Source organism: Equus przewalskii, chromosome 22 (genome assembly GCF_037783145.1).
Source record: "Equus przewalskii isolate Varuska chromosome 22, EquPr2, whole genome shotgun sequence".
Lineage (NCBI taxonomy): Eukaryota > Metazoa > Chordata > Mammalia > Perissodactyla > Equidae > Equus > Equus przewalskii.
In genome coordinates this window covers 38674655-38746743 of record NC_091852.1, presented here as the reverse complement: position 1 = coordinate 38746743, position 72089 = coordinate 38674655, and the positions used below count along the sequence as shown (strand labels likewise).

General features: G+C 39.1%; 5 protein-coding genes across 5 annotated transcripts; 1 reads left to right on the top strand and 4 right to left on the bottom strand.

The window, feature by feature from the left end:
* Positions 1-17893: 17893 nt before the first annotated feature.
* On the top strand, positions 17894-22872 carry IFNE (interferon epsilon). The gene is made up of 2 exons (XM_008531931.2): positions 17894-18645; positions 20960-22872. The coding sequence occupies exon 1, from the start codon at positions 18021-18023 to the stop codon at positions 18600-18602; it is 582 nt and encodes a 193-aa protein (XP_008530153.1). The 5' UTR covers positions 17894-18020; the 3' UTR covers positions 18603-18645; positions 20960-22872.
* Positions 22873-41739: 18867 nt separating this feature from the next.
* On the bottom strand, positions 41740-42327 carry LOC139078539 (interferon omega-2-like). The gene has a single exon (XM_070590108.1). The coding sequence runs from the start codon at positions 42325-42327 to the stop codon at positions 41740-41742; it is 588 nt and encodes a 195-aa protein (XP_070446209.1).
* An 11792-nt stretch (positions 42328-54119) lies between these two features.
* LOC139078371 (interferon alpha-2-like) lies at positions 54120-54910 on the bottom strand. The gene has a single exon (XM_070589683.1). The coding sequence runs from the start codon at positions 54908-54910 to the stop codon at positions 54269-54271; it is 642 nt and encodes a 213-aa protein (XP_070445784.1). The 3' UTR covers positions 54120-54268.
* A 5920-nt stretch (positions 54911-60830) lies between these two features.
* LOC139078534 (interferon alpha-3) lies at positions 60831-63394 on the bottom strand. Its single transcript, XM_070590107.1, has one exon. The coding sequence runs from the start codon at positions 63152-63154 to the stop codon at positions 62510-62512; it is 645 nt and encodes a 214-aa protein (XP_070446208.1). The 5' UTR covers positions 63155-63394; the 3' UTR covers positions 60831-62509.
* A 4820-nt stretch (positions 63395-68214) lies between these two features.
* LOC103558749 (interferon alpha-2-like) lies at positions 68215-68852 on the bottom strand. Its single transcript, XM_008531935.2, has one exon. The coding sequence runs from the start codon at positions 68725-68727 to the stop codon at positions 68215-68217; it is 513 nt and encodes a 170-aa protein (XP_008530157.1). The 5' UTR covers positions 68728-68852.
* Positions 68853-72089: the final 3237 nt, after the last annotated feature.

The following is a 72089-nucleotide window of genomic DNA, read 5'->3' as shown; positions in this document are numbered from 1 at the left end:
TATTTGTTAAAATGACAGACAGTCTTTTCAGTGTTTAAATAGAGTGTATGGTCACTTGAAACCCTCATTACCTAGATTTTAAAGAAATAACAAGTGCTTAAAAATCAAGTTTCTTTTGGGAGGAACATAAAGAATAATTAATGACAGCACTGCCTTTCAGAAAAGTCTCGGAATTAACTGTGTAATGCTTACTGAAACTTCCTCCTTTGAAAAAACTGCCAAAGATATCCACATTGTCTTCTATGCAGTGTCCTTCTTTTCCACGACCACATCTAGTGTCCTCATTTTTGTTTGAAGCCCAGAAGCATGTCTGGACTCCTTTCTCTTTATTTGTTTAAGCTTAACTTTGCTTATCTGCCAAGAGATCAATGGCCTTAGTCTATTGTTTTCTAACATCTTTAAGGGAAAGAACATCCAGGAGTCATGGTGTTATTAAAAGAACACCATGAATTATTGGTATGACAAACTTAATTATATATTATGGGCAAATCAGATACCACCTTGAGAAGTCAAGATAAATCATTGCTCACTCATAGTTTAAGACCAATTTATGAGGAGAATGCTTACTATTTAAAAAGCTCCATCCATTAACTTATTTGTATATGTGTTGGGAAACGCTTCCTATTATTTGATTTTAGCAGTAGATCGTCTGGCTTCAACTTGCAACATCTTTGTTCCATTGACTCTGAGAACCGATGGTCTTAGTTATTTATCTTTTGATAATTTAAAAAACCACAAATCTGTCTAACGTAAAATTTGACTTTCAGAAAATTTATCACTCCTTTTCATATTTAAAAAAATGGCTGTGCCTGTACTTAGTTCTCAATAAATTACAAAATCTTTGGACCTATTGCCTGTTTTTTCATGCCCTCAGCTTCCTACCACCCCCCTCCTCACCACACATAAATGCACCTTTTCTTTTCCCATCAGTGTGTGATTTTCTAATTACGGCTTAATAGACATGAATTAGAGATGGAAAAGTTCAATTTTACTAAAATCTAAAATTAAGCACTGTAGTGTTCAGGCTCATACTCTCCTTTAAAAAAAAAAAAAATCCCTGTCCTTAAACTATCTGGGATGGTAATGTGAAAGTACAAAGGATGTGGCCGTGAGTTATGATTTGAAATTACACATTTTTTGAGTCCACATGGTGAATATAAAATGGCATGTCTCCTTGGTCTCTGAAATTCCAACGAATAACCTCAAAGTCTTGTAGTACTACAGTACTTTGTGTTCAGCACTCAATCCCAATAACAGCTGACTGGCAACATTTCATAATGTCCGTTTCCCCTCTTCTATGATATAAAGTGTTTTCCTTAAAAATGTCATTTTCGGCTTTGCACATAAATATTATATATCCTGCTGGTTCAAAGAAAAAATTCTGAAGGCCTCAGAAACTCTTGTAACTAAACCACCTTGAAAGTATCAGTACACCACCAGCCAGGGAGGCAATTCATTTCAGGGTGATCTTAATCTTCTTCAGGATGGGTGAGATGAATAGGAAGAAGCTCAGTTTATATTCCCAAGGCAAATGAATGGTTTCATTATATGACCTGACTGTATCTGCTGCACAGTCACAGTGACAAAGAGGACATTTGTTTCTGTGTCTAAAGATTAAAAAAAAAAAAAACCTTTATTCCTGCCCCAAAGAGGAGAACTGTCACCACCAACGATGCTTATCAAAGACACTGTCATTGTTCCAGCTTGCTCCACCCAGGCCCCAATTGCTACCTGTTGTTGAGTGTGTTACCATTTCCAAGCCATCTCCTCTTGAATTTCAAGAGAGGCCCCTCTGGGCAGCAGTCTCCCAGTTTTACTTCTTTAGAATGACCTCCTTCATCTTGCATTCACATGTGACCCAAGGCAGCACAGGTTGGGTTTCTTGGCTTCCTAGGTTAGACTGAAGTTTGACACTGATAGATGGGGTCAACTAAGGTGCCCTCAGGAAGTTGATCGTGAAGATAAATTGACCCAATGTTAATAAGTAATTAAGCCCAGAAAAATGGAAATTGAATTTAAGTAAATCTATTCAGTATTCTTCCCTCTGCTCCAGGCATAGATACTCAGGCTTTACAAATCTACTGCTTTACAGATCTACTACTACACCTTTAATAAGATTTTTTTTTTTGAGGAAGATTAGCCCTGAGCTAACATCTGCCGCCAATCCTCCTCTTTTTGCTGAGGAAGACTGGCCCTGAGCTAACATCCATGCCCATCTTCCTCTACTTTATATGTGGGACGCCTGCTACAGCATGGCTTGATAAGCGGTGCATAGGTCCATGCCAGGGATCCGAACCGGCGAACCCCGGGCCGCTAAAGTGAAACCTGTGAACTTTGCTGCGCCACTGGGTCGGCCCCCAAATAAGACTTTTTTTTAAGAAGTAATATCTTGTCTCAGTTTTTACTGTATTTAGAAGAGCACCTTGCTTATTTGAGACAACAACCTTTATCTTGCCTACAAGAGTACTTTTACCCAGAATTCAGGTGAACTTGGGTTCCTAGCATGGCAGTCTATAGATCTCTTGGATAATCTCCCGTCTCACTGGACATTGATAATACATCAATCTGAGCATTTCCTGGAACCACTTCAGGCCATAACCTCCTCACTAGTCATCCTTCCAGTCCTGGATGTTGACTGTGCCAAGAGAAATGTGTGGCCGGGTAGTCAGACAACGTTACTCAGCAAACTCATTAATCTCTGGACCAGGTCAGGCACCAGTCTTCATATCTGTTTTCTGGTGGCTGCACAAGGTAGCAGTATTGATTTTAGACAACTCTTGATAATTGCTTAGAGCCTTGAAAAATGTAGGCCAGATTAAGAAGGCAAAGGGCAAAGTTTCCAGCTCTTTCATATTTTATAGTCTTCTGGTTTATTTTTCTCTTTGCTCTACCAAGGAGTAAAGCCAACCGAGTTCTTCTCAAAACTCAGAGATTAATGACCCCCAAATATGACAAAGCCCCATGAGGTTACAATGACTTCTCTGGTGTTTGTCTCTTTTAACCCCTCAAATGTTTCTTCAGCAAAGAAAGAAGTGACAAGTCTAAACTGAGAAAGCTGACATCAGAGGTCAGTGGTATGGAATCTTAGTTCAGTCCCCATATGAGGAAGATTTCATAATATAAGATAAAATAAATAGGAATTGGAGGGAAAAAAGGACTCCAAAAGGGCAGGAAACAAATAAATTTTAAATTACTAATGCTAGGCAATTTACATATGTTACCTTATTTAATCCTTGTAATTATTCTACAAGGTTATTATTAGCACACCTATTTTACAAAAACGGAGCCTTACTAAGGTTGACTAACTCTTCAAGTACTGTACATCTAGTATGCTGGGTTTCAGAGCCAGTACTGTCTCAGGGTGAAACACAGAGTCTTTCAAATACATCATTTTGTTCCAAGGGAAAAAGAGCATTCATTACAATGTGAAGTTGACTGGCACATTTCCTAATACGTATAGTTTGGCCAATCCTTTTCTATGAGGATTTTCATCTAGAATTCCTATTAACGTTTTTAGGTCAAAAGAGTAGTATCCGTTAAGACTTTGTATACTATTTTGGGAGAGCTGTGTTCACTCACATTGTCTGGCCCATTACCTTTAAAGGTGACTAGAAGCTTAGCGCAAAAGGCTTCTTGGCACCCAGGACCACTACCTTAAATACACACACACACACACACACACACACACACACACACACACACATCCCATAGCTTTTCCTGAGCCTGGTTTAGGCTTTCCAATCAGTGATATTTAGTTTCTTGAGCTCAGGTAAGAATTTCAGGGTTCTCCCCTACCAGCTATTGAAGAAGAGTTATGTGCCTATGTGCCAAGCAGATAGTAATAAATATTTCCTCACATGTTATCTCAATTATTGCTATGTATTGGGGCTTTCTATCCCAATTTTACAGATGAGACAATGAACTCAAGAGTTTTCAGAGATTTGTGCAAGTTCTTCTAGCTAACTTAAAGAGTTAGAATTTGACCCTGTGTCTGTTTTGATTCTAAATTGTTCTCTTCCTTGTGATATGTATACATTTGTTTCTCTACCCACAGTCCCTCTGCTTGAATGATGTTTCTGATTTTGTTTTTAGCTGTGGCTTTTATAGGGCACTATAAAATGAGAAGGACCATGGGAAAATGATAATACCTTCGAGTCGCGTGGAGCTGGGTTTTAATTCTACTTATGACCTTTGCTATGTTGTATCTTTGTTGTTTGGTTGTTAATCCCATCTAGTGACATTTTCAGATAATGTATTTTTCAAAACTTGAATTTCTCTTTGGTTCATTTGTTTTGCTTTGTTTTACATTTCTCTTCTCTTTGTGTTTGTGTTCATTTTTCTCTCTGTTGATCATATGGAGCATATTTATGATAGCTGTTTAAATTCTTTGCTGATTCCATCGTTTCTTGGTCTATTTCTATAAACTCAGTTTTCTCCTGAGTATTGGTCACACTATCCCATTTCCTCATATGTGTAGTAGTTTTTTATTGAATGCCAGACATTGTGATTTTATGTTTTAGTGTGCTGGATTTTGTTGTATTTCCTTAAAGAGTTGTGGATTTTGTTCTGACAGGCAGTCATGTTGGTTGTAGATTAGTTTGTTTCTTTCCAGTCTTGTTCTTAAGCTTTTTAAGGCCATTCTAGAGTAGTCTTTACTTTAAAACTAATTTAGCTTTACACTGAAGAGTGGTTCTTTTGGGGGTCTTTGCTGAATGCACTATATATTCAGTGAGGTCTTTCCCATGTGGCTGGTGGGAACTTGAATGATTTATAAACTTGAATGTGCTCTTTGGCTTAAAACTCCATGATAATTATTTTCTTCCTCTGCAGGTTGTAGTTGCTGGGCCTTTTAGGGCTTCACCTGATGTGTGCACATCAGTATTCACCAAAGACTCAAGACTACCCCTATGGAAATTTCTAGACTCTTTCTCTAGATAGCTCCTTCCGTTTGAGTACTGTGTCCTGCAAATTCTAGCTGCTTTGGCCTCCCCAAACTCTGATCCCTGATTCTGCAACTCAAAGAAGAGATTGTCCAGGGAGGTTTCTCCTCCCTGCAGCCTCATCTAGATATTGCTTCCGGGAAGAAAGCCTCATTGGCTTCCCGTCTCTCAGGGATCATAGTCTTCCCCTGCCTATTCCCAATGACAAAAACTACTTGTTGCCTATATTTTATCTAATTTTCTAGTTGTTTACAATGGGAAGGTAATTCTTGACCCTGCTACTCCCTCATGACCAGAAGTTTAAGTCCTTGTGGTTGGAAATGTTATTTAACTTCTCCAAATCACAGGTATTTTTTTCTTTTCATTTTAAAAGAGGAGATCATAAGACCTATCCTCACACATGTTATGAAGATTAGAAATAATATTAATGTATTCTCTTAGTACTGCACAACATTAACATGTCTGTGTCTGTTTCCTTATTTGTACAATGGGCATAATAATAGTATGTACTTCATGAGTAGTTATGTGGATTAAATGAATTAATATTTGTAGTTTGCCTAGAACAATGCCTAGCCTATAGTAAGAGTTATAAGTGTTAGTTAAATAAATAATTTTGGACAATCGTGGGGGTGTTGTCTACCACCAGAAAGAAAATAATCTTACCATTAATCAACAGTGAACACATTTAGAATTCAGAGGACATGCAAACGCTTTCTTAGCTTTTCCCATTGAAATACTTTTCAGTCCATAGAGACCATCTTGAATGGTTGTCCAGGGTCCCATATCTCTAATATCCCGCTCCCCTTCATTTTTGCTCTCTCTGAATCTCTCTTTCCTTCCCTGCCCAATTTCCTGATTCGCTCCTGGCCACATCATGAAATGTCCTCAAGATTACAATAACCATACCTGCCTGCATCTTTGAAGAGCTTTGGTGTACGTTTTACTGTTCATCTTAGAAAAGCTTAGGTCTTTGAATTTTGTCAAAGTGGGTCATATATAGGACAAATCTTTCTCTTGCTATCTGGACCACTTCTTATAGCTTTGATGTGTTATATGGCTAACAGAATCTCTGTTGCTTTACAATATTTTACCAAAGAATCCTGCTGTGGGTTGAGAGGGAAAGAAAAGGAGGTAATAAATACCAAATACATAAAGCTTTTCAAGAAGTGTTTTATATATAGTATATATTCAGAAAGTGGTGGCTATTATTTGACATTGCCATATGAGTGGATACGCAACTAGCCTTGTTATCTAACCAAGTATTAAGACTAGAGAAAATGAGAAGTCAATCATGAAATATGATCAGATGGGTTTAGGAGGACTGTATTGCCCCTGAATTTGATCATTTGTGTATAATCCAAACTCATCTGTTATCAATTCCAGGGTCTAATTTTTCTACTACTCTCTTAACTAATATCTTAGAATCCCTTGTTTCATTGTCATTTAGTTGAATACCACCTGGAAAAATGTCAACCCTGGATGGACTGTGGAACTTCTCTGCTTCTGCTGAAAGCAATGTAAATTGATACCATTATTAACTTAGTATCACCAACCTGGTCAGTAACCAGGTGTGTTAGTCAACTAATAGGATTGTGTGTGTGTGTGTGTGTGTGTATGAGAGAGAGAGAGAGAGAGAGTAAGAGATGGAGAGAGAGAGAGATTCATTTTAAGGAATTGACTCATGCAGTTTGGAGGCAGGCAAATCCAAAATCTGAAGGATGGGCCAGCAGGCAGGAGACCCAGAGACAAGCTGATATTACAGCTCAAGTTCGAAGGCCGTCTACTGTGGAATTCCTTCTTGCTTAGAGGAGGCCAGTCTTGTTTTATTCAGGCTTCCAACTGACTGGATGAGGCACATCCATATTATGAAGAACAATCTGCTTTGCTTAAGTCCATCAATTTAAACGTAAATCTCATCCAAAAACACCCTCATAGAAACATCCAGAATAATGTTTGATCAAATATCTGACTACCATGGCCCAGCCAAGTTGACGCATAAAATTAACCATCAGTAATTCAGTATTACTCTCCTACCCTATCAGCCATCTCTTCCTCACATTCTTTGCTATCACAACCCTAAATCTTGTCCCTTCTCTTCAAACCTAGAACGCTTCTCCCTCTATTGAACAAAAGCATTTCTTTATCCAGCTTTTATTGGATACCTACTATATTCCAAGCTAGGAATATAGTGTGCTAGGCTGTGTGATTTCAGTGTGAGCAAAACAGACTTGGTTAGTGTCCTCTGAGGAGAGAGAGAAATTAATCAAATAGTCACAAATCTGATAAACATAGATTATGACGAGAGTCATAAGTGGGACTATAGGAACATGCATAAGAGCACATCAGCCAGGTGAAGAGAGGTGGAGAAGAGGGGCCTTCAAGGCAGAGGAAACAGCACGTGCCAGGGCAAATGTTGATCTCAAAGATGGTCTTGCAGTGATGTAACCTCCTACTGCACCAAGAAAATAAATAGAAACCATCAGAATGAAACTCTCAGCTTCCTCTTCCAAGCCTGTACTCCAACCTGCGTTCATGCCTATTCTTTCCTCCTTCCTTTCTGCTAAAGACCAAGTCTGCCATGAGTTCCATCTCTCTCTCTCTCTCTCTGCTGGCTTCTTCCAGTCAACAGGTAGTCTTTCTCCCCTTAAAAACAAATCAAAATAAAAACTAACAAAACCTTCCAAGATTGAACATCCTACTCCTTCTTCCTCTTTATGTTTCTCCTTGGTGTAGTGAGCAAATTTTTTGTTGACTTGTCTACATTGTTTTTCCATTTCTTCTTAAAAGCATTGAAACACACCCAGACTACTCTATTGAAAATTCTATTTATCAAAGTCACTACTGACCTTCATGTCATTTACTCCAACATAAGCTTTCAGGTATTTACTTTGCTTATCCACACTGTAGCACTGGACAGTGTTGGACTATCCTTCTTTCTTGAAAATTGGTTTTCCTTCTGCTCATTTAGATACTCTTTATTTCCCTTTCTGTTATTCTCTTCTGCTCATTCCTTAAATACTGATGTTCCTCAGGAGTTGATCTTAGGCTGCTTGCTCTTCTCACTCTGTATATGGAAGTTCTACAGCCATGGGGTCAGTAAATAGAAAGAAAAGATGCTCCCAACTGATCTTATACTATGCTATATAATTTTCTTATACTTTTCTGTTTCTCCCTTCTCACCCTAGCTAATCCAGAGAAAACCCATTCCAGAGATCTTTATCACTGGCTCACTGCACAGGCCTAAAACAATGATAGGAAGATAATAAACAATCAATAAAAATTTGTTGACTGAGTTAATACCCTGAGGACCAGTACATGTTGTGTAAGTGCTTCTAGAGCATGTACCCACTGGGTCACTCTTTGGATTAATTGACCTTTACTGAAAAATCCATTGATGGGAGACAGGCTTCTTCTTATTTCCAGCTGTGATTGGTTAATAGGGGATTTCTTGGAGAGCAATGTTCAAGGTAGTTATCCAGGGGTCAGTGGAATAGAGTGCTGTATCCTATTAATACTGTCATGCCTAATGTAAATAACATAATAATATTATTTATTGAACGTGAACCATGTGCTGTCCACTGTGATAAGCACATGAACTGGAGTATCTCAATTAGATCTCACAACAGTTACATGAGATATCATTATTACCTTGTCTTCACATTGCTGTAACTGAGACATAGAGACATTAATAGCTGGCCTAAGACTACATGGCAAACAAATGGTAGAGTTGGGATTTAAACCTAATCTGTCACAATTTAGAGTCCAGGGACTTAAGCATCATTCTATACTCTTAATGGGGTACTCTATACTCTTAGTGGCCTTTTTTCCCATATATTTTTGCCATTCTTGGCCTAATTTAAACCAGGAAGAGGAGAAGAAAGAGTAGAATAGGTGATGATATTGTGTAGAAAGAAGGTTACTCTGCCCTATGAGGATTCAGTTATCACATCTCAAAAATTAGTTCTTTAATTTTTAAAAAATGCACGCACACGCACACACACTTTTTTTCTTTTTGAAATAATTGCAAAAATTGCTAATGTAAGAAAAAGGGCCTTACGGTTTTAAAACCGTTTCAGACTAAGTTGCCAATCAGATGCTATAATAGTCTAAATAGTTTAATGTGTGTCTCCTACAAACAGTGACATTTCTCCCACATTACTACAATATCGTTACCAAAACTGACAAAATTAATGATGTTACATCAGTACCACATGATACGCAGCATTCATATTTAGATTTGCTCAGTTGTACCAATAATATCCTTAATAACAAATGGACGCTGTTCAGAATCTCTCTGTATATTCATCGGCATGTCCATTATTCTCACTGAGCCTCCAGCAATTCACCAATTACAGTTCAGGTTTTCCTCCCCTGGCACTGGTCCCCACGGTGGTTTCCATTGGTGAGTCTCTGCTCTGGTACAGTGTCACTTCCTGTATTCTCCTGTCTCTCTCTCAGTTTTGGGGACAGCAGTTTGCCCTGTGTCTTCTCTCTCTTGTGGATCCAAAAAGAGCTGTTGATTTTTCAGTCTGTCTAGCTTTTTACTTGTTGTTAGAACAGAGAGACGGCTTCCTACCTCCTCATATGCAGAACTGGAAAACAGAAGTCACTTTAGTCTCTTTTAATCTGGAAGAGTATCTTGGTGTTTCTTTGACTTTCACCACTTTCAAATGGTACAGGGCAACTGTTTTGTACAATGTTCCTCAGTTTGGGTTTAAGTGGTGTTTCCCCGTGATTAGATTCAAATTATTTACATTTGGCAGGAATAGCACAGAGGGGATCTTGTGTTTTTTGAGTTGCAAACTCATCTGGTGGTCCGCGATTTCAATTTGTCCCATTATTAATGAAGTTCACTCCAATCCCTTGAGTAAGGTTGTGGATGCCAGGATTTCCCACTGTGAAGTTGCTCTTTCACTCTTTAAAACTAATAAGCATTTAGGGGCCGGCCCCGTGGCAGAGTTGTTAAATTCGTACGCTCTGCTTTGGCGGCCCAGAGTTTCACTGGTTTGGATCCTGGGTGCAGACATGCCACCGCTCCTCAGGCCGTGCTGAGGCAGCGTTCCACATAGCACAACCATAAGGACCTACAACTAGAATATACAGCTATGTACTGGGGGGCTTTGGGGAGAAGAAGAAGAAAAAGAAAGAAGATTGGCAACAGATGTTAGCTCAGGTGCCAATCTTAAAAAAACTATAAAAAAATAATTAATTAAAAAAACAACTAATAAGCATTTAGATAACTGTGCGAGGTAATGGATGTATTAATTAGCTTGACCATAGTAATCACTTCATGACGTATATGTATATCAAAACCTCACGTTGTATACCTTAAGTATAGACAACTTTTATAAATAAATAAATAATAAAATTATGGAAGATTTTGTAAGGCAGTACTTTGAAACATTGCTCTCCTGACCCCACTCACGCTGACTTTTCACATCAGTATCCCACCCACGGTTACTCTCCTCACTCTCCTCAGGCTCTGAAATCCCATGCCAGGTTCTCTCTCCATATGGACAATCACCTCATCCTCTTTGAACTCTGGCATCCCACACTGGACCACCATGGGTCTCTGCTTCTTCCAGCACAATGCTTACTTTTTCTATCCATCTGTTGGCTTTAGGACTGGATTTTTCAGGAAGGGAAAGGGTAGCAGAGATTACATGTCATTTAAGATCTCTTCCAACGCCAACATTCTATGATAGATAAATTAATATGGTTAAATATTTGCAAATTCATGCTCAGAAAATGGGAGTAGAGATGTGTTGAGATCACTGAGACGAGTGACCATGCCTGAAGTAATCACTGAGGCCAGGACAAAGGGAAGCACTGAACAGCTTGGACGAAGACTAGATCTGTCACACAAAGGAGTCTGGCCAGAAGCACAAGATCCAAGAGTAAGCAGAGAATAGAGGATATGTTTCCCCATAGCTTTCAGAAAAGGGAGAGGTGATGACAGTGGCTGGCCAGAAAGCAACAAATGTCCCTTAGAGTAATCAAGGCAATAAAAGGAAATATTTAACAATACCAACCAGCAAGTATCTTAATATGAGTTAGCATGATTAGTAATCTTATGCATTATAGGAACAATTCCTTTGGTCAAAGTAATAATGTGTTGCTGACCACACATTATTAGACCACTAGATGCCATGAACTTTTTGATTTCTGTTGCCTATAGTGCAAGTTGATCCCAGGGTCTAAGTAATTGATGTTATGCTGCCATCCTTTGGTTGAATTTAAAATGCCTTCCTTATTAACGAACAAGTTTGGTATATTTTTAACACACAGAAGTAATTAGGATCTTAATTACAACATTACATGTTTTAGATTGGCAGTAATGGTAAATAAATAATTTGTTGGAAAAGGTGAATAAATAAAAATATATATTTATGCAATAAATTTAAAAGTCATTGACAAAGCCCATTCTAGCAAAAGATAGACTGCCACCATTAGTCGTTTATTCCATTTTTTTCAGGCTTTGTTGTGTTCAGTGATGCTTCAGATTTAGTACTTTTTTTCATCATGACACTTTTCCATTGTTTGTCTCTAAAGCATTGTAAGCTTGCAGTGGATTCTGTTAAGAATATCCTTAGATTTAGACAAGAGGAACCCATGCTACAGGCTTTGCCCTTTCAAGGACTCTGAATATCATACATGACCCTCTACATGCACACACACACATGCATGCACACACTCAAGCACATACACACCCACAACTTTTTTAAAGAATTTCTGGTGCCCATGTCTCTTAGGATCCGGTACTCAGTGCTCACACATGGTCTGATAACTATCAATATCTATTCTCATTAGCAACTCCATTCAGGCCCAGGGAAACACTTCTTCCTATCTCTTGCTTTATGTCCCCAAAACAAAAAATGACTGTGCCTGGATGACATTAAGGAGATATTTCTTTGGAATGAGGAGGATTTGAGCTACAGAAGTTCTTTGGGAAGAGAAGAGACACAATAAATGCCTTGTAAATCCTTCCTCAGGGACAGCATGAATATGGTAGTGTCTTACATAATAAAGTATCATTTCTCAATGGTACCAAGTGTTCATTTGCTTGCTTTTCTTTACGTAACAATTCAGAAGGTACTCAAAAATTAGGATGGCATTTGCAATAGTTGCACATGGAGACTAAGAAATATTTTTCAATATTAAACAATTTATTTTACTCTTAAATCTGTATTTATGTCAGTCTAGACATAACATGCTGGAAGTGTGATAAGAATTCTTTTCATTGTCATCCGGACAGACCTTGAAAGATAGATTTGCACATAATTTTACTTCTATAAAAGTGTTTAATGTTTAATAATAAATAAAAGTTCAAATTAAAGTGCTAAGTATAAACTCTATTAAATAATTTTGATGAAAATTTCATAAGGGCCAGCCCCAGTGGCCTAGTCATTAAGTTTGGCCTGCTCTGCTTTGGCGGCCTGAGTTTGGTTCCTGGGTGCAGACCTACACCACTCATCTGTCAGTGGCCATGTTGTGGCAGTGGCTCACACACAAAAAGTGGAAGATTGGCAGCTGATGTTAGCTCAGGGAAAATCTTCCTCAGCAAAAGAAAAATTTCATATTTATTATACTAGGCATTTTGCCTTTTAATTTTAGTAGATAATACTGAATATTTCATATTTTTGAAAACATAAAAAATTTAGAATTTAATGTTTAGATTACATTTTTGATAAAAATATATTCAAAGTTTCTAGATTTTGAATACAATTGTATTTTATCTTTAATCTTTTAGATCAGGGTTCAGCAAACTTTTTCTATAAAGGACCAGATAGTAAATATTCTAGGCTTTACAGACCATATGGATTTTGTTGCAACTACTCAACTCTCCTATTATAGCATGAAAGTGCCGCATACAGTACATAGAGAAATGGGCATAGTTGTGTTCCAATAAAACTTTACTTAAAAAAAACAGGCAGTAGACTGGATTTGGCCCATGGTCCGTAGTTTGCCAACTCCTATTTCAGATCATTAATGAGAAAACTTCCACTTCCAGCCATGATGGATGACCAGAATTATCTTCCCACTTTAAAAAACTAGAAAACTAAATAAAATATATGAAACAATAGTTTTCAGACTTTGGACAATAAGCATCATAGGATAGTGATCCTTGAGAGAAGAGAAATAAGCACAGTGAGCCCTACAGTCACTCTATCTTACTGCGTGGAGAGAGTTTCTAGGCTGCAGCACAAGAAGGAGGAGGAAACCCAAACAGAGCAGTGGTCTCACTGAGTTGATAAATCAGACTTTGGAGTTCAGAGAGGTAGCTAGAGATTGCAAGGGAAATACTGAAGAGAATAGAGCTACACACAGTGAGAGGGAGAGTTGCAGATCTCTAGAAGGATCTGGTGGAGTCTACGGCTGATTTGTGATCTTTGAGTTACCCAAGAATAGAGAAAGAATGCCCAGAAAGGAGAAGACCAACTATCTACAGGACTGGGAATATTTCATGTTTCCACGAGCCAATGTGCAAAGACTTCCTAATACAGGAAGAGGACTTAAGGGGAGTTTCATGGGGTTATTCCCTTGGTAGTGGGATGACATTGCCATAGACTATAAAGTCTGCTCCATCCATACTAACAAGGCTTGAAAGCCAGCCCCAAAGGAATCAAGCAGATGCCAAGTAACTTAACTATGTCCTAAAACAAAGCCCAACCATAAAGGACTTAACAAATCCAGTACCCAATAAAGTAACATTTACAGTGTTCAGAATCTAATCAAAAACTATCAGGCATGCAAAGAAGCAGGAAAATAGGACTCAAAAGCAGTAGAAACAATGCTCAAGAAACCAGACCCAGAAGTGACACAAATGATAGCATTAGCAGACAAGGAGGTTAAAACACTTGTTATAAATATACCCTATAAGCTCAAGAAGGTAGAAGAAAAGATGAACATGCTAAAGAAGGAAATGAAAGATGTCAAAAAGGAACAAATTTAACTTCTAGAGATGAAAAATATAATACCTAAAATTATAAATATACTGGATGGGATTAACATTAAATAAGATGTTGCAGAAGAAAATACCAAGACACTTGAAGACACAGAAATTTTTGTGGCTCATATAAATTATCAAAAATAAAAGACTAGAAAATAAATGAACAAAGCATCAGTGGCCTGTGTGATAATATTGAATGATCTGACATATCTATATTAGAGTCCCAGAAGAAGATGAAAATTGTTGGAAAACGTAAGGTCTAACACATTTCCAAATTTGATTAAAATTATAAAATCACAGATTCAAGAAGCTCAAGAAACTCCTAGTAGGAGATACAAGAAGAAAATCACACTAAGGCACATCATAATCAAATTGCCAAAAAATAATAATAGAGAGAAAATCTTAAAAGCAGTCAGAGAAAAAGAAGACACATTATGCACAGAGGAATAAAATTAAGAGTAACAGCAATCTTCTCTTCAGAAGCCAAAAGACAGTGGAGCAACATATTTATAGGACTGAGAGAAAAAATATGTCAACTTATAATCCTATACCCAGCAAAAATATATTTCCAAAATGAAAGCAAAAAACTTTTTCAGACAAACAAAAGCCAAGAGAATTCGTTGCCAGGAGACCTGAGATACAAGAAATACTAAAGGAAATTATTCAAGAATAAAGAAAATGATACCAGATAGAAATTTAGATCTGCACAAAGGAATGAAGAGCACCAGAAATGATAACTATGTGGGTAAATATTGGATAATGGTAAGTATGGTTGGTTAAGTGGTAACTATGTGAATATATATAGAAGAAAGATTTTCTCATTTTAATAATCTCTTTAAAATATAATTGACTATTTATGACAAATATATCCATGTATGTGGAGTTTAAAACATATAAAACTGTATGACAATAACACAAAGGACGAGAGGGAGGAAATAGAATCATATTGTTGTAATATCCTTAGACTATACTTTATGTGTAATATTATTTGAAAATAAACTATAATATGTTAAATTAAGATGTCTATTTTAAACCCTGGAGAAACTACTATAAAAATAAAACAAAGTTTTATTTTGTAAATATGTTCTCAATAAATTTAATGTCTCAATAAATTTAAACTATATTCTTTGATCACAGCCAATTCAAATTAGAAACCAATAACAGAAAGATATCTGGAAAATCCTCAAGTATTTGGAAATTAAACAGCACAATTTTACATTATTATCTCCATGAAAATGATGTGGAAGTCCTGATTGCAGTAGAAATTATGCTTATTTATCCTTATCATGTTTTCTTGAAGTTCTGCTTTAAAGATGTATAGATTTATGTTGAGACCAGGTCAAAATTCTACTGTCCAGGTAGATTAAGCAGAATCTTATTATCCCTTTATCATATTATAATTTACCATAGGTCTTTTCTGAGAGAGAAAGAGAAAGATCTTTCAGAAACACTATTGGAGTTGCTGCCATAATACAATATATCAGATATAAAGAGATCATACCCTTTCAGAAGCCCAGAGAAACTCAATTTACCCTCAAAAGTTGAAAGCCACAAGAAGATAAAAATGTTCAATTTTTAATTCATATCTTCTGCTCTATGTGTAAAAATATTTTACTATAACTACCTATGAACGCCCAGGAAGAATGTGACTGATTTAGTCATTTTAACTGGAAGTGAACTAATATGCATTAGTTATTTACCACATTTTAGGCACTATGCTAGATTTTTATTTATAATCTTTCTATCTGGTAATCCTCCAAAGTGTTTTATAAATTAGAGTTTAGAGATGAAAAAACTGAGGCAGAAAGAGATTAAGTTAGTAACTTACACAAAGTCACACAACCAGTAAATGGTAGACAGAATATTCCAGTCCGGGTCTCTGTGACTTCAAAACCCAAATTCCACAATTTGGATGATAGGATATAACAGATTTCCATCTTTTTCTCTATCCTTTGCTTAAGCATTTGGCTTCTTTAGCAGCTAGTGGGAAAGAACAGAGCCCTTTGGTCACTGAATCACGTTGTAAAGTTACTGGTTGCCCCTGGTGGTGTGAAAACATGAATGAAGTATTCAGACATTTGGGACATGATCCCAAGTAGAGGAATGCTATGTGCAGATGTCAAATAACCAATAACTCTAATGAAATTGTTAGGTAATTTTTGATCAAGTGGAAAGTTTAAAAACTTTCCAAAGAGGACATGCTTTAGAGAACAATATCCAGTGCAAACTATACATAGCTTAGATGTTAAGTTTGTACACATGGGCATAAGGTTTAACGTGATATAATCTACCTTTGAACAGAGTTATCATTGTTCAATTAGGTGTGAAGTTTTCTTTTCTTCCCAATTCCCACTCTTTGACATCACCTTCAAGTCTATTCCTTATTAGCTCAGATAAGAGATTTCTGTAGTTTGACTCTCATGGATCTGAAAGTTCCAATTCTGCAATACCCAAAATGTTAGAAACTTTTTGATGAATGCAGTTGAACTTTCGTACAGGACAAGACTCCTCCATGGAGCACGCTGACTCAGTTTCTTTCAATTTAATAGCAGACTAAGCGACACCAACATAGAGCTGAGCCGGTAGATAATGAGACCATATGTGTTTACAGAGTGTCTGTTTTCAATAATTAGGATTTCACCCACCAACTGCCTGCAGAGAAATGGTCAAAGATAAGACGTGACATCTTGTATTACTTTGTGGTAGAGCACATTGATTCACTCCAAAGCAACACATGTTTATTAAGCTCCTACTACAGTTGTATAGACAGGAAAAATGATGAGTGTTTATTCCACACTCTTAAGAGTTAAACCTCTTTAATGTTGAAAGGTTGTAAGACAGGTACATCAACAGCCATATATAAGAGAGAACAAGAAAAGTGTCTCGAAGGAGGTATAAACTGCTGTGAGGATCCAGAGAGATTATAGCTCCTTGAGGGGGAGATCCAGGCCCTAAAGGAGAAGTAATCCTTAGACCTGGGACACACAGGTACTTGGGGTGAAAGAGGCCATAGGTGATGGTTCAGAGAGAGAGAACATCATCAGTAAATACACACACTAGTGCTAGCTGTACTAAGGAAATAATGTCATTAACTTTGTCTGGAATTCAGTTTCGCTCACACTATATTTAGAGCAACAGTGGGAGATAAGGTGGAAAAGGTAGATTAGGGGCTTGTTCAGGAGGACTTAGAATATGGAACTGGATATTTGTAATTCAAGAGGCATTATTGATGTAAAGATAATCACACTGATGTACCATAGTTATTGGTATCCTAAGGAATATAGACTAACCAACTGCCCCCAATCTCTTCTCATATAATGTTATCATTTATAACGGTTATAAAGCATTTCATTACAGGGATTTACCAACATTTATTTAACCATTCCCCTATTGTTGGGCCTATGGGCTGTCTCTAATATTCTACAATTGCAATAATTTTATAACAACCTTCTTTTGCTAATTTTTTTTTCTTTCGCTTTACTTCCATAGGCTGGAATCTTAGATATTATATTGCTTGGATAAGATATAAAACAACTTAAGATTGCTGATACATATTTTAAGATCAATTTGCTCAAGCTTTGGGCAAATTTACAGCTTTACTTGAAGTGTTAAATTTAGTAGTCTGAATGTATTTTAACTTTTGCCCCCGAGTGCCTTACAGGTTCTGCTAAGCCTCTGATAAATATTACTTTGTGAAAGACTACTCTTTAAAAAAAACAAAGACACCTTACTCTCAATAAAAGAAATTTATTAAGCTTGACTAAATATTTAGAAAGCATGTTGTGTTGAGTGAAACTTTGTACGTAATAAATAAAGAGAGTAATAGAAGGTCATATGGGATGACTAGTCTGTAATTGTCTCAAAGAATGCATACAATGAAACAAGTTCTTTTGGTTACTTCCTCAAACAGCCAACACAATGGGGAAAGTGAAGAATTGGCCCATGAACACTATGAATAGGGAACCAGAAAGCCTAACGCATAAACTTGGAGAAATGACAGCAATAGAAAACAAAACCAACAAAGGAGAACACCTTCCAGAACAATCTGAGATGCATGAAAGGCAAACATTCACTAGAGTTAGAGCTTTACTAAGTGTGTACAAAGATAAGTGGCGTATTTGATCTTAGCCATGATAAACAAGCAATTCTTTGAGATTATGTTGGTACTGCTTGCCTCTTCCACTATTTTCTCCCTAGAACTGAAACTAGTTCTCTTCCAACAAAGAAGAGTAAACAGAGAGAGTTTAAAACTCTTGAATAGATTGCAACCCTCAGCAATTCAGCAGTGTCTATCACACAGGAGAAACTTCCTGCTTCCCCAGAAGTCTGTGAATCCACACCAGTACCAGAAAAGGCACGCACTGGCCATTCTTCATGAGATGCTTCAGCAGATCTTCAACCTCTTCAGGGCCAATATTCCTCTGGATGCTTGGGAGGAAAGCCACATGGAGACGTTCCTCATCGAACTTCATCAACAGCTGGAATACCTAGAAGCGCTCATGGGACTGGAAGCAGAGCAGAAATGTGGCCCACTGGGTAGTGAGAACCTTAGGCTACAGGTTAAAATGTACTTCCGAAGGATCCGTGATTACCTGGAAAACCAGGAATACAGCAGCTGTGCCAGGACCATTGTCCAAGTAGAAATCAACCGGTGTCTGTTCTTTGTGTTCCAACTCACAGGAAAGCTGAGCACACAAGGAATGGACCCTTGAACCATGTGGAGCAGGAGCCAACCGCAGGCGTTAAAACGATAGGGTAGGTGGGAGGACTTCTCCAGACATTTTTATTTCTTTTTGTCATAAAATGGTAATATTGTTTTGGTTTTGTGTGTGTGTGTATGTGTATATATATATTTGTCTGTGCTTTAAGATTATACATATTGACTACAATTGTTTTCATTTCATAATTTCACTTTATATTTTCTATCCAACTCAAATCTTTGTGAGTTAAAATAGATTCATTAATATTTCATAGCTTGTTCTTCAAATGAGTATATTTTCATAAAATTGGCCGAGTAGATAGAATGAAATATGTCTTCATTGTAATAATATTTTTCTTTACATAGAACATCCATTCCAATGATTTCTTTATTTGCCAGAAATTGGTAGAAATGATAGGAATAATTTGCATTGCAAGATTTGAAAATATCATTACACACTGAATATTTATTACACAATAGAAATATGGCCAAAGGATATGAATGAGCAGTTTGCAGAGGAAGAAGAAAATACATGAAAAGAGTTTCAACCTCACTCATAATAATAAAAAATACAAATTAAAAGTGGATAACATGCCATTTATAACCTATCAGGTGAAATCCCAAAGTCTGACATAAAAACACTCTTGTAGAGACTTTGGGGAGGGATGGTCTTATAATTTGTCAGAGCATTAGAAATTGGTACAATCACTGTAGAGGCAATCTGGTGATATCTATCAAAATTACAGTTGTGATAGTCTTTGATCCATCAATTCTACGTCTGGAAATGTATCCTATAAAAATGCCTGCACATGTGTGAAATGACTTACAAACAATATTATTCATTGCAGCATTACACTATCCAAAGACAGGAAACCACCTAAATTCTTCTAATTAGAGACATTTGAGGTATATTCACACAAAGGAATACTATTCAGCTGGAGAAAAGAATGAGGGTTCTCTTCCCGTAAAGTAAACAATAAAGTAAAAGAGTAAACAGATAGGCAAGGTGCAGAACAGTGTGTATAAAATGCTATATTTGAGATTACAGTGTAAAATAAGTTTTATATTTGATCCTGTTTGTGAATAAATAGAGAACATATAAGAAATAAATTTAAATGATTTCTTGTATTTGGGGTGAAAGAGAAGAGACTAAATGAGAAAGACAGGGTCAGAGAGGTTTTATAGTAAATTTTTATATTTTAATTTTTAATCATGTGAATGTTACAAATTAAAATAATAAATCAAAATGTATCTAACAGGGGGCTGGCCCAGTAGCACAGCAGTTAAGTTCACACATTCCGCTTTGGCAGCCCAGGGTTCGCTAGTTCGGATCCCGGGTGCGGACATGGTACCACTTGGCAAGCCATGCTGTGGTAGGTGTCCCACATATAAAGTAGAGGAAGATGGGCATGGATGTTAGCTCAGGGCCAGTCTTCCTCAGCAAAAAGAGGAGGATTGGTGGCAGATATTAGCTCAGGGCTAATCTTCCTCCAAAAAAAGGTATCTAACAAATCGTAGTTATCAGAAATGTGCATGAAGGAGTCTTTCTGGTAAAAGGAAGTGCTAGGTGAGGGTTAGAAGAAACAGGACTGAGCCAGCCTACCCTTGGTTGGGTGGCCGGGAGGAGGAGGGCTAGACAGAAGAATGCCCATGCCAAGGGAGGGGGTTCCTGTTTCTGGGAGATGCTGGTGATGAAGAAATCCAGCTCTTCCAGCTGGGAGCTCCCAGAAATCATCATGGAACAAACGTGGGGCCAGAGAAACTGAAGCTCACTGAGACTTGATGACTTTCCCATAGTCACAGTGACTTTTGCCCAGTGTAAGAAGCAGAGCCATGATCCCAAAAATCTGGGGCTACTTCTACTTTATGTCATGTTCTGCTTCAGATTCGTTGGATAACTTGAGATAAAAGTTATCATTGAATGTAAAAGCTTGCTGAGAAACAAAACGTATTGCATTTCAGTTTAATTGGTTAAGTGTATTAACTATCGGCTGAACACTGCCAGATTTCACTTGAAAAGGACGAGGAGGAACTGAATCGGATCCTGAGAGTGAGGCAAGGTCCGCTGCAGTAGCAGAAGGGGCAGGGGAGCAGAGGCCGGCCAGTCAGGAGGAAGCCTGTCAACTTCACATTTCAGCTCAGGAGTTGGCCTACTTAACTTTAAGTTCACATAGAGGTTGGGAAGTGGAGAGAGGAAAAATATTTACCCCACACAACTGCAAATACAGGTCATTTGCTTCTCACGGTCTCTAGAATTTTTGTTGTTTTCTTTAAACCAGGGACTTTTCAAAACCAAATCCTTCATTTAACACATCATTCAATTCTCAAATTAATCTGGCAAGATAGTTCATTATTCTCTTCTTTTCTCAGGCGAGGAGAACAAGGTTTTAAAGGTGAAGTAACTTGCTCAGAGCAGCACAGCAAGCAAGCCATAGAGCCAGCAAGTGCCAGAGCAACGATTCCCTCCCAAGTCTGCCTGACTCGAAGCCTACACAGGTGTTCTAGACGTCACAAACCTGAACAACATTGTGCAACACTACCGCGAAATAATAATGGTAACGTTAGTGATAAAAATTTGCTCCTGGCTTTCCTTATTCCAAGTTCACATATTCTCTGCAGTTTTGAATTAAAGAAAGGACATTTTCTACCTGTGGACATTTCTTTACTAAGAACTGAGAACAGTATGAGGAGCTGCCAGTGGTAACTTAGAACAGAAATAATATTCATATTTAGAAGCTAAAAACCAATACTTTACATGCTAACGTTTCCCCATTTAGCTTTAAGTTGACATCCTGCTTATATGACTGTTTTAACTGCCTATCACAAGATAAAAATTGCTTGCTTCTAAATATATGCCCTCTTAAAACTTTAAAACCAGAGTTCTAAACTTGGAGATATTGAGGAAGAGAAACACTTTAAAAGGCTAGACATCCTGCTAGTAGTGGGCTCAGAGTAAAGATAAGTTCGTTTGTCCTTGCTGGCTGGGTCATCTGAGTTATCCTTCTGACAACTACACGCACTGAGCTACGTAGATTATTAAATCAAAAACAGGTTACGAAATAACAAGTGTAGCATCATTGTATTTTCTACAAATAAAATATGCATGAAAAATGTCTTAAAAGAAATGCACTAAAATGTTCACAGTAGTACCATCTGGATGATAGAATTTCCATTCTCTTACACCTTTTGGATTAAATATTTCTCCCATGAATATGGATTCATTTTATAACCAGGAAAAAATTAAATAATTTTATTTCTGAAATTTAAAAAAAGAACAACAAACATGGCCCCTTGTGGATTTGGCTTGGGATGCTTATCATCTGTAGTAAATTAAGCCTCACCTCCAGCATGCATCAGAATCCTCTAGAGGGCTTGTTAAAACACAGATCACATGGCTTCACCCCCAATGTTTCTGATCCAATAGGTCTGCAGTGGGACCTGAGTATTTGCATTTCTAACAGTTCCTAGATGATGCTGATGCTGCTGGTCATGTGACTACACATTATAAACCACACCCCATTTCTTGATAACCTTAGTAGACTTAACAGATGAAGCCATGGTCTCCTTGACGTTAATGGTCTCATATTCTCATATTTTCCCACGATAGCTGGAGAGAACTAAGTACGCTAAATGGGAGAGAGTTGGTAAGGATAGTTTTTTTCTATCGCTGCCTTTTCACAGCAACAGATTCGATGGTCTCTTTCCTTCTTAAAGAAGCTGTGTGTAGAGACCACAACACCCCAGGTGCACCCCGTGACAATAACTGCCTTTTAAGGAAAATGGTCCAAACCAAGTTTCTTTCTGAAAGGGTTTCTGGTCCTCGTGCCAGTGGTTGAATGAAATCAAAACTACAACTGTAGCAATAACTGATTGGACAAAGAATATGTTGTGGACACAGAGGAGACACACCTCTAAAAAATAGAGGATTCTAAGGTGAAAGATGGAAAACTGATCCAGTAATCTCTATTGACAAGTATAGGTGTTTGGTAAATAAAGAGATTTTAGGGTCATTCTTGGAATTGCTGAAATGAGTCATTGAGCCCGTTTTCCCCCTTCCTGGGGTCTGCCTGTATCCAGTGACTGGGTGGTGTGGAAATATAAAGACTCAGACTCCTCACTCCACCTCTGAAGGGTCATGCCAGCTTCAGAGGCCTCCCCGTAATTGACCAAGGCCACTTTGTGACTGCCTTGCAGCTCAGCTTTCCCTCTGCTCAATCCTCTTGCCTTCTCTTCCCGTAAGTGTTGATCCCATAACACTCCCTAATAAACTTCTTACATGCTAATTTTTGTCTCAGAGTCTGCTTTCTTGGCACCTGACCTCCAATAGCAGATTTTCCATTTATAGCCTTAGAAAAACCCAAACTCACACGCTATTTCCTTAGCCAGGTACATATTCTCTTCCTAATGTGTGTTAACATCTCTCTCTTGCTATTCGTGACTCACTAAAAAATGTTCCCTTCACAAAAAGCCCTTATGTCTAATTTGTCTGAATCTATTTGCTCCTCCAGAACACAACTCTTGTCATGTCATAAAACACATTGTACACAAGTAACAGATTACGTCTCTTTCTTCCAACTAGGGTATGGCCTACTTCATGGTAGGGAACATTCTTCAGCACACAACAGGGGCAATCTAAGTGTTGGATGAATAAAGAAATTAAAAATGCAGCATTAGGGGCTGGCCCAGGTGGCACAGCAGTTAAGTTCATGCGTTCGCTTCGGTGGCCTAGGGTTCGCCTATTCAGATCCCTGGGCAGACCTACACACCGCTTATCAAGCCATGCTGTGGCAGCCAACCCACATATAAAGTAGAGGAAAATGGGGACAAATGTTAGCTCAGGGCTAATCTTCCTCAAAAAAAAAAATCCAGCATTAAAAGAAAGAAGGGCTATATCATTACCATATTGTCATGGTCACTTCTACATGTAGACGAGGAAGTCTTGTTTAGATATGTCTACTAAGAGGTTAAGTTCCTATTTTTGTTTTTCAGTTTATTCTTCCCAGATGGACCATTTGGAAAAGCTACATCTTGGAGTAAAACTCAAAGCATCTATCTTTCTCTGATGAAAGGGTGGTTTTTATTCCTGTATGGTAAGGGCGCAATAAAATAAGGATGTGTAGGGCAGAAGTCCAAGTGGGAGCCTCTCTTCTGGTTGTTCTGGTCATCTTAGAAAATCCTTTCCTGAGCCCACTCTTTATGGGCCTTTGGTTCCTCTCAGCCTGATGATGGTTAGTCATGCTTTCAACTGCCAAGTTATGTAGAAACCCCTGGCACCAACTTGGGTGGTTTCAATAGGATCTATTTTTGGTTCAGTTTATTAAAAACAATATATTGGAAAGATTATGAAAATGATACATGCAAATAGTCTAAATGGCTCGATTTTATAATTCTACAAACTGTAACACTCTTCCTACTGTTATATTCAAAAGACCGCTTATCTTGTTATTGTCCAAAATGAGTGGCCACTGGATTGGTTTTTCTACTAGATTTTAGTAAAGACTTGATGGCACTTTTCCTCATTCCTTTGGATTGTATGCTTGAAACATTATGGGTTTGGAGAAGATAGCCAGCATGTAGTGAGTGTTTAGAGGTAAGTAGCCAGAGTCACATTGCAAGTTTGCAAAGAAGAAATCATAACACAGAAACAGTCCATGGATTTACTTTCAGTGCAAGAAGAATCCCAGCTTCTTTGAATTGTGGAAACCTGTTCAACCAAGTTTTCGTCACTGAAGGTGGAGATGTGTACTTCTTGGGACAGTGGAGTGAGGTTTGAGTAGACCAAAGAGTAGGGCTCCCTTGACCCATAAATCATGTAATTTTTTCTACATAAGAAAGCTAAGTGCACACTGTTTTAGTGAAATTTATTCCAAGTTAAGTTTCAATATATACCCTGTACTAAATAAGGCAGAGATCCGTGGGGGAGAAATTTAATTATTCCAAATAACAGAAATTCATTTCTGTTCATGTCAGATGAAGAAGGTGGTTATCAATCTGATAAAAATGGAGTTAATTTGAGAGCCTTAAGAATTGAATTGTTATCTGGTGTATTATTCAGTAGCGCAGACGTTTTTTTAGTAGCAGCTCCTAATCTATTCTCACTTCTTATGAGGGAGGGATAAGTGGAGGAGAAAGAGGCTGGGTGGGACTAGAAGGAAGTAAGGATATTCCCAGAGCAAATTATGGGATTATAGGAAAAATACCTTAAAGGACCCATTTGTGTCTAGTAGCGGAGGAGGGGAAAGAGGACACATTCTTTGCTGGCGGGATAGGGTTCAGGAGCTCAAATAAATAAAGTAACAAAATATCCCCCAAATGCCTCTGGTTAAGTGTATTTCTACTATGGGTTGAAATTAGAAGGGCCAGGAGAGGAATTTGGACAGTTCAGAGTTTCAGTTGTAGCACTCTACATGGAAATTTTCTCAAAGATGTAAGTTCAAGAGTCCTGTGGAAAAAGAGTGTTAGAGATTCCACCAACAGGTTTATGCTATAAGTTCTAGGCACAAAGTTCCTTAGGGAACTTGGGTCCATATCTGAGGTCTTGGACATCAAAAACTCTGTGTGACATTATACATACATGGGGCAGAGAGTAAATTTCCAGAAGAAAGATTTCTTCCCTAAAGCATCTCTCTCAGATTGTTATGTACTGTCTTATGCAACGAATGCCAGACATATTAAAAATAAAAATAAATAAAAAGATCTAAAAAAAAAAAAAAGCAAGCTCATAGATACAGAGAACAGATCGGTGGTTGCCGGAAGTGAAGGGTGGGGGTAGGAGAAATGGGTGGAGGGGTTCAAAAGGTAAAAAGAAAAAAAATAAATATGAAAAAATTAAATGAAAACAAACAAAAACTACGAGTTGTTCTTCTCTTTCACAGCATTCAGGTACATGGTTGTAAGGGTTGGGCCAAGGGTGATCCTGGTGTTATACCACATGGCTTTATCAAAGCTGACCTTCTGCTCCCAAGCAGAGTTATTGTGATTAGATGAGGTTGTAGATATAACTCTCTTCTTCCTCAGGATGGGCTCTTCTTAGGATATTCCTTGTCATCATATGCAACTAAGACTCCCAACACAAGCTCACACTGGTATGAATCTAAGAGCAGTACCACTTAGGCCCAAGCTAGGCATCTTCAGGACATAAGAAAAAATAGAAAATATATAAACATGTTTAGACAATTCAGATGATATCACATCCTGGATATACATCCAGTAAACTAAAACCCATACCTAATAAAAACATGTTTTGAAGAAATAGATATACCCCTAACTGCAGTCCTAACTCTGCTCCAGCCCTACTTGCTCGCTGGGCCGGGCTTGGACTCAGGGTTATAATCTGGTCAAGAAAGAGATCTCAAAGCTTCTGTACCAAATGAGAATTTTGCTTCTGTCATGCCTGGAGAATAGGAAAGACTTCAGATGCCCTCAGAGGCTGATGGAAGACAGCCAGCCACTGACAAAAGGCCAGGCCACTGTGTCCATGCGCACACCAGCAGATTTTCAGCCTTGCAGCACAGAGGGTCTTGGGCTATTTGGGATGAGACCCAGATGGGGAAATTCCTCACTGGGCCTCAGCAGCAGGTGGACAACTGGAGATGTATTAGGGGCGGGAAAGGGGGAAGAAGAGACCCCTCCCTCCTGAACAGTGAGGAACCAAGCCTGGAAATTAAGAGAATCTTCCAAGGAATAAGCCTCAATACAAAAGCAAAAGAATACAGTCTCTGGGAGGATGTCAGTGTGGAAATGAGGTGAGGCTTTCTTTTCATTAAAAAACTTGCTAAGGGGCCACCCCCCTGGCCTAGTGGTTAAGTTCAGTGTGCTCTGCTTCAGTGGCCTGGGTTCAGTTCCTGGACGCAGACCTACACCACTTGTTGGCAGCCATGCTGTGGTGGCGACTCACACACAAAATAGAGGAAGATTGGCAACAGATGTTAGCTCAGGGCAAATCTTCCTCAGAAAAAAAAAGCGATGAAAATTTAAGGAAAATTAGAAGTAAAGAAGGATACTCAAGGTCTCTCCATGTAGGGGTGAATGTTGACTTTCTCTGCTACCCACACTTAATCATGAAGTACTACTGAAAATGGCATTCACAGGATCTGTTAAGAGTAGAGATCAAACCGTAAATGGGGGCACAGGCCACGTCCTCTGAAGAGAATGGGACCAGGATCCTGCCTTCCAGAACAACTGCCAGAATCACCTCAAGCACCCTGAGCATCACCATTCAATGGCAGCTGCGAGTCAGAATCATCAGTAGACCTCCTATAGCCTCCTCCCTCATCAGCTCCAAGTCCTCATTTTACTTGTTTATTTAAATATGTGATACAAGCTGTATACAAATTCATGTGCATTGAAATATTAACAGGAGCAGAATAAAAAACGAATGAGTCTTTACAGCCTTTCCCTCTTAGGTATCCTCTAAGGAAGATTGTGCATCTCTGCTTGGTTTAGGACTCTTTTACCATGCTGCATTAGATGTATATAAAAAGTGTAGACAGTGATGCAGAAATGGAATGATCTCCAGAAAAATATAGAGCAATATTTGTAATAGAAAGGAAGAAAGCAATTAGGAGATGGGTAGAAGAATGGATCTAGCGAAACAGTGGCAGGGACCAAAAAAGGGCAACTCTCTGTGCGTCAGAGATGGTTTGAAGAGCATTTCTGGGCATTTAGAAAGAGAGGGGTAAGGGGGAAATATTGTGAGGGGTTCTGCCATGCAGGGCATGGAGGAATAGGGTGCAGGACGGGGTGAGCAGAATCCAGATGGAAAAGCCTGGGAAAGATGGATTCCAAAAACAACTTGAATTGTATTTTCATATGCCCTTGCAAAAGCATATTTTATGTAGGGACATATATAACTGTTTATTTAAAGAGAAAGATAACTTTAAAAATACGACTTTTTAAAGTGTATACTGGCACAAAAATATACAAATAAAATTGCTTTAAGATCCCTGGCATATACTTATGTATATATGAGAACTGATGATTGAGTAATGATTGTTTTTGAAACAAAGGGGAAAGGTTGACTGATTCAATAAATGTTGTTGGGAAAATAGGCTATCTGGGGGAAAAACTTAGATTCCAAATCTCCCACAATACACAAAATGAAATATGATGTATAAGGAATAAGAGGAAATAAGAGAGTGGGCTTTGAAGGCATATCGCCTGGGTTTCAATACCGGCTTTGCCATACTTTATGGCCATGAGCATGTTACTCTGTCTCTCTAGGTCTCAGTCCATCCAGCTGTTAAGTGAGGGTAATAAAAGTCACTAAATCACTGAACGGCTATGGTTATAAATATATGAAACAAAAACAGACCTATTAAATGTTAGAAAAATGTGTATGTAAAAAGTTTTAAAACCCTCAAATGGGAAAGCTATTCCTGAGTGATGTGAGACCCAAGCCCAGAAATGAAAACAACAACACATTATAATACATGAATTTTTAACAAGTCTGTCAAGTAAAGAACTATCAAGAAAATTTAAATACATAAGGAAATAATCTTAAACATATAATTGAGTATTAATATTTTCAATATAAAAGAGCTCAAAAAAGTTTAATAACCCAATAGCAATATGAGCAAGAATACAAAGTCAATTTACAAAAGCAGAAATAGCTACAACTAGATAATGTACATATGCCTAATAATCAGCCTTCCTAGTGATCATGGATTTTTCATATAAGTGAAAAATCTGATAAACAACGAGATGACTTGGTGATAGTGGGGTAAGAGCACACACACATACACAGCTGAAGTGTAACGTTTTCAAACACCAGTGGTTAATTTTGTAAAATCTACCAAAATTTTTAAACCACTGGACCCAGCAAATACAGTCCTAGGTAGTTATATTACGGAAATACTCTGTCCGTATACCTGCCCAAATGTGTACACAAATTTACTTATTGCAGCTTTATTTATATAAAGGATAACTGTAGTTTAATTAGTGCACTGTTATAGAGGACGGGTTAAGTAAACAATGGTCCCTTCATATTACAGGATACTATACAGCCATTAAATTCATTTAGGTAAAGAATGTTCACCTGCATCCGAGCTTGTCCGAAATACATTGAGTGTTGTTGAGTGAAAAAGCAAGTTAAGGAGTAAGAATGGTTACACTGGTGAAAACTGATGTCTCACTATTCCTGAAGAGGAGGATTTGAGGAGATGGAGGGTAGAAATGAGATCTTTAAACTCCCTTTTAGTTTTTGGAAACTGGGTATCTTTACCTTTTTTTTTTCTTCTTAGCTATGTGTTTAAAATGGACTCTTTTAAATTGTGTCCAGTATTTCTATTTTTCTGAAGGAAAAGGAGCTTGTCTTAGTGAAGTCTCTCTGTGGTGGGTACTGGAAGATGACTCCTCCTTTGTATCCTCAGAGACAGTGTGGAGGGACCACGACACTGGACGCTATTGAAAGCTGAAGGTGGAACAGATGGAATTTTGGATAACAATCTTATTTTCCTGCTAATACACAAATAAGAGAATTTTAGTGATTTGTCATTTAATGAATAAAAATATTGCTTTAACTCTAAGTTCTGATTCCTGGATGCTGACTGGCATCGTCTTTACTGTATGGTTTTTCATAATGGTTTATGAATGAATAAAGCCCATCCTGATTTTTCTCTTCAGCACTATTCTAGATCTTGGATCTATGTTTCTGCACCTCTTGGTATTGACTTATTTTCTCTTTAGAGCAAATATTTGCACTTAAAAAGGACTACTCTAACTCAGTATCCTGTTCCAAACCTATTTTTAGTTGATCCAGCAATTGCTGAATAAGTTATAGCAGAAATCTCTGCATCTGTCTCTATCCCTATCAGAAGGGAGGCTCTGATGAAATTAACATGAAGGAAGAACTTCTGGGACGCAATGTATGGAAGAAAGACATTGAGAATTCTTGTACAGAATTAGCCAAGATCTCCCACCTACAGGCAGGGAGTATGAATCTAAAGCAAAGCTCTACTAAGGAGGCATTTTGGCTGGATCAGAGGGTCTCACGGGGTACCAAAGTCCACTGTGATGCTGTCAGACTAACCAGGGTGAGAGATTCAGGAGGTTATGAACTCACTTGCCTCTTCAGCCTATTTACATCTGTAGCTTTCTTGCATATATTTTAAGATACGTATTTTAGTGTCAATGAGAAAGAGTCCAGTTAAAAGCAGTCAAAAATTTGAACAGATACCTCACAAAAGAGGATATCCAAATGATCAGTAAACCTTGAAAAAAAGTGTTCAACATCATTACTGCTCATGGGATGCAAATTAAAACCAAAGTGTCATTCCATAACACACGCACAAGAATGGCTAAAACTAAAAAGATTAAACTAAAAAACTAAAAAGACTGACATACATTTGGTGACAATGGGAGTGTAAATTATTAAAATTTTTGGAAAAGGTTTGGCAGTGTCTATAAAGGTAAACATGTACACACAAACCCCATGACAAAGCCATTCTACTCCTGGGTATATATCCAAAAGAAATTGTTGCTTAGGTCCACCAAAAGAAACGTCCAAGCATGCTCACAGAAGGTTTAATCATAGTAGCCCCCACCTATGCCAAAGAAATAAAGAAAAAGTACATTAATACTAGAATTGACACATGTATTTTGATCTATTCAAAAAACAACAGTACAGGGGCCAGCCCATTGGCATAGTGGTTAAAGTTCTGCATGCTTTGCTTTGGTGGCCTGGGGTTAGTGGGTTCGGATCCCGGGCTTGGACCTACACATCACTCATCAAGCCATGCCATGGCAGCGTGCCACATACAAAATGGAAGAAGATTGGCACAGATGTTAGCTCAGCAGCAATCTTCCTCACCAAAACAAAAAAACAAAACAATACATACCAATGAAAATAATGAGCTATTGATACAAGAAACAATAAGGATCATTTCACAGACATATTACTGATTGAAAAGCTAGATATTCAAAAGTACCTGAAGTGTGTTTTCATTTACAGGAAGTTCAGAAACTGGCAAAACCAGTCTGTGGTGACAGAGGACGCGAGAGTGGTTAGGTTTATGGTGGGACACTTGTTAGGAGGGCACAAAGGGAGTTGCACTTGTACCTGAAGGAACCACATTATCTACATATTACAATAATTTTGACTCCTCTTGTTTGTTTTACAACTTTTTAGTTTATTGTTCCACTGCAATATTAAATACTAGAGGGGAAAATAGGCATAGTTGCCTTTTACCTAATTTTTATAAATAATATTCTGGTTTAACAGAATATTCTCTTGCTTGCAAGAAACATGCTTGATATTATTTGCATGTATTTGTTTATTTCTCATTAATTTGGAATCTTTAAAGTTATGATGTATATTATGTCTTTTTTTACAAATATCACATCAAAATATTTGAGATGCCAGTTTAGTTTTCTCATGTTAAATACTGATGAATAGGTTGTTTTGAATTGTTCCAGGTAGGTAGATCAAAAATCCATGTTACTGGGGCTGGCCGGTGGCTCAGTGGTTAAGTTCGCACGTTGTGCTTCGGGGACCCCGGTTCGCCGGTTCAGATCCCGGGTGTGGATCTACAGGCCACTTGTCAAGCCATACTGTGGCAGGCATCCCACATATAAAGTAGAGGAAGATGGGCACGGATGTTAGCTCAGGGCTAATCTTCCTCACAAAAAAAATTAAAATCCATGTTACTGATCACATTATCGATTGTAACTAACTTGAAAACAATTTGTACAAAAAATCTTCAGTGTCATTTTATTTAAATAGCAAATATATTCATGGGAATCTAAAACAAGTAAATAATGCAAAACAGAGGGGAAAAGATGGGCTTTAAAATGGTAATGTCAGCCGAATACCAGTTCTGTGTTCTTCTTTTCTTTTTTTTTTTTTAAGATTTTACTCTTCCTTTTTCTCCCCAAAGCCCCCCAGTACATAGTTGCGTATTTTTAGTTGTAGGTCCTTCTAGTTGTGGCATGTGGGATGCTGCCTCAGCATAGCCTGATAAACAGTGCCATGTCCGTGCCCAGGATTCGAACCGGTGAAACCCTGGGCCGCCAGAGTGGAGTGTGTGAACTTAACCACTCAGCCATGGGGCCGGTGCCTGTGTTATTATTTTCTATCTAATCTGACCACATCAGACAGTCCAATATAATTGTTTTTTAAGGGAATTTTTTCCATCCTGATTTTAATAACTTTGTCCTCTGGTTTTCCTTCGCTAAGGAGCATATTTGAATGACTGACTGCTGGTAAAAAACAAAAGCCTTAGCTATGTTCATTAAGGATGACCATAGCATGGTGTTATGTTGCTTAACCAAATGTACTAAGACATGAATATCTAGAGTTACTTTCTTACCGTTGATACATTGAGTAAACGCATTCTAGTAACTAATGTTCTTCTGCCCTCTACTGGTTCAAATTGAAAATCCAGTTTAGATACTTTCCAGGAAAATAGCGTTAAGGTAGAATCTTTATGAAATTTTCCCCTTAGAAAGAAAACAAGCCAAAAATAAATAAAACACTATGGAAAAAATGATGTATCTACATCATCAAATAATCAGAGCAGAAATGTTTTAATCGTATTATATTTCAGATTTACGTTGTTTAGTCCATTTTCTCATTCAAAAGTTTTCAAACCTGCAACATTTCAACTTGATTTTAAGCATTCAGAACCAACAATACCGTTTAACAATGGCTTCCCCATGCCATTTTCTGAGCAGAGTGCGTTATCTTCAAGCTTTAAGAGAGTAACATTTTTAAAGGCAGAAAAAATGGAACATGCAACATAACCACAGCTAAATAAAGCTGACAAGTTTTAATATTCTAAATGCTTTTTATACCCTATTACATGATAAGGACTAGGATTTTTGCTTCTGTAGCCCAATAGCTTTCACCGAATTCAGGAAAACACTTGCATACACACACAAGAACACACACACGCACGAACAAAGGCACATAAATATGAACCCCCACAAACACACACACAGGCACCCATGTATGAATGATACAGAATGGCTTCTGGACCAGCTAACCTAAATTCTCCTAGTACTCACAAGTGTTTCAAGCAAGGTTATTTGTGGACCACATGAACAGTCAAGTGGCATTGACTGCATCCCCCCATGCTCCCGCCTATCCTCCCTGCAGGATATTCTCCTACACTAAGCATTTCCCGCTTAAGATGGATGTGCTGTTTAATGATGCATCCAAAACTACAACTTACCTACACGTATTTCCATCCTTCTTATATAGATATAATCAAAGGAATAAGTTTAGTTAAGAGGCAATATCAGAACAGGATGGATACACAGTGAATGGGAGCTCCCCAGGTCTATGACTCAAGCTCTGCCCTCTCCTTTGCCACTTCTTGTCTATAAAAGCATGTCCAGCCCTTTACTGGTCCATGTCCCTGGACTTGTTACCATAAAAGTGAGAGCTTATCATTCTTTGACGTATTTCAGCCAAGGGCCAGTCAACGGCTTAGGGGGTATGGACAAGGAGGCTGAGGGAGGAGGGTTATATTTACTATCGACTCATCTACTTTTTCTTATTAAGTGGGAAAGTGTAATACTCAGAAATCAAAATATTCTTTAAGTCAAAGTCGAGTCATCAGTAAGAAATTTTCTCTCACTCGCTGTGAATTTTAATGTTAGAAAACTCAATGTTAACCCATAGTTTCACGGTCCATGCAAATTTTACTTCTTCACAACAGGCTTAAAGTTTCTTCCACTTTTCCTGTCATCCTCTCTGTTCACATACACGCACCTCCCTCCAGATAATAATTATAAACTGTGCTTCAAGAAATAGCCTCTAGTTTGTAAGAATCAACAACAACCTGGGGAATCCACTTTATTTTCGTTCAAGGAAAAGGACAGAAAGAGAGTTCTTCACTCTTGGGGGCTGGGTCCCCTATCTGGGGCATGTGTGAGCACACCAGCACTTTTCTGGATCCATTCTTCCCAACTCTTTGCCCAAAATGTTCCCTCCAGTCCAATATGAAAGCTCCATTGCTTGTTTTAGGTCCTTTCCGGATCTGCTTCTCTTTCCCTGTAATGCATTATTCTGAGCACACACGACAAAGACTCAGACGACTTCAGGAGTTTCTTTAGAGAGAGTCCCTGAGGTAAGAAAGACAGTGAGTGAATTCTCCCATGTTAATAATTTCTGTTTCTGCTGCTGCTTAATAAGATTTTGCCCTTTTTGTATTTTTATGTGCGTGTGGCAGTGATAAAGCACTGCAGATGAATTGACATACTTTTAAGGCCTGCTTGTAGATGCCTAAGATGAGTCTGATAGGTTTCCTAATAGTCAGCACCTGTTCTCCAAGCTTTCAGAGTGTGACAGGAGAAGGTCCAGTCTGTGCTACGTCATCTCTGGTGTGAGTGAAGCTTCTCAGTTGGTGTTAACATACTTTGGGTTGCCAAAATAAACCATCTATTTTTGCCTTTAAGCAAGTTCAATTTTTATTACCAAATAGAGACGATAACAGACTGAAGCTCTCTTAGAGCCAGAATATTTTGATATAGAGTTTATGACACGTGCCTGGAGATGCTCCCTCATCCCAAGAACTTAATGTGGCCATTGGTCCTGAATGAAGACACTTCCCTGAGATTCAACCCCAGAATCAGTCTGGGAAGTACAGGTATTCCTTGTTTCCGGTGTAGATCTCACATGGAAAAACACCTACGGTCCTACAGTCTGTGTGTCCATTGATTTAGACGTAAAAATTGAACACATGAACACAATTTTTGAGAAATTACATGTATTTTTATAAAATAAAATTATACATTATAAAAGGAACATTTTATTCTTTAAAAAAATACTATGTAAAAAATAAATACGTAAAAACAAATTTAAACCTGTCATGCTGATCATTGAACATAATCCATATTTCTCTGCTTTTAAAGTCACCAATGTTGATTCTAGGCTTCAGTTTTCAGTTGATAAAGCAACTTCGAAAATGCATGACTACTTGGGCTTCATAAGAATCATGTGGTCACCGTTTTGTGACAGCCTGGTTCTCTTCCTTTTTTCCTTATTTTTTTTTTGTACCAGTTTGTTACAGAGAGAAGGAACCTGCTGATTTCCACTGTGACAATTTCTTAAACACAGGGTTTGTATCCTTCCTTCTTCAGGGAAAGGCTAATATCTTGAAAGTAACTCTTCACAGACAGTCACTTCCATCAAATTCTCTTCTAAAACTCTCTCTTGTCCCAAATACATCTCCAGCTGTTTCAGCTACCGATGAAGTCCAGTGTGGAATTTCTCCAAGAGGGTCTCATCCCAAACATCGTGGGCTGAAGATGCTGCAGAGACATCTCAGGGCAGACAGCATGGGGCTGGCTCTCTAGAGCTGGCCAGCATCCCCCAGCATCTCAGGGTACCTAATGTCAGATTCTGCAGGAACAACAGATGGGAAACACTCATTTTTTGTTGGAGGAACAGTAAGATGTGCCTCTTGGGGCTGGCCCTGTGGCCAAGTGACTAAGTCCGGAGGCTCTGCATTGGCGGCCAGGGCTTTGTCATTTGGGATCCCAGGCACAGACCTATGCACTGCTCCTCAAGCCATGCCACATAGAAGAACTAGAATAACCTAAAAATAGGATATACAACTGCGTATTGAGGCTTTGGGGAGAAAAAAAAGAAGAAGATTGGCAACAGATGTTAGCTCATGGCCAATCTTCCTCACCAAAAAGTATTAAAAAAAAGAAAAGAAAAGAAAGATGTGCCTCTTGTCTAGCCTGTGACCTGAGTCACATCATGACTCAGACAAAAGTTGGAACTGAAGAATGGAAGTTCTTTAAATCCTTTAAATCTTTCTCTGTAAAAAATTTTTGGACAGATTTGTACAGATATTTTACCAAAGAAGACATGTGAATGTCAAATAAAGACATGAAAAGATGCTCAACATCATTAGTCATTAGGGAAATGCAAATTGAAAGCACAATTAAATACTGCTTCCTGTCTATGGGGACTGTTAAAACTAAAAAGATTGTCCGTAACTAGTGCTGGAGAGGATGTGGTGTAATTGCAAGTCTCCTTTGCTGGTGAGAATGTCAAATGGTACAACCACTTTGGAAAATGGTTTGGTAGTTTCCTAAAATATAAAACATATACTTTCCATATGATTTAGCCATTCCACTCTTAGATATGTACCTAAGAGAGATGAAAGCATACGTCCTCATAAAGACTTACACTCAAAGGTTCAGAGAAGCTTCATTTGCACTACAAGACACTGAAAAAAACTGTCAAACGACAAGTGAAATGATAAATTATCATATATCCATAAAATGGAAGGTTATCAACAACAAAAGGAATCAACTATTGAAGCATGACAAAGTATGAATGAATCTTAAATTTTTGAAGCTGAAATGAAAGAAGAAAAAGAATACATATGGTATTATCCCATTTACACAAAATTCTAGGAAATGCATACTTCTCTATGGGGACGGAAATGGCTGGCTGATGGGGGCTGGGGGCATGTTGGAGAGGGACAGAAGAAGGGATGACAAAGGTGCATGAAGAAATTTTGGAGGGGAGTGACAGTTATCTTCATTACATTGATTGTTGTGATGGTTTTATGGAGAGATATATATGTCAAAACTTACGATTTAGGTTTATATTCTCTGCAGGTAGGAGATCTTTGCTAAGCCTGTACCAGAAGACCTTGTTCAGTGTGTCACTTCCATACGGCACACAGCAGACCCTCCATGTTATTTTCATCCATGAGTTCCCTACTGATTGGAATAGAGACCCATGGAGGATTTCTTAGCTGATGGAACAGCTAAAGGTAAATTTGGAGCAGGATATTGAATCAGAGGACTCTTTTGTGATGCAAACTCAGGCTCTAAAATGGAAACAAATCACTGTCAAGAGGAGCAGAAACAACTCCAAGACCTAGAAGAGTCTGAACAAAAAATCAAGACATGCTTTTTATTCATTTATACTACTAAGAAAACTCATATGTTAAAGAGGCAATGAACTTCCAAGATTCAAAACATTACTTTTATATAAAGTTATCTCAAAGTTTTTATTTATTAAAGGAGAAACATTCACTAGCATTCTCTCTTTTCTGTATTGGTAGAACATTCTGACTGCTACCTAAGGTTTTAAGTGGTCAGTGCCGTCCGTTCTACCTTTTAAAGAGTCCAGTAAACCATCTCGCCCCACATCTTCTCCTCGTGGTACAAAGACAGTGCCCATTTCCACTTTCAACATGTGGGCCACTGAGCTAAGATGAACATCCTTTGCTTCAATCTAATAGAAATGTTGGAAACAACGTAAAACATCAATTTTAAATACATAGCTAATTCTTAGAAGTAAATAAAGAGATATTTAGGTTCCAGAAAGCAAGACATCAAATAATCCCATTTCTACTTCTTATTTCCTCAAATCCTAATCTTTAGGAATAATTGGATATCAGTTTCACCAATGTGATCATTCTTATTCGTTAACTTGCTTTTTCACTCAAGAAAACACTGATAATGTCAGGAACACCCTTGGCTGCTGGTGAGCATTGATCTACCTCATTTAATTTAATGTGGCTGCACAATATAATGTGAAGGAATCATAGTTTACTTAACTATTCACCTGTAATGGCATATTAAGTTGACTTCAATTACTTTTCATATAAATAATGCTTCACAATGAAACAATTTGAGCATTCACTTAGTATTTCTGTAAGATAAACACCTCTACTATGTTTGCTGGGTCTGGTGATTTAGATAGAGGCTACAAAACTAAGCACCAATAACGTTTGAAAATTTTGCGCCTCTACCAATTCTGCATGAGGATGCATTTGTACCCTACCCATCACTAAGCAATCTTTTTGTTGCTGTTGTTTATCAGATTTTTCATTTGAAATTTCATTTATTTTAAAAATCCACAATCACTAGAGAGGCTGATGATTTGGCATATGTATATTATCCTCTCAGTTATTTCTGCTTCTGTAAATTGCCTCTTTATATTCTTTTGCTCAGATTTTTATGGCATTCTTAAACTTTTCTTGATCTTTTTCTATATTGAAAATATTAATACTCTATTATACATTATAAAATTTTTCAATCCCATGTGATTTAAATTTTTTATGATGCTTGGCTGGACAGACTTTTTTAAATTAACATCTTAAAATGTGTTGCTCTATTCCTTTATGGTCTTTGACTCTCGAGTTTCTCTGATCTTTATATCTGCTAACAAACCAGGCTGATGTTGGTTCTTTCATTATCCTCCTGGAATAGAGAAGAAAACAGGGCCACAGGGAGATTAAATAATTTTCTGAAGTTCTGGGCCTCATTTTGGAATTCTGGTTCTCTGACTCCACACTCTGAGCTTTTTACCAATTCTGGGAATATCACTGTCCACAAGAATCAGAGATATTGCTGAGAATCTGAGCATCCTTTCTCCAGGACAGTATTACATAAAGAAACAATAAGTTCTTTCTCTCCAATTCCCATTTGTCCCGGTCATAGCAGGCGACATTCCCTTGAGACAGACATTTTTCAGTGCAGTTGATTTGGTCATCACTTTCCTTATACCTGTTACAAATTAGTCTCATCATCCTGAGGATGTTTCCTTCTATGTTTGACCAGCAGCGTTTTCTAAAAACTGAATTTGGGTGGTGTATACATTTTGCATTATATGAAGTGTTTATTTTCTACCTTCATTGAATTTCTGATCTCAGGTTCCAGCTGCCTCCTCCAATCAGCCATCCTGCAACTCACCTTAAAATGTAGCTGGAGGCAGAGAACCATAAATATAGCAGCTTACCATGATCCTCCACAGGACAGACCAGCAGACCTCCAACTTGGCCAAACAACACATTTGTAACTTTAACGTAACCAACTTGACATCTCCTGTTTAATCTGCATTCAAGAGCTGGATATACCAGAATTTGCCAAGTCTCTTACATTTCAAATTCTTGAGCTGCTGCTGGCTCTTACAACTTTCTCATAGTTCTTGATGCTTTGTTTATTGAGCATTGGGCATCATGTGAAAGGTGCAGTCTCCTCCTAGTGGAATCAGAACTCATAAGCACCTAAACGTAGGTGCTATGAGCCACGGGATTCTTTACTAGCTTGTTTGGTACAGACATGTGGGCCGTATCGGTGCTGCAGCTCCCTCTGTTTACTGAGTTTCTGTGCCTGGCTGGACATCAGTGGCACCCTGACCTCTGCAGAGGAGGGTGTGGCAGGTGGGGAGGGTAGAGGTGTGGCTATGTTCCCACTCACGCTCCTGCAGCCCAACAAAACTCAGCTGCCTCCCACTAACACTGCACCGTGATCTCCTGCAGAAGCTCATGGCCGCCACAGCCATGACCCTATCTCCCCTCGTCCTCTTCTCCAGCTGACCGCATATCTTGGGCAGCTGCAGTTCAGAGCCTGGACAGGACCTGTGCAGGGTGAGCTGGCAGCTCAGCGGGGCAGAAGCTCATTCATCCCCAGCTATGCATTGCCCCACTGCTTCTTGGTTCTCCAATACTTTGGAACATGCAAGTTAATAACTTCTGGGTATTAAACAGGATATGACTACGGAGATTTTCAGGGCAAGGTGACAGTACAGAGCTAGCTAGGAGAAGTTTTTCACATTAAATACAACAAAATGAATGGAAAGTAAAATTATGCATATGTATGTACACCAAAGGGCAGAATGGGTGGGTCAATACCAAATACTATATTGTGAGTTATGGAGGATTCCCTAAGTTTTATATTACCGATTTCTGTCAACATTTCTTAAATTTGAATTTATGCAATCACTAAACTCTCTTGCTCCCTGGTCTTTTTTTTTTTTTTGTGGCTAGTATTGTAATTTTTCCTACATATTACTTAATAATTGTTCTTTGCCTTCAGTTTTGGGAAAAAGATTCTCTGATCCAATTTCTTTCATTCATTTTTATTGGAGGGCTCATTCCTTGGTATAATTAGTCATCTGGGTATTCACAAATGTTTATGCTTTTCATGAAGCCAATGCTCTTGTCCTTAGAACAATTCTAAAGTTAATCAGGAAGTAATGCAAGCAATAATATTAAAAAAATAGAAAGGACTTCTTTACCTAAACCACCTCAATCAGAAGCATTAAATGAGTTTTAAAGTATCCATAGTAACATGAGTGTAGCCACGAGTAAATGCAGTGATCATATAGATAAAGAAAATCATCTCAAAAATAGCTGTATTATCAGAATTAATTAGATTTCTGGTATAGATGTATCCTTTGTTATAAGGAAAGAAATAACATTTCAATAAAATATTCTGGGAAAATTCTCTGGCACTCTAACAGAAAGCAATTTAGATTCTCACCTCATATCATAGATTAGAAAAAATCTGCTAATGGAATATTGAATTTAATGTAAAAACAGGTTAACAAGAAAGGGAACTGAATATGTATAAAATCAAAAAAGGAATGTACTAGGAGGAGGATGGTTCTCTGTCCTCAACAGCTCCTGGAGAAATAGGCAAGGAACTGTCCAGCTCTTCGTACACAGGGGAAATTAAAAACAAGTGTCCATCAAAAGAATATGGCTATAATTTATAGAAAACGTTTACGTCAATGATTAGAAATTATAAAATTATAAATAAATAATTTAAATGACCTACATAAAACTAGAGTAAATGAAGTAACTGATACAAGAAAATGAAACTTGATTGAAAAGATAACTGAAATGAGCAAGCAAATATGTTAACACTGAAATCACTACAAAGTGATATTAATTAGAACAATGATAAATTACTTTTTAGCCAAATAAGCAATATATTATGTGAAATATCTAAATAAGTAATAGAAATCAAATAAGTCAAATATTAAAAATATTCATACATTTTGTGCCAATTCATCCATTCTTTGAAAATGATTCTCAGAAAACACGAAGAAAAAATACGCATGGGCATGTTAACCCACAATCTCCTCCAGGGACCACCTTCTTTCTCTCTTCCACTTCACAAGCACACTTACAAAGATAATTTTCTCTGCACAGTATCCCTACTTCTCGTTCTTGTGTTTCTTTTTCAACCTACTCCCATCTGGTTTCTGTCCCATTATTTCTGCTAACCCAGATCCTGCTCAGGTCCCCAGTGGCATCTGTTTTCAGGTCTACTGGGACACTTCAGTCCACACCTGCCCTGCAAGCACCACTCTGTCTTTTAAACACACTCTTCCCTTCAGTAGTCTCCCTGCTATCCGTCTCCATGTGTCCTAACTCCACTGGCCACTCAGCCTCAGGGCTCATTGCAGACTCTCCTCTGCCCAACCTTTAACTGTTGAGGGTCTGCAGGACTAAGTTTAGGTCCTCTCCTCATCGTCCACTCTATTATAGGTGACACATCCATCCCATGCCCTCCTGCCCAGATACACAGTAAGGAATCCCAAATTAGTACCTGCACCCATGGCATTTTTGTAAATTCTAGACCCATATTCCCAACTGCTGATAAGGCCTCTGCACTTATATATCTCCCAGGCACCTTGGAGAGGACATCTAATATTGTTTTTCCTTTCCAGCATCATTTGTACCTAAAACTTCTGGTGTGAGAACATCATTTTCCTGTACTTCTCTTTGCAGTTTTTAATTTAATTGAAATAAAATAAACATTAGGATGTTTTTATGTCTCCTTCACTGTAAGACTCAAGAGTTTGACATAGCGGGACGTGTATTTGCTTTATTCACCTATATTTCTTGCCAGCAATTAGACAATTTGTCATTTAGATACTCAATTTATATGTATAATATGAATGGAATGCATGAGTAAATAAATTTCACCCTCTATGCCTCCATATTGTGTACAAAATGATGGTTTGGACTTTTTATTTTAAAATAAACAAATTGAAGAAGTTTTCTTTAATAAGAATTTAATAAATAAAACAAAATGCAGATTTAATAACATGGAAAGGTAAATATATTTTGCAAAATTTAATACAATGTAAAGATGAACACGTAATTATATATATAATTTCTAAATATTATAAATATCATAGATGTAAGAAGGAATGGAAATTAAATAAATAAATAAATAAATAAATAAATAAATAATACCAAAGGAGTCATCTCTTAGGGACCCTGGAGCTAAATATTTTAAAAATATTCTTGCTTAATATAACTGACAAAGTATTAGCTGAATTAACTCAATAAGTTCTGTGACTAAAGCAGAAATAGACTTTCGAAATGACCAAAGACAGGTGCAAGGGTGACACGGCACAGTAGTCAAGAAGAATCATTTCAAGGTGAGCCCAGGTCTCCATCCTTCATTCCTAATCTTCCCTGCAGGTTTGCTGATGAAGAGAAGGATCTCATGATTTCCATTCGGACAATCTCCCAGGCACAGTCACTGTATTTCTTCTCTTTCAGGTAGAGATGGATCCCCCGGAAGTACCTCTTCACGGCCAGTGTAGGGCGCACAGTTCCCAGGGCAGATTCTTCCTCTCCCATCTCCTGCTCCAAACAGGTGTCCAGGTCTTCCAGCTGCCGAAGGAGTCCCGTGCAGAGTTCGTCCAGGAGGGTCGTGTTCCAGGCAGCAGACGAGCGCTCTGTGTGGAAGAGGCTGAAGATCTGCTGGAGCATCTCGTGGAGGACAGACGCGGCCTGGGCCTCTGGGAACTGCCTGCCATCCGCCATGTCCTGGGGGAACCTGAAGTCTTTTCTGTCCTTCAGACAGACTGTGGAGGAGATTCTGCTCATTTGGCCCAGAAGCACGAAGTTCTTCCTGCTAACCAGGATGTGGCTGTGAGGCAGGTCACAGCCCAGAGCTCCACCAGGGCCATAACTGATCACCACCAGGGCCGTCAAGAGAGAGGGCAGGAGGGCCATGGGGAAAACGAGGGTGCTGCTGGCCTGGCTGAGCTGGGTGTCTCTGAACCTTGGACCCGAGGTTCTCTGATGACATTCTTTCCAAGCATGGCCGTTAAATAGGGAACACTGTAATTTTCACTTTCTAAACATTTCTCTACACTTTTATTTCCTTTTTTTGTTTTCATTTATGTATTCTCCATGTGGTCTAAGAAGACGTCATCAATCTAAACTGTTAGTTTTGCAACAGAAGTTTAATTTTCCCAGTAAACTTCAGATGTGCCAATCCAAATGGATACTCATCAATCAAATGAGAAAGTTCTTTGTCCTAAAGCCTGAAGTGTATGCAGATATGTAAACACTCATACACACACATACTCACGTGCATTTTTTAATATACAAAATTGCTCTTCTCTGTGTTAAGGACAATATTGGGCCTTGATTTTGGACTATGATTTTACCCTCCTTACTTTACATATGGAGAGTGTCTCCCTCAGCCCTAGAGGTTTCTGCATTTTGTTAGGTACTTACCAGACTACATATGGTAAACAAGCTCTTTAGAACAAATGACCGGGTTTTATTTACTGTTTTATTCACAGCTGTGCCTGATGATTACAAGTGAATGAGCTTCTCCAATGTTTCTCTTCTTTCTAGAATACATTCATGCAGGTCCACGTGGTTATACTTCACTGGGTCCACAAAGTCCGGACTGATACAGATATTGCCCTTTCTTTCCGCCATTTTGTAACCAGTCTGTAGTGCTCCTCAGGCTGTGCCAATACCCCCAGCAGGAATCCTGGTCCTTTTCTGGTGCATGTAGGTGTGGAGATTCTAATTCCAAGGTAATTGTATTTTCTCAGTACCACCTCACTGAAAAGGTATTTATCACATCTAGTAACACTTCTCCTCTGGAGTGACAGTGTCTTCAACCCAAACTCTCCTGGACTCACTCCCTGGGGACAGGCTCACCACATCCTGAGGACTTTAGAATTCCCCTACTGAGGAGGGGTTTGTTTCTTTGTTCGTGGAACAATCAATCTTCCAGGACCCTGGCCCTGGCTCCTAGAGTGTGTGAAGGACCCGAATTCTCAGTGGTGACCTCCTCTTCTCCTGACCTGAAGGCCCCAGGTATCAAAAGAGTCAACAGCCCTCAGGTGCTGAGAGTAAAAGTTCGTTTTCTCTAAGGAGGTGGCGGAATTACCAAATTGTCATCATTTCACCTTTAGTAGGCAAATAATTTTTATTTTGCCAATTATAGCTTTTATTGTTCAACTTTTTTACTTAAACTATTGAACACTTGTTATGCTCAAAATGTCTGAGCTGGGCACAGGGGATTGAAGGATGACATCTTCGAGTAGAAACTTACATTATGGAAGCTAGTGATCGTCTGTTGTTCATTCAACTGTTGGGCTTCTTTGCTCATCCATTTCTGTCTCATGCTCAGAATGCAGGGCAGTAAGGCCCAGACTGTTATGTCAGAGAGAAACGCCTTCTTTACTTTACTTATGCATGATATTTCATTTTAAATTTTGAAAACAACAAAAATTATTTCAATAACTTATTTTTTACATAGTGCTTTCCTGGGCAGTCTGTCGTCCTGCTGCTGTATTTCTTTCTGTTTCATCCCGAGGTTAACATGAACAAGAGAAGTGAAAGAACGGCAAAGGGCCTGGGCTATTTTTCTCTACGATTTTCAAGACTTCAGACTTTTTGTTTCTCATTTCAACTTTCCTAGAAAGCAAAACTTGACAGTTCTTTGTGGGAAAAAATTAAACAAACGTAATTCTGAATGTCATGAAAGTGAAAAAAGAGAAGTGACTTTTCTGCTGATGAAATGACATATTCTAAGTTAGCAAAATTCAGTGCAGCAAAGTTGGGGGGCAGGGTGTGGCGGAGGGGAAGAACGAGGGCCAATGTTGAACAACACAAAGGCAGGACAATAGCCGCTTCTGCCAGAAGCTCAAAGACCAACTCCTGGGTCAATGGCCTGCCTTCAGCTTTGCAAGACCAGCCATCTGATGTTTGTTTCATTTAATCCACTTGTGATCAGCTCTGAGGAGAGAAGGAAGTCTCACCAACCAGCTCACAGAGACTGGCAACCAGACCCTCAGTTGCTAGAACACTAACTCTGTCTGGCAGGATAGGAGGTATCAGCCCTTGCTTGAGCTCTCCACCTAGTTGATCAACCACTCGGACAATGGAAAGATTGCCTCTAGAAATCTAGAATTATGAGAAAGGAAATTGGATGGTGCTAAAAGATTCTGCTCTAAATCTGGATAATAATGATATTTAAAAATGATAACACTGAAATTTATTGCATGCTAACCATGGACCAGCCACTGTTCTAAAATCTTAATCTTCTCAATGACCCTATTTGGATTATATTTGTTTATACAACTGTTTGTAGAGAAATATAAATCTGGAGGGGTGGATTATCCTGAAGGTACCAAAGATCCAAAACCTTAAGGAGATTTAAGAGAATGACTTTCCTGGAAGTAATCTGTTAAAAGAAGTGAAGGATAGAAGTGGACATGAGATTTATGAACCCACAAGCAGCCACAGCGTGAAATCAGTAGAGCAAGGAGAGTGAGAAGACAAAGAACCCTGACTTCCACTTCAGGACCAAAGGATTGGTGTCTATTGTTTTGCATAGCAACAGGGTGTGGTATGAATCAATTGAACTCACTGACTTCAAGTTCTAAGGAAAAGTAGACAGAATCCCTTTTAAATAGGTATAAGGGAGTAGATTTTTCTGCCACTTGAAATGGAAGTGTGCAGCTGGCACTAGGGTAACCCTCGTCCTTTCTAATACTCTGCAGGCTGCTGTGTTATCAGTGTCACCCATGCTGGGGACACTGCTAATTGGCCGTGTCGCCGTAGGGGAACTCTGTGCTCTCAGCATCAACTTCAATCTTCTCATCCTCTGAATCAGAAGGATCTGGAGAAACAGTTGACTCACTGCTGCCTATTTGTATTGTTCCACCTTCTGAGGACCTGCCACTGTTCCAGTGGATGCTTTACACATCTCTGTTCTCCTTCCAAGTTCTCAAGCTGTTGCTGACTTTAAACGTCTTCACGTTTCTAGATATGCGTCTGCTTAGATTTTTTGAGCAAGAGTCCTGCGTCTGGTACAGCCTCCTAGTGGAATGAGACGTGGAACGGCCTAAAGAGAGGCACAGATGAGCTCCCGGGTTCTTTCCTAGGTCCTTGGGCGTACATACGTGGGCGGGGCTCCTCGTCTTTACTGTGTTTCAGTGCCGGACGCTGGAAGTCGGGGGCACTGATGGCTGCAGCGCAGGAATCTGCTGGCAGGCAGAGTGGAGGCATGGCCACGTTCACACTCGCTCCTGACACCGGAAACCCTCGGGAGAGCTGGTGCTGCGCCATGATCCCTCACAGCCCATCCGTAGGCACCGGGCGCCCCTTCTCAATTAGACCAGAGGCGCCTTGGGGTGTAACGTCGCGCTCAGCTGCTGGACACGAGGCGGCGGGGACAGCAGGGGAGAAGCACTTACTCCCCCTCACCCAGCCCTCCAGGCTGCCGCTTGGCCCTCTGACACTTTCTAATATTTAACAGTTAATAACTCTGGGATATGAAACAGGATATGGCTATAGAGATTGTCAGGGTAAGGTGACAGTATGAAACCAAATCGTAGAACTTTTGCACCCCGAAAATATAATGAAAAACAACCAAAAAAGGGTAAAGTTATAGTAAAAATAATAACCAACAACCAGAGTGGAAAGAGTCACAATATTTGAAAAGTGAATAAAAAAAATGTCCATGTTGTCCTGCTCCTAAATGGTCCCCCACAAGCAGTGGAGTAGGAAAGAAAGGCAAAAACCAAAAATCGTTTAACATGTAAATTAGAGCCCTTTAACCCATGAATTGGAGAGAAGCAATCTAAAGATTGAGTCTGGGCGGGTCTGGTGGCGCAGCCCTTAAGTTCCCACGTTCTGCTTGGGCGGCTCCATGGTTCACTGGTTCACATCCCTGGTGTGGACATGGCACTGCTTGGTAAAGTCATGCTGTGGTAGGCTCCCACATATAAAATAGAGGAAGATGGGCACGGATATTAGCTCAAGGCCAGTCTTCCTCAGCAAGAAAAGGGCTCAGGGCTAATCTTCCTCAAAAAAAAAAAAAAAAAAAGAGTGAGTCTGTAACCAGAGGCAGAGATTTGAGAGATCCAGGCTAAATTGAAGCCCCTCCCTGCGACCTGAGCAGTTCACACATGCTTCCTGATTAACTTCCTGAACTACAATATTGGATTACCTTAATACTTCTCCTTTATACCCAAATAGATACTCCACAGGCTGTCTGTTGGTGACAATTTTATTCTCTGAAATTCCTCTGTGTCTGTTCTTTCTTACTACTGAGTTAAGGTGGAAGGGATACAAGTGGAGTCATTATTCAAAGTGACATTGAAAATTTTCCTCTAGTTATAAAGTCAAGTAACACGATCCCATAGTAGGAATGAACCTGAGAAACTTGGGCCGGCCATGTGGCCAAGACATTAAGTTCTCTGCTCCTCTTCAGCAGCGCAGGGTTCGATCCAGTCCGTCCACAGCACAGACCTACTCACCACTTATCAACCCATGCTGTGGCAGGCATCCCACATATAAAATAGAGGAAGATGGGCATGGATATTAGCTCAGGGCTAATTTTCCTCAAAAAAAAAATAGTAATTAAAAAAAATTTTTAATTAAAAAATAACTGACAACCTAGTTTTGAGAAAGAGTTAAAGCACCTTCAAACAGGAGAGATTTCCTGATTTGCCTTGCTTCTCCACACCCAGAATGGTAGGCTCTAAGCCTGCAAGTGTCCTACAGGATGTATTTATGCAAAGGGAGTGATTCAGGAGGCTCTGGCCATTGTGAGCAGCCTGGAGGCAAGAAACGCATGATGACCCTTTCTCTCCACATAGCTGTCCATTGCCCAAAGAGGGCACGTCTGGCCCAAAGCTGGGAGTGTTTCCCCTCTCTAAGATAGAAAAGCTAAGGAAATCAGCTTAAAGTTTTGGAGTCAGTTATTTCCAGGAAAGAAGCTCTTTGCAGCTCTGAAGTAGGTGGAACGCATCAGACTTTTGCCTAGAACAGAAAGAAGCCTGCTCTCCGGACTTGGTCTATGTCTTCGTCCCGTCTTGGCCAATAGGTGGCTCTCTTCCTCTGTAAATGTTTCAGTAGCCCCCAGAGTGAAATGAATCCTGCTTTCTAGTTCGTTTTAGCTACAGCTACTGTTACATCATTGTAACAGGGACATTCCCTAAGTTCTAAAATTTTCATTGGAAGGAAAAAAAATAGTCTCTTATATAGGACTTTCCGAAAAACCTAGAACTTTCACTCAAACTTTGCTTTTAATTGATGGCTTTGTACTTGTGAAAGGAAATTGGTGGCTGGAAACCGCAAAGGAACAGGAAACAGCTGTATGAATGGGTGCTGCAGGCGAAGGAGGAGTGAATGAGGCGAGCACGCGGGGAATTTCTACACTGGAGAGAGAGAGGAGACGATTGTGATATGGGAATAGAACAATTCGATTCAGTAAAGCATGAAGGGAAAGGCAAAGTGTGCCAGTATTAAAATGAGCAAATTAATACTACGGGTATCGACTAACTTCTCTTCCAGATACTTTTGCAAGCTGCCGTTTCCTAACTGAATATACAAATCAGACATCTTCACTGTGAGCAGTGACTCTATTTCAGTGTTCTCCAGAACACTTCCCAAATTTCCATTCTTCAGCCTGTCATGTTTTTGCAGGTGGGAGAGTTCACTACTCTGATATATATCCCTATGAAAAAATAAGAAAATAGTTATTATATTTAAGCCCTAACTCTGGGAAATAGCCTATTAAGTCTTTTAAGATGTTTTAGTGTGTTTAATACTTGCAATAACTCTAGGAATATTTTGACCTTATTTTACATTTAAGAAAACTGAGGCTCAGAGATGTTAAGTGAATTTCCCAGGGTCACACATAATTGCTGGCAGAATCAAGATTCAATACAGAATTCTATGTTGCATATTTTAAAATATACTTTGATCCCAAAATTAGACAGGTCTTACTCCCTTGTCTTTTTTTATTATTATTATTGGTGCTTGCTATTGTGGGGTTTTTTTTTTTTTTTGCTGGTTTTCACCTATTCTTTTACCTTAGATATTGTGGAAGAGAAATTCCTTGATCCAGTTGCACTATTCCATCTTAGAAGGAATTGTCCAGACTACTATGTTCATTGCAATTTAGCTGTCTGTGCATCCCCAAAAGCCTGTGATTTTTATGAAACTGATGATCTATATTGTAAATGAAATATAAATTTAGTCAAGAAGAATGCAAATAATGTTAAAGAATAGAAGAATTCTTGGCATAGCTATCTATTGTAGAAAATGAAGTGAGGTTATAGCAGTAATACTAAAAACAGTGTGATAAAGGGAGAAATTAGGTACACAGATTATTAAAGCACATAATTGTTACCAATTTTGTTTCCCCCAGTTAAACCACAATCAGCCCTTTCTTCCACAAAGGGTCCTTTTCTCTTTGGTGTCATGGATTTGCAGTGAAACCAAAGCTAAGCATTCAACACACAAGCTTTTATACAATGGCAAAAGGATGGAGAAGTGAGAACTGTGTTCACAAACCAGCATCTCAGCTCCTGGGGTGATTAAGCAGATGTTATAAGGGGTCAAGGTAATGAAGGGGATGAATATTCATAGTTATTTGGGGAACTGGGAAGGCTTTTTGGGGGAACAAGGGTGCCACCTCTTTTCCTTCCTTATTTGGCTATATCCTGCTGTTGTCATGGCAGTTGTAAACTGTCATGGCGCTGTTGGGTGTGTTACATAGCACAGTAATGTATTACAATAAGCATATAATGAGCTGCAGGGTCTATGTCAGGCCAAGTCAGACTGCCATGTTGCCTTCAGCTGGTTTTAACTGGTTTCGACTATATGTCCCTGCCATCTCTTCCTTCCTCTCTTTGTGGTTTCCTGTAAGCTAAAGAGAATGTGTTAGGCTTGTTTTGAGCAGAGTTGTGGATAGTCTATGAAGCCAAGGTCTGGGGTAACGTAATCTCTGAAATTATATTATCTGTATTAATTAGACTTAAGATAAAGGATATACTGATGTTAATGTGGTGGAAATTTTTTTTCGATAAATGGTTCTAGTATGATTAGTTAGCAATCTAGGAAGAAATCAATGTAAAATCTCATCTCATGCCATAGATGATAATAAAATCTTGATGGAATGAAGAATTGACAGTAATATTAGATTTTTAAAAAGAGAGAGGAGGCCCAGGATAACATTGGAAGACCATGAGAAATAGCTAACCTAAAAAGGGAAATGTTCGTTATTTTTGAATATATACAAATTTCTACCTTCTTGATATAAAATGGGGTATAGCTACAGAGACTTTTCTGGCAAAGTGACTGAATAGAGCCTGATCTCAGGATTTCCTCACCCAGAAACCAACAAAATAAGGAAAATTAAGTAAAATATAGAAAATACATAAGCAGTCATCAAAGAATAGAAGAGGAATAATATTTTGAAAGATATTAAGACATCAATTAGGGAGGAGCTGTGTGGTAGTTAATTTTATGTGTCAACTTGGCTAGGCCACGGTATCCAGATATTTGCTCAAACATTATTCTAGATGTTTCTGTGAAGGTATCTTTTACATGAGATTATGGGCATTTAACATTTAAATCAGTAGACTTTGAGTAAAGCAGATTACCGTCCATAATATGGGTGGGCCATGTCCAATCATTTGAAGGCCTTAATAGAAACAGACTGACCCTTTGGAGAATAAGAAGATATCAGGGAAAGGAAACCTCCCCCTTCCCCTCTTTGTTATTCTGGCTGGTCAAATAATTAAAATGATGTACAACAGATTAACAGGAGAAAATCAAATTTAATATGTAAGCATGGGGAATTCACAGAATCGTGAAAAATTCCAAACACAGTCAGGCAAAATGAGGTATGTATGTCATTCTGGCCTAAGGAGAAGGGAGGAGTGTGTCTAGGACTTCAAAGACAAAGGAGACAATTTACAAGGAGAAAAAAAGTTAATGTTTGGTAAACAAATGTTTCCTAGGCCTTCCAGAAACAATGGGATACACAGAGGACGTTGATCAAACAGGCCTTGCTAGGTTCCGCCCTGTCTACCACACTTAGTTCATGTTATACTATAGTTCTCTATAGTGACAGCTCCTTCCTTGAACAGATCCTTTATCTAAATTCTTTATAGACAGTTAGGGGGAAGGTCAGAGGTTCTTCCTGAGTCTTTTGGGCCTTGATTGTTTTTAGCTTGAAATAATCTCCATGCCAGAGTGTACATCTTGGGGCAACTCATGGTGAATCCATACAAAGGAATTCTGCCAGCAAACTGCCTCTGGAATCAAACAGCAACTCTCCCTAGGGTCTCTAGCCTGCTGGCCTACTCTGTAGATTTTGGACTTGCCAGGCCTCCATAATCACCTAAGCCAATTCCTTAAAATAAATCTTTCCCCATGTTTGTATACATCCTGTTGGTTCTGTTTCTGGAAAACCCTGACTAATACAGGCCAGGAAGCCACATGTTTCCAAACCTTGTCCATCTCCTAAATTTTTCCATCATCCCCTCCTCCAGAGGGGAGGACAAGACAGCAAAGGACAAAAGCCTGTTGAAATTTAACTAAGGTACTGTCCAACCCCAAGTTGGAGAGCAGCAAATCCAAATGTCAAGTGTGTAACCTAATCCAAATGTCAAGCGTGTAACCTAAGGAAAAGATTCGAGACCTCTCCATGGTTGCAGGACCACCTGCTACCTTAGCAATTCACACACACTTCCTGGTGAACTGCGTCAATGAAAATATCGTGCTGATTGCAGAAATTGCACCAAAATTGATGCATTTGAATAAATAAAATGTCACTAGTTCTCAGGTAATAATGATACTATTCATTCACATTCCTTAGCTTATATCAGACTTCTCTCTTTTGCTACCTAGACAGAGTTTTTACTACTGAGTGAAAGAGATGTGAACCCCGTTATTCAAAGTGGAAATGAGAATATTTTCTTACTTAATAATAGTTGAAGTCTGATACTAGGAATAAATGTGTGAAGCTAAACTTGTACTGTTGAGGGTTGTTTAATGCACTATTAAATGTGAGATTTCCCTGCTTACCATTGAGTTCCATGCCCAGATTGGCAGCTCCATCTGCCAGTCTCCCAAAGTATGTGGAAGGGGTGATTCATAGGGAGGATCTGGTCTCCACAGTAGATTGTAGGCAGGCAACATGTTTTTCTCTGTCCTTATGGCTGCCCCATCCCAAAGAGTCCATACCCTGCCTGAAGCTGGAGACTCGGAGACTCTTTCTCTTTGTGATAGACAAAGGATGAGGAAACAGGATCATGACAGCATTAGAATCTATTGTTGCCAAGAAGTAGCCCTTTTGAAGCATGAAAGCACATCCCCAAGAAGCGGTAAGATCTGCCTAGATCACAAGCCTGCCCTCCAGTTCTTGGTCTCTGTCCTCGTTACACTTGGCCACCAGGGGCCGTCTTCCCTGAGAGGACATATGTCCAAGCAGAATGGAATTTCGATGAAAATTTCTTTATTGAGAGTTATGGGTGATTTTGTGAGTTTTGTATGCTAGATTTCTGTTATAATTGTTAAGTCTGCTTTTACTCCCAAATTATACACAGCTCTCTCTCGCTCCATGTTCATGTTGTATTTTCAGCTGATTTTGACCAATTTTTTTCCTTTGTCCTAAGTATTGAAAAAGAGATTGCCTGATCCAGTTTCCCATTTTCATTTTTGAAGGAAGTCTGTCAGTTTTTATGTCCATGGTAATTTGGTTATCTTGGGCTCCACATATGATTGTGAGAGTCATAAAATTAGAAAAATTACCAAGGAGTAATATAAAAGAATTCTTACCATATTTAGCTCTACCAGAAAATGAAATGTGCTACAAAGTTGCTGTAGTAAACCAGTGTCACAATGATGTAAGTTAAGAAACTAATTAATAAAGCCAGTAATGCCAGGAATCATTATATTATCAGTAGTAATTAGATATTTAAAGGATCCAATTAGTTATCTATTTCTGCCTAATAAATTAACAAAAACTGAGTAGCTTACTGATAGACAAAGTAGTATTAGCTAAGGTAAGATAAATTATCTTTTTAAGTAATTAAATGTCTTGTTTTAAAATAAATAGAATATTAAACATTTATATGATTTGCAAGTACATCACTTACATGAAATCATTCAGAAAAAAAATACAAAGCAAAAAAGGAAAAACCATGCACAGAAAAACTAACCCACATTCTTTTCCAGACTCCACACTATTTGCTTCTCCATCTCAGAGTCACTAACTTCTCTTCTCTTATTTATGCTTCTATCTGCTCCCTTATGGTTTATGCTTATTAATTCCGCCAAACCAACTCTCATTAAGGTCACTAATGCCATCGATTTTCCTGATGTAGTGGACACTTTCAATGTACATCTTCCATGAATCCACTGATGTTATTCTAAGCACATTTATTTTCTTAAATAACCCTTATCACCTTTCTGTCTTGTTATCTTAATGTATGGCCATTCTACCTCTGTTTCCTTTGTGGCTCTTCTCTCCCCTTCCTTTAAATGTCCTCAGAATCAAGTTCAAGTCTTTTTCTCACTCTATACTGTCTCCCCACATGACCACCTCCATTTCTGGTTTTCAGTAGCCAGCGAACTGTAGAGGATATCTACTACTTTTATTTCCTCTCATTCTTCACTCTAGCTCCTGGTGAGAGAGTCCATTTGTTTTTCCTTCATCTCATAATAGCATTTAACATAACTGATATTAGTTATGATTATTGTTTTTAGGCTTCTTTCCCTAAAAACTCAAAGATACAAGAAAGGAGGAACTGTATTTGTTTTGTTCACCTTGTAGGGGAGGAAGAACCATTCCTCTACCCTCTATGTTCTTCTGGCTGTTCTAAGAATTAAATTGACGTGAGACAGAATAACAGGAGAAAATCAAACAAAATGTAATTACATGTATATATGAGAGAAACCCAGGAAAACTGAGTAACTTGCCGAAATGGCCAAAGTCACCGCCTTAAATGCCATCTTCAGCTAAAAACAAAGGAGGATGTTAGGGGTAGTGATTTAAGACTTGAAAGGGGAGGAAGTCAATTCACATGCAGATGGAAAAGCAAATGTTTGATAAACAAATGTTGACATGCCATGAAAAGATAATGAGAGATGGAGAGGACTTTGATTAAATGGCCCTTGCTAGGTTCCTCTCTCTCAAACACGCCTAGTTTATATCATACTATAGCTATCTTATGGTGTTAGCTCCCTCCTGGAATAGGCCTTCTATCTTAAGTTCTTTTAGGCAGTTAGAGGGAAGGTCAAAGTTTCTTCCTAGTCCTTTGTTCTTAAAAAGTAATCTAGCCAAAGAAACACATTCTGGGGTGGCAAATTCTGATCCCCCACAACATCTATGTCCTGAGGGCAACACACAGCCTAGCTTACAGAAAGTCATTTGCTATGGATAAACTGAATATAACATGATGGGTAAATGAATAGTGCCATCCATTCTTTAATCAGGGTGTACAATCAGGCTTGGTGTTTCTTTTTAAAGAATATGTCTTCTATAGTAAAAGTTTAATAAACAAAACAAAATAATTTGACTAAATATAAAAACATATTTTATTATATTACCACAATGTAAAGGTGTACATGATGTTATATGAACAAACCTAATTTAAATCTTATAAATAAATATTTAAATAGATAAGTAAATAGATCAGCATGGTCATCTGTAAGCAACTAGTGCCTGCAGAGTTGAACATGATGTTGCTTAGTATTCCAGAAACATTTGGCAAATTGATTCAATTCAGGTTATGCTTACAGCAGAAATGAGAGTCCTTGAGATGGCAGAGCAAGTGGAAGTGTGATGTTATCAGTCAGTGAGAAGCATTTCCATGTTGAACCAGGTGTCATTTCTTCCTCCTTAACTCTGCGGCAAGTTTGTGGATGAAGAGAAGCATCTCATGATTTCTGCTCTGACGATCTCCCAGGCACAAGGGCTGTATTTCTTCTCTTGCAGATAGAGAGCGATTCTTTGGAAGTATCTCCTCACAGCCAGCAGGGAGTCCTCGTTCATCAGGGGCGTCTCTTCCACCCCCACCTCCTGGCTCAGACAGGCTTCCAGCTCAGTCAGCTGCTGATAGAGTCCAGTGTAGAGCTTGTCTAGGAGGCTCTCGTCCCAGGCAGCAGACGAGCCGTCTGTGCTGAAGAGGTGGAAGATCTGTTGGATCGTCTCATGGACCGCGGAGATGGCTTGAGGCTTCCGGAACTGGTTGCCGTCAAACACCTCCTGGGGGAATCCAAAGTCATTTCTGTCCTTCAGGCAGGAGAAGGGGGAGATTCTCCTCATTTGTCCCAGGAGCATCAAGACCCTTGTGTTGCCCAGGCTATGGGTGTGAGGCAGGTCACATCCCAGAGAGCAGCTGGAGTGGCAGCTGAGCACCACCAGGGCCATCAGTAAGGAAAAGGTAGGGCCATTGGGGATCTTGCAGATGCTGCTGGCCTGGCTCAGGTGGGTGACCTGTGACCCTGGTGTAAGGTTCTCTGAAGACCTTCCTCTGTGCATGTGTCTAAAATAGGGAGCTGGTTTCCATTTTCTGAATGTTGTCTCTTCCTTTCTACTTCTGTTTTTGCTTTTCATTTTGCACTCTCCAAATGGGTGAGAGCAGCATTTCTCAACTATTTTTTTTCATTACTGTCCCCTGCCCCCAGAGTCTTTTTAGATGTTTTGCTAATTAAACCTCCCAAGAAAACTTAGTAATATAGATATATACCATGTACATATTTATGTACTATATTTATATCTGTACTTTATACATTAAAAAAAGTGTAAAGCTTACTCTTTTATTCAGTGCAAGGTTAGGTGTGACTAAATAAAAATTTTAAGCTACAAAAGTTAAATTTGAAAGCTATTGACACATCTTTATAACTAAATTTGCTGAGTGACTTATAATTTATTTACTTATATAAATTGTAATACACAAAATTACATATGCAAATTAGCAATTTCTAAAAATGCATAGTAATAATTTCAATGTAATGAAATATTTAAAATCATTCAAATCTGCTAAAAACAATTGAAAAATTGAATTCTTTCCTTTTTTTTTTCTTTTAAGATTGGCACCTGAGCTAACATCTGTTGCCCAATCTTCTTTTTTTGTTTTGCTTTATTTTGTTTTCTTATTCTCCCCAAATCCCCCTGGTACATAACTGTAAGTCCTTCTGGCTCTGCTATGTGGGATGCTGCCTCAGCATGGCTTGATGAATGTTGGTAGGTTTGTGCCCAGGATCCAAACTGGCAAAAGCCTGGACCACTGAAGTGGAGCATGTGAACTTAACCACTCAGCCACACGGCCAGCCCCTGAATTATTTTCTTAATGTTAATTTTCAGTGTGCTGAATTTTAATTTTGTGTTATATGAGAAAATAATCTTTAACTTCTCTAGCTACCAGGTATTCATCAAACTATTGTCAGCATTTTTTTCTGTTTAGCACTAGACATAATTATTGATGTGTTGAGTAACTTTAGTAGAATTAAATCAGAAAATATACCCTATTTGTATTTAATTTCCAAAGCCCACATCACATTCAGAAATGCTGAGTGTCAAATGAGCAACGTCCACAAGAAAGCCATTGGCAGCCATAAGTATGCAGAAGCGACCTCTCACAATATGACTTTGAGATCCAGGAAACAATGGAGAGAAAGTTCTTCAATCACAGTCAGCTAAAAGCCATAGGTTTGTAGCACTGATCTTGCATACGTGTTGTATATCTTCCATGAATCCAGTGTCAATGTTTCTTGTGTGATACACAAGAAAACCCATTGAGAGAAAATAAATACTAAGGAATAAGGTTTTGTTAGACAAGCTTGAGTTTTAAAGTGCCACAAATCATTGCAATGTCTGAGATTTGTTCACACCTCTGTGAAATAAATTTTGACATCCTTGGAAGCAATTGTAACAAATGTTCCATCTGGGGGGGGGTTGTTGATAATGGGAGACTATGCAAATATAGGGGCAGGGAGTATATAGAAAATCTCTATACCTTCTGCTCAATTTTGCTGTGAACCCAACTGCTCTTTTTAAAAAAGTATATTTTTAAAAATATATAAAAGCTAAAGAAACAGGCTCTTCCAGTATTAGAGTCAGTTCTTTCTAAGAAATAGCCTTTTTTAGCTCTGGAGAAAAACCTCCTGCCAGGGCACAAACTTCTACATAGAACAGAAGCCAGATCTCCAGACTTGGTTGCTGTCTTTGTCCATCCTGGACAGTGGGTGACACTCTTCCTTTACAAATATTTTAATAGTCCACAGAGTAAAATGGACCCTGCTTTCTAGTTCCTTTTTGCTACAGCTACTGTTACATCATTGCAACAGGGACATCCCCTCATTTCCAAAAATAGTCACCAGAAGAAGAAGAAAAAAAGACCTCCCATATGGGAATTTCTGAAAAACCTAGAACTTTCACACAACTTTTGCTTTCAACTGGTGACTTTGGACTCAAGTAAAATTGACAGGCAGAAACCACAAGAGAACAGGAAGCACTGGTATGAATGCGCAGAACAGGTTAATGAGGAGTGAATAAGGAGAGCATGCTGGGGATTTCAACACTGGGGAGACGGGAGTGAAAGAATGGGAGGCCGACAAGAAGAGAGGAAGGGGGAAATGTGCCAGGTATCAGCATCAGTAAAGAAATATCTTATATATATTTCAATATGTTATATAGTATAATACATGCTATCATATATTATCTACTACATAATTATTCAAATAAATACACTTTTTCAACTTCTGCTTAGGAGACTAATCTCCATACCAGATATTTACAAGCCACCAATATCTGGTGGAATATAAAGTCAGAGAGGAAGCAAGAGAGAAGATGAAGTCTTGACATATGAATCTCTATACACAAAATATATATGTTTTATAATAAAAGAAAGGGCAATGTAAAAAGGGGAAAATTAAGTAACCATATTAGTAAATTGGCATAGTAATATGTCCTAGGTGTCAGAAGCTAAAATTTCCTCTTGTGGCCTTGCTTTTTTCTCCTCTCTTGTCTTAGGGTTTCCCTAGAGATTTCTTCTTAAATAAAGTCTGACTTTTGCAGTTCCTTCAATTGTAATCTCTGGTTATTATTCTGGAATCCTATTGAGGTGGTGGAGGTATGGGGGAGGGAAAGTGTTCTAGAACCCTATGATTATGTCTCAGTCTTTCAGAAAGTCCATGCCCCTGGGCTGTGACCTTCACAAGTGCTTCTCAGATTTTTACCACCCTGTTAGGTGAAATAGGAAAGTTAGAGGGGTTTGGAGTTAGCTATTTCCCTTCTCCTGGGTGGATTAGGCTCTGGTAAAATAGTTTCCCTTGAGAGCAGGCCTTTGTTATGAGTGTTTCAAAATGATCTGAGAGTATTTCAAGAAGATTTCTTTTTCCCTTCCTCTGCCAGAAGCAGTAAGAGATTTTTCTCTGATCTTCACAGTGAGAATCTAGTGAGGCTCCTGAAGGTAAAACTCACAAATGTGCGGGGACCCCCAAAGAGTGGACATCTTACAGTTTTTAATCTCAAGCTCATCCATATGGACCCTTCAGTAATTCTTGAATTACAGGTTAAGTGTTCCTACCAACACTAGCTTCAGCTGTGGTTTCTGCTCCAGGTAAGCCATGATCTCTGCATCCTCCTCTCTCTGCAGTTAGAAGGGCGGCAGCTTGCACTGTGACTTCAATTCTCTGATGGATCTAAGGAGAGTTGTTGTTTTCAGTTTGTTTTGCATGTTTGTTGCTGTTGCTAAGAGCTCTGGAATGATAACTTCCAAGCTGGTTACCTGTGAATGGGAAACCAGCAGTTCCCGCAATTCATGAATACATACACAACATCATTACAGGTATCTCTCAAGGAACGATGCCCCAGAGATACTCATTTAAGAACAGCATCTGAACACAATTTTGAACAATTTAACTCGATACATTGTAAGACTAAAGCAGAAATAAGAGTCTTAAAAATGACTAAACATGTGGGACTGTGATTTAGTATAATTGTTGAAGAGAATCATTTCCAGGTTCCTTACCATACTTCTTCATCTTTCTTGCAATTTTGAATATGAAGAGTGATCACGTGATTTCTAGCTTCCAAGGCACAGTCACACTATTTGCTTCTCTTTCAGATTGAGATGGATTCCCTGGAAGTACCTCTTCTCCTCTAGTGTAAGCTTCTTGCTTCTCAGAAGAGTGTCTTTGGTTTTACCTGTTTTCTGTGCTAAGCAGGTATCCAGGTCTTCCAGCTGCCGATGGAGTCCCGTGCAGAGTTCGTCCAGGAGGGTCGTGTTCCAGGCAGCAGAGGAGCGCTCTGCGTGGAAGAGGGTGGAGATCTGCTGGAGCACATCCTGGCGGACAGAGAAACCCTGGGCCTTCTGGAACTGGCTGCCATCCACCATCTCCCAGAGATGTCCTTCAGTCAAGAGAAATGAGAGATCCTCCTCATTTGTCTCAGAAGCATCTGGCCTTCCTTTGAGCCAGTCCATGGCTCTGAGGCAGGTCACAGCCCAGAGATCAGATGGTGATTCAGCTAACCAGAGGAGGCCATCAGAGGGGTGGGCACTGGGGACCTTGGGGATGCTTGTGGCCTGGATGAGGTGTGTGTCTGTGTGAGTCTTGACCCCCTGGTTTCTCTGAAGTCCTTTCTTTACATGTCTCTTAAATATAAAAGATAGTAATTTTCATTTTCTGAATGTTCCTGTACACTTTTTATTCTTTTTATTTGCTTTCCTTTATGTGTGTACCAAATAGATTAGAATAGACTAGAAGACATCAATTATTTAAATTATTCTTTTCATTTTTTCGATTTAAGTTTAATTTGCCAAAAAAACTTCAGATGTTTCAATGTAAATGGATTCAAAACTTTCGAATGAGAAAAGACTTTTTGTTAAAGTCAAAGTATGCAAATATTGTTCTTCTTGCTAAGAACAAAATTTCACCTCTGCTTCTGGACTCTGTTTTGCCCTCTTTATTTTGCATGTCAGCAAAGCTGCCTCATTCTTCTGGATTTGTCCTCTTAAGAAAGGATTTATTAGACCTGTTTGACAATAACACCTTTAGGAGAAAGGTCTATATCTTGTTCACAATTTTATCATTAGCCAGAGTTCATATTAATTACTCAAGACATAATAATTATGTTGTTTTCCTCCCAGTACATATTTATATATCCTAGTTGTAAGTCCTTCTAGTTTTTCCATGTGGGATGCCACCACAGCATGGCTTGATGAGCAGTGTGTAGGTCTGCACCCAGGATCTGAACCGGCAAACCCTGGGCTGCCAAAGCAGAGTGCGTGAACTTAGCCGCTACACCAGCTGGCCTGCCCCCAAGACATAATTATTAATGAGTAATATTCTCAGATTTTGTGTACAAGAGAAGACTTTCAAGTATGGCCATGTGGCAGTGCTCCCTAGGACCTCTTGACCAGAAATGTAACTGGCACTTTCCACACTTTCAACATTTTCCTGTTAATGACTCTTCAGGTTGTTTCCAAAATTATTGGTTGGTTTCTTAACTTTTTTAGGTGTGCATGGGTGTTTCAGTTCTAATTACAAGACCTACAACATGTTTATCCTTCCCCAGGCACCATCTCACCTTACCAATTAGCACGTGTTTTTCTGACCCTCTGGCTCAATGTGCACACAGCCACATATCTTCCAATTTAACTCTCGATACCTCGCTGTTTAATGAGCTTCCAGGAGCTAGCTCATCAGACTTTCAAATTTTATCATATCTTTATTGGAGGGTGATTGCTTTTGTCCCCAGAACAATTTACTGCCCCAGACCCCAGAGTAAATATTTCTGTGACAACGCCTCTTCTTTTTCTCAGGTACTCAGGTGCCAAATATTTCCACAGTTTCCAGATGACACATGCCAAATGTTATGCACTATATGTGTGTGGAGGGGGCATGGGTTTAGGTAAATTATCCATTTTGTTTTGTTTTGTTTTCACCTTAAATAGCAAAAGGAGTTTTATTTTGCTAAACGTTGATTTTTATGTGGAGTTCAATTTATTAAACTGTTGAACACCTATTATGCCCTAAGTGTCTGAGCTGTCCACAGGGGAGTCATTGATGATTGACCTCCCGTTAAAAGCTTATACTGAAGTGTTAATAACTCTCCCTAGATAGTTCAGTCTGTACATTTCAATAGAGCTTGTTGGTTCAACATTCTCCCTTTCACGGTGAAGATGTAGGACAGTAAGGGCGTCATATGATGCTGCAGAAAACTAGCCTTCTTGGCTTTACTAGTTTCAGAATCCTTAACATTTTATATTTTCATTTTAATTTAGTATTTTTCTGGGCAAGGATTGTCTTGCTGTTTCTGAATTACTTTCTATTTCGTCTTGAGGTTAGTACCAAAATAGAGAAATAAAAATGGAAACGTAAGGGCCTGTACCATTATTTTCCATCATTTTCAGTACATCATTTTTTCTTTCTTTCTCCACTTAACTTTCTTAGAAATCTGTCCCTGCATTTGGATGCACTGAGGCAAAAGGAGAATACATGTAGGTCTGAATAGGATGAAAGAAATAGAGTGAATCCCCAGGTAAGAAAAATGGCAATGGGAGTTCTTCTCTTCTCTAATCACCGTTCCACCACTCCAGTGTGGTTTCTGCTCATTAATTCCACCAAACCAGCTCTCACTAAGGTCAGTTCCATCTGTTTCCCCGTGTAGCAGATGATTTCAATTCACGGAGCAGCTGACTGACGTTCAACATAGTACTAATCAAAGCAATGATAAATTATCGTGAATAATTAAATATGTCATGATTTAAAGTAAATAAAATATTAAACATATTAACATGATTTGTCAATACATCAAATCCATGAATCTATCCAGAGACAAAAATATTTCAAAAAAGGGAACACTCGGCAGAAAAAAAAATCACCTTCTTTTCCAATTCCCACTCTATTTCTCTCTTGCCTTATAGAAGGCAAATCTCCCAAAACTAGTTTCTGTACACAGTCACTAACTGCTCTTCTTCACCCTTCCTTCTACTCCAATAATGGACTCTAGTGATTAATTCTACCACACCAGCTCTCACCAAGGTCACCAATGCCATCTGTTTTCCCAGTGTGATGGGCAGTTTCCATCCACATTTTGAAATGATGCAATTCGTCAAAGCAGTTTTAGTCTTTTAAATAGAATCTAATCACCATTCTCTCCCATCCTATTAACTTATGGCCAATCCACCTGCTTCTTTTGTGGCTTTTTCCCGCCTTTACCAGTCAAAGGTCCTAGGAATCAATTTTATGTCCTTTTCTCATTCTATCCTCTCTTCCCACGTGACCACTTCTGTTCCTAGGCTTTCAGTTCACAGAATTGCTTGTAAATTGCAGACTCAAATATCCACTTTCCAAAGGATATCTGCACTTGGGTGTCTATGAGTCAAATGTAGACAATACCTGCTGATTTGTTTTGATTTCCTGACATGCCTGCTCCAGCTTACACTGAGAGAATCCCATTTTTTCCATCTTCTTATTATATCATTTAGCATAACTAATGTTAATTAAGTATGATTACTGTTTTCAGGTTGGTTTCTCAACAAAAATCAAAGATACCGGAAAACAGGATTGGATTTGTTGTGTTCACCTCTATATCGTGAGGACAACATATAACCTGGCTTAGAGGAAATCTATTTTTACTTCTAACTTGAAAAACATTATAATGAGTAATTGAATTGTACCATGAATTCTTTAATCTGGTTACAATCAGATGTAGCGTTTCTTTATTAAATAAAAACAAATACAAGTAATTTTCTATAGAAACAATTTAATGAACAAAGAAAGTAATAAATTGACTAAATATAAAGACTGTATTTTTTTCTCTTAAACATGATTTAAAAGTGCACATAATATCATATGAATAACATTAATTGAAATCTTATAAGTAAATAAATAGGTAGATAAATAAATGTTTGGACAGATGGATCAGCATGGTCATCTGTAAGCGACTAGTGCCTACAGAGTTGAACATGATGTTGCTTAATATTCCTGAAAACTTTTGACAAATTAATTCAATTCAGGTCATGATTACAGCAGACATGAGAGTCTTTGACATGGCAGAGCAAGTGGAAGTGTGATATTATCAGTCGATGAGAAGCATTTCCATGTTGAACCAGGTGTCATTTCTTCCTCCTTAACTCTGCGGCAAGTTTGTGGATGAAGAGAAGGATCTCATGATTTCTGCTCTGACGATCTCCCAGGCACAAGGGCTGTATTTCTTCTCTTGCAGATAGAGAGCGATTCTTTGGAAGTATCTCCTCACAGCCAGCAGGGAGTCCTCGTTCATCAGGGGCGTCTCTTCCACCCCCACCTCCTGGCTCAGACAGGCTTCCAGCTCAGTCAGCTGCTGATAGAGTCCAGTGTAGAGCTTGTCTAGGAGGCTCTCGTCCCAGGCAGCAGACGAGCCGTCTGTGCTGAAGAGGTGGAAGATCTGTTGGATCGTCTCATGGACCGCGGAGATGGCTTGAGCCTTCCGGAACTGGTTGCCGTCAAACACCTCCTGGGGGAATCCAAAGTCATTTCTGTCCTTCAGGCAGGAGAAGGGGGAGATTCTCCTCATTTGTCCCAGGAGCATCAAGACCCTTGTGTTGCCCAGGCTATGGGTGTGAGGCAGGTCACATCCCAGAGAGCAGCTGGAGTGGCAGCTGAGCACCACCAGGGCCATCAGTAAGGAAACAGGTAGAGCCATTGGGGATCTTGCAGATGCTGCTGGCCTGGCTGGGGTGGGTGACCTGTGAGCCTTGGTCTCTGGGTTTTCTGAAGACCTTCCTTTGTGCATGTGTCTTAAATAGGCTCACATTATTTTCCATTTTCTGAATATTCTCTTATTTTCTACTTCTGTTTTTACTTTTCATTTTGTGTTCTCCAAACGGGTGACAGTGTTTCTCAACTCTTTTTTTTTTTTTCATGATTGCCTCCCTCTCCGCTGCCCTCAGAGCCTTTTTAGATATTTTTTCCTTATTGGACCTGATAAAATTTTGATAACCCAGATATACTGTTTATCTATTTATGTACCTTATTTATGTCTCCACTTGATACATAGAAAAAGAAAGTTCAAAGCTTACACTTTTTATTCAATACAGGATTCAGAATGACTAAAAAAATTAAGGTTTAAGTTAAGTTTAAAAGCTATTGACAGTTAGGGACCAGCTCCATGGCTGAGTGGTTAAAGTTCCATGCACTACATGTGGGTTCGGAACCCAAGTGTGGACCTGCTACATTCGTCAGCCATGCTATGGAGGCATCCCACATACAAAACATAGAGGAAGATTGGCACAGACGTTAGCTCAGGGTTAATCTTCCTCCAGTGAAACAAAAGAGGAGGATTGGCAATGGATGTCAGCTCAGGGAGAATCCTTCTGACCAAAAAAAAAAAAAGCTATTTAGAGTTAATTTAACTTTATATGTAAGTTTGCAAAGTGACATTTAATGTAATATATTTACTTATATAAATATTAATGTATCCAATTGCGTATTCAAATAAAAATTTATATAAATACTTTATAATAATACCAATGTATTATTGTAAAACTGCTAAAAGCCATTGAAAAAATAAATTACTTTCTTTTTTTCCTTAAGATTGGCGCCTGAGCTAACATCTGTTGCCAATCTTCTTTTTGTTTTCTTCTTCTCCCCAAACCCCCCCCAGTACATAGTTGTGTATTCTAGTTGTAGGTCCTTCTAGTTCTGCTATGTGGGGTGCTGCCTCAGCATCGCCTGATGAGCAACGCCAGGTCCGTGGCCAGGATCCAAACCAGCAAAACCCTGGGCTGCAGAAGTGGAGTGCGAGAACTTAACACTCAGCCATGGGGACTGCCCCGATAAATTACTTTCTTAACGTGTATTTTAGGCAAACTTTTAACTTTGTTTCATATCAGAAAATAATTTTTAACTTTACTAATTGCTAGATATTCATCTAGATATTGTCAACCTTTTTTTTAGTACTTGACATAATTATTCATGTGTTGAATAACTTTAGTAGAATTAAATCATAAAATATAAACTATTTGCATTTAATTCTCAACATCCACATCAAACTGAGGCTCAAACACAAGCAACATCCACAGGATAGTCAATGGCAGCTCATAAGTAAGAAGGCCACCTCTCACGATCTGACTTTAAGATCAAGCAAATGATGGAAGAAAGTTCTCCAATGAGCCATCAAATCACCATAGTTTTAGCACTGATCCTGCATACAGTTTTATCTTCCACGAGCTAAGTGTTAGTGCTTCCTGTCTGATACACACACACAAAAAAAACATAAAAGAGAAAAATGAATACTAAGGAATAAGATTTTGTTGCATAGGGTTGAGCTTTGGAGCGCCACAAAGCATCATAATACCTAAGATTTCTTCACACCCTTAAGAACTGATTTTTGTACCTTGGGGAGCAATATCATCCAGGATGACAATGCATGATTTAGACAATATTCTCGGTTTGAATCTTTCTTTATATTTTTGCATTCAATTTCATATTTCACAAAGGACTTTCAGAGGTTCCAATCCATGTCTACTCTTTTCAAACAAAAGGAAACAATCTTTGTAATAAATTTGGAATTGGATCAGTATTATTATCAGGTAAAGAATTAACTTTCAGCTCTGATCCTGAACTCTTTTTAGGGAGTTATGTTCCTCTGCCCTCTACATTCTTACTCTTTAAATGGTAGGTGTGAGACCACCTTCAGCAAATCAGCTCATTAGTAACTGGACTCTGTGTTATTCACTGCTCTATCCTTGGCACCAGGTCCAGTGTAATTACTCAATAAATAACCTTCACTAAAGAAATTTCTGAGATTTCCTCTTCCTACTGGGAGGCGTTCATGAATGACCAAGGTATTCTCCGTCATCATGGCCACATTGGCTAGGATTATAACAGACAATGGCTGACATTGTCTACTCTTACTGGTGACAATAATGCCTACTGAATTTATTACTAAAAACACTAGGATTCTACTTCCTTCAAGGTGCATGTGGCTCTGTGGATTCAATTTGCAAGAGTAACACAATTTTGAGCCTCTGCCTAGGACTATATTAAACTCACAAGTACGGTCTCCTTTCTATTTTGCCCTCTACTTTGTCATAATAGAAAACAACTAGCCTGGTGTCATACACAGAGTGACATATCTAAACTCAAACTCTCTCTGATTCACACAGCTCACAGCACCTAGAGAATTTACCACATTACTTTTTGGTGGCTCATTACTGAAGTGGTAATTACCTACCTCCATCCTGAGATTCTTTGGAGACTCTTCACAAAGAAGGATGAGTGATCATTTGCATCTTGTTATCTCCATCCATTTCCATGGGCTAGTGGGCTCAATTTCAGTTTGGTTTCCAAAATTTGACATTTAATAATTACAGTGCCAATTCAGGTTGAGAACCAACAGTCCAGATTCTGAGACCGTGGTCTGCTGTATTTGCCTGCTAACCTGCTCATTCTTCTTTATACTAAGCATGGCTGTTTTCTGTCTTCTAGACGCCAGGCATGTAGGCTCGAATGTCCTGCTATGGTCTGAATACTTGCATCCCCAGAAAATTCATGGAAAAATTCTAACCTCAAAGTGATGGTATTAGGTGGTAGGGTCTTGATTAGGGCGTGAAGGGGGAGCCCTCATACATGGAATTAGTGTTCTAATAAAACAGGCCTGAGATAGATCCCTCCATCTTCTGCAATATGAGAATATAAGAAGTCAGCAGTGTGGGACCCAGAAGCGGGCTCTCACCAGAACCAGACCATGGTGACACCCTGATCTTGGATTTCCAGCCTCTAGAAGTGTGAGCAATAAATTTTGGTTCTTTACAAGCTACCCAGTCTATGCTTTTTTTTTAAAGTAGACCAAATGGACTAAGACCTGACCTGACCTCTTATCTCCTTAGACTACCTCCCTGGAGTCTGTAAACTACCTGTGGGCGGAGCAATCATCTTACCCAACCTTGCTTCCTAGGCATCTAGTCCAGTCCCTACCATTTCAGGAGTTCAATACTATACATGAACAGAATAATCATGGTAAGAACAGAAGAAAGCGTAATACCAATACATACTAGATAGCTATAATTTGAGAGGACAGTAGCTCTAACAATACTTTCTAAATTCTTTACGGTTCTACAAGAGAAGTTATAACTTAATCTTGTGTGATGTATTAAAAAAAAAACTGTTTAGGGGGCTGGCCCAGGGGTGTAGTGGTTAAGTCCCACACTCTGCTTTGGTGGCCCAGGGTTCACGGGTTTGGAACACCCAGTGCAGACCTAGCACCACTCATCAAGCCACACTGTGGAGGCATCCCATGTAAAATAGAGGAAGATTGGCACAGATGTTAGCTCAGTGACAATCTTCCTCAAGCATAAAGGGGAAGATTGGCAACAGATGTTAGCTCAGGGCCAATCTTCCTCACACACAAAAAAGATACAAATAAAACACTCTTTGGTTGCAGGGATCTTTTCTTCAGGTTTGCATTTTCAATATTTAGAATACCAGCATGAGAATCCCAGGCCTGGTCATGAATGGAAGACTCACTCTCCACTTTTATTTCTGTGATCCTCAACACCTGCAAGGAGCTATCTGGTCACACTTTCCTTGTCTCCCCAGGTAATAAGGAAACAACTTGTGATGTCTCCATACTAGTGGCTGCTTTCCAACTTTAACCTCTGCCTTTGGGAGTCAACTTGAATGCTTCTTTCAAAGGGTCAATGATGCTGTAAACTCTTACGAGTGACATCTGCATCATCTCCCTGGGTTTAAATTGTGGAATCAGATTTTGGGTCAGTATTTTTTTACATAAGGTGTGTGCAGCAAACACATTGGTTATTTTCTTTCCCCTAAAACATCAGTATAAATGGTGCAAAAACCAAGAGTAGCCTCATTCACTGAGCTTGTCTCCTCTTCCATTAGTCACCTGATTGGAGTCTATTTCCCAACTTCTTTGCACTTAGGCATCCCATGAAAAGAAATTCAGGCCAAACTAATGTGAGCAGAAGTGATATTTCCCTGTTTGGTCCTGGCCCTTGAAAACATCCCATGTGATCCACTTGGCTTTTGCTCTTTACAACTGAGTGAAATAGACTCAAGTACCACAGACAGATTTGGAGTCACCAGTTAAACATATCTAAGCCACAAAATAGAGGGTGCTATGTCCCTGAATCACAGTTTGGAGAAGAGCCAACAAGAAGATTCAACTGGGCCAGCAATGGTGGCCTAGTGTTTAAGTTCAGCAAGCTCTGCTTTGGTGGCCCAGGTTTGGTTCCTGGGTGCAAACCCACACCACTCATCTGTTAGTGGCCATGCTGCAATGGCAGCTCACATACAAAAAGAGGAAGCTTGGCTGGCAGTGGATGTTAGCTCAGGGTGAATCTTCCTCAGCAAAAAAAAAAAAGAGAGAGAAGGATTGATCAGAAATGGCTGCATTGGGCTCTTATACACAGGAAAGATAAATTTCTATTATGATCAAATTACAATTTTCTGTTTATCTGTTACAGCAGCTACCATTAACTTAACTGACAAATATCTCTAACAATAAACTATCCTGAAGAATCTTTCCATAAAAAAATAAATTTCACCCTTTGGGAACAGCAAATACCCTCCAGATCTTAAATTTAAAAATGTTCATAAAATTATTTAAGAAAATAGACCATATCCTTCTCTCTAAAGAAATATTTGTGAGCTCATAACGCACAAGATATTTTAAAAATATTCTCATGATTTTGGCTTCAGGCATTTTTCAACTGGTGCAGAAACATGAGTCAAGATTGCTTTTGGGGGGCTTAGCAAACAGTAAGGTAATTGATTAGGGAGAATCATGAGTATAACTTTGCTCTTTATCTGCTGACTTTTCTTCGAGGATCGTTACATGATGGAAAGGCACCTTTTCATTTCCACTCTGACAATCTCCCAGGCACAGAGGGTGAATTTCTTTTCCTTCAGAAAGCGATAGATTCTTTGGAAGTATTTCCGGACAATAATTCCAAGAGAGGGGCAAGCCAGATTTTCTCCTTCCATCTGCTCCAGGCGTTCCAGGCCATGATCAAGCCTAGACAGTAGTTGTTCAAGGAGGGTGTTCTTCCACGCAGCATGGCTGTCCTTTGTGTTGAAGAGGTTGATGATCTGCCGGAGCATCTCATGGTGGAAACAGGCGTCTTCTGTCCTCTGCATTTCGGGGATATTCTCTCTTCCCCAAGGAAATTTGAAGTCAGTTCTGTCTTTCAGGCATGACTGAGATGGGATACGTTCCAGTTGTCTCAACAGCATGAAGATTTCCTGCTTTTCTAGGCTATGGATCCAGGGCAAGTCCCCGTCAAGAGAGCAGGCGGGGAGGGAGCAGAGCATCACTCCTGCCACTAGCAAATGGATCTGGGCCATTGAGAATTCCTGTGATTCACTACACGGCCGCCAGGGGGCGCGCAGGGGGCCTTTCCTGACGCCGGGCGCTCAGAGGCGCGGACTTGGTCGGTTTCAGTCGTTCGGGCCGCTGGAGGGGGTGTGGTCGCAGCCTTGGGAAGCCAACTTTGTGCCTCTTTAATAGTGCACGAGACACCTTCCTCTCCGCGGCCCTACTGCTGCGCGGAGAGCTTGGCCGCGGCCTCGCCGGGGACGCGTTTCTCAGGGAGAGAGCACAGAACCCGGCACTTTCTGCACTTGCCCCTGAGTTTTGCGCTTTCCTTTCGCACAGAAACTTCAGCGAGGCTGTTTTTACACCGAATCGGTTTCCCGAGGGTCTGAGGCCGGGATCCGAGTGTGTTGAGTGGTTTTTACAGATTCGGGAGCGTTTGTGGGCGAGATGCGGCGACAGATGCGGAGAAAGGGGACGGCGGGGACGTGGGCCGCGAGCGGACGGTGTTGGGGACCCGCGGGGGTGAGTCGGGCGCGGCGCCCCTGGGTCCGAGGCGGGGAAGGTGCCCCCCACGTGCTCGGGGACTTTCCTGGTGACTTTCCAGCGTGACAGCGGGAAGGTGGAGGAGGACAGTACTGAGAAACTGAAAACCTGGAATATTGAAACTGCTTTTTATTAAGCAGCTTTTGATATTAAAATATTTTAATATTAAATATAAATAAAAATTTAAAATATTTTTAACATTAAAACTATTAAAACAGTATTTTATTAAACTTTAACTTTATTTAAACTATATTTTATTTATACCTAAAGAAGAATTTAATATAATAATACTTTCCTAGCTTTAATGGAAGCAAACTCAGGTATTTTCAAGATTACTTCTTTACTTGTTTTCAAATGAGAGGACTGACGTGCTTGACAATTTCTCGGGCCTCCGTGACAATCTTAAATAATTTTTATTTACTTTCACGTTGCTGAAACGACTTTCACAGGACCCCGCCTTGACTGTATTTTTTGAAAGAAAGTTAATGTTCTGTACAAGGTGTTGAGGACATTTAGCAGGTCAGGTCATTTAATTTTCTTTGGTATCAATTATACAGACTGAATGGAATTTGCCTAAATTTCCTTTGCACGGAGTCCCCTTCTTTTGTAAGACTCTCAGGGCCCTGCAAGTGCAGGGCCATTTCTTGTCTTTATTTAAAATTTTGATATTTTGTTCATCATGGACATTTTGGCATTAATTTTCAGTTTTTAATTTTGGATTAATATATCACTTATCTTGATTACTTAGATTTGGCGCCTCCTTAAATTCCGTGTTTGCGGGAGGTGCTCCCTCACTTTAGCTGAATACTAACCCAGGAGATAGCTTGTGAATTAGTGTTGTGAGCTTCCCTGGCTGGAAATGTAGCACTGTCCCATTTCTCCTCACCCTCTCCCCCATATTTTTTTTTAACCATTTCCTGGGTCTCTATAACTTTTTCTTTTACCTGTGTCATAAAAAGTATCGCCAGAGGTGGTCTGAAAGGAGCTGAGGCTGAGGGAGGGGACTATTTGGCTCATTTCTACTGGTCGCAGAGCAGCCATATTGGGTCAGACAACTCTCCTCCGGGCTGGTTCTCTGCGGAGAGCCTCAGGTGTGCAGTCAGGTTGCTCTCCTTCAAGTGCCAGGCGCTGATCCCAGGGTGGAGACGGGCTCTGCTCCTTCACTGTCCTACAGACGGTCCCCTCTCTGGGAGTTTATTTCGTGAACCTCAACATGAGCCCTAAGAGTGTCAGGGGAGCTGCCATCAATGCTTCTCTGACTTACCTGCACATGGACTCTACAGATTATCGTATGTTATATTAATACCAATAAATAAATGAAAAGCAATAGGATATATTGGGAGTATGTGAGGAAACGATTTGGTGTAAACCTAATTCAGCCTGATCTTGTTTTTCCAAATGGGCCTGACGTGTCCTGTTGAGCATGCATTGTAAATCTGCTTTAAACATTTGCTATGCCCCAAAGACAAAAACGATGCCCCTAAAGATAGGGATGTCCCCCATATTGGCATTTCCTTTAGGATAGAATCTCTCCCTAAAAACTAAGGATTAATTACCGACCTGCTGCGCTCACATTGTGACACTGACCTGCTGACCCCTGACCTGTGGTGCCAGCTAAGCATCTCATGACAGTAGTAACAGAGATATTCCTGTCATGTGTGATGTATGCTCTTTGTTCCAAGATGGTATGTTACCACTCTGTACACCCCACTTGTTTGGTGCCCTTCCTTCCTTCCTTCGGGAAGGAAAGAAGGCCCAGGGTTATAGTCCTCAAATATGGCTCATAATAACCTCACCCCAATTTTGATTTATAAATTGAGTATGGATTATTTGTGTCCACAGTTCTTGGCATAGCCATGGCAGGATTTCAGAGAAACCTATGAGACAAGACTTAGAATCTACACTGAACCAGCGTTCACTACCAATAGAGGCCTATTGAGCCACCCAGATCACTGCATTCTTCAGGTGACCCTGGTGAGTTCTCCTGACACATAGATCTCCTTATTTTAAGTTGATGGTCCAGAGTTTATATGAGCTGTCTTAAGACTAGGTGTCTCAAGAGGGTACTGGTACATTTCCTAGGTAAGAGGAATCAAGGGGGAATTCCTAGGAAAAAGAAACCTGGGGGGAGTTTCCTAGGCCAGGGGAAGCTAGGGGGAACTTTGGAGTGAATGGGGCAGGTTGGCCTTTTTTAATTTGGAAAAATCATGTTTATAGCATCTGAACAAACTGTTCGATAGAGAAATTAGAGTCTGAACCTATTCCACTCTGAAGAGAAGGGACACCAGCTCCTCCCAGCTGTAAGGTGTTCTCAGGCGACTGAGAACCTTGTGGGAATGTCCAGCCCACTACATTGTCCCTAGATATTGTTCAGACTTTATAGTAAAATGACGCTAAAAGAAAAATAGGAAATCAAGCTTCTAAAAGCCAACCAGTTCCCAAATGGGCAGCCTCCCATCAGAACTCCGGCTGGCTTCATGCTGAAACTTGCAAGTGCTTAACGAAATGGGGATAACTGTAAATGGCAGGCAAAATAACTCAGGATAATTTAAAATTACAGGAGCCACTGTGGGGCTCCTTTTCTAAGATCCAGGTAATAGGGACATTTTTAAAGCTTACTAACTTCCAGCATAATTGCTCAAACTAAAGGTTCTGGAAGCTGTAAATATGTACAAAGAATAGCAAAAATAATCTTACCAAGCTTCTCTTGTGTCCTGAGGGCTTAGCTTAATAATTGTCAGGCTGGGGTCCTAAAATATTTGGTCAGACAAAAATGTGGTTGTACCCCATTTTGTGTTCAGAGATGATCAGACAGAAATGTGAATTGTACTCCATACTCAGCTAAGGG

Coding starts and splice junctions, on each gene's coding strand:
- LOC103558749 (XM_008531935.2), bottom strand. CDS start 68,727: ATGGCCCAGATCCATTTGCTAGTGGCAGGAGTGATGCTCTGCTCCCTC.
- LOC139078371 (XM_070589683.1), bottom strand. CDS start 54,910: ATGCACAGAGGAAGGTCTTCAGAGAACCTTACACCAGGGTCACAGGTC.
- IFNE (XM_008531931.2), top strand. CDS start 18,021: ATGATAAACAAGCAATTCTTTGAGATTATGTTGGTACTGCTTGCCTCT.
- LOC139078534 (XM_070590107.1), bottom strand. CDS start 63,154: ATGCACAAAGGAAGGTCTTCAGAAAACCCAGAGACCAAGGCTCACAGG.
- LOC139078539 (XM_070590108.1), bottom strand. CDS start 42,327: ATGGCCCTCCTGCCCTCTCTCTTGACGGCCCTGGTGGTGATCAGTTAT.